The 71,510-nt window shown below is 41.6% G+C and overlaps 2 protein-coding genes across 4 annotated transcripts; both read left to right on the top strand.

Moving 5' to 3' along the window:
* Positions 1-8,309: 8,309 nt before the first annotated feature.
* Positions 8,310-34,368, top strand: LOC131591894 (nucleosome assembly protein 1-like 1). Of its 3 annotated transcripts, none has more exons than XM_058863003.1 (15): positions 8,311-8,536; positions 22,644-22,678; positions 23,336-23,424; positions 24,515-24,617; positions 25,637-25,778; positions 26,231-26,311; positions 26,554-26,679; positions 27,179-27,250; positions 27,876-28,015; positions 28,944-29,089; positions 29,175-29,194; positions 30,102-30,224; positions 31,440-31,472; positions 31,888-31,938; positions 33,645-34,368. In XM_058863003.1, the coding sequence occupies exons 2-15, from the start codon at positions 22,662-22,664 to the stop codon at positions 33,678-33,680; spliced, it is 1,179 nt and encodes a 392-aa protein (XP_058718986.1). In that variant the 5' UTR covers positions 8,311-8,536; positions 22,644-22,661; the 3' UTR covers positions 33,681-34,368. The 3 variants fall into 3 exon arrangements, with proteins under 3 accessions (XP_058718987.1, XP_058718986.1, XP_058718985.1); XM_058863002.1 differs by having other exon boundaries at positions 8,312-8,536; positions 26,551-26,679; XM_058863004.1 differs by lacking the exon at positions 31,888-31,938 and having other exon boundaries at positions 8,310-8,536; positions 26,551-26,679.
* A 6,963-nt stretch (positions 34,369-41,331) lies between these two features.
* Positions 41,332-43,687, top strand: LOC131592427 (pleckstrin homology-like domain family A member 1). The gene is made up of 2 exons (XM_058863926.1): positions 41,332-41,940; positions 42,054-43,687. Exon 1 carries the CDS (start codon positions 41,480-41,482, stop codon positions 41,933-41,935), a length of 456 nt encoding a protein of 151 aa, XP_058719909.1. The 5' UTR covers positions 41,332-41,479; the 3' UTR covers positions 41,936-41,940; positions 42,054-43,687.
* Positions 43,688-71,510: the final 27,823 nt, after the last annotated feature.

A 71,510-nucleotide genomic window follows, 5' to 3' on the forward strand; every position in this document is an offset into this window, starting at 1 on the left:
AGAGCCCAGGGCAGGACTCAGCACTACAGGTACATCTCACCAGGGCAGACCAGAGGGGAAGGAACACCCTCCTAGACCTGATGAAACCCAGGAGGATGTTGGGTCCAAACTTTCACCCTGTCTTCAGAGACCTGGAAGATCTGAAGGCAAATCTTGTCTGTGCAAATTGAGGCAAAGGTGGCATTTGCATCTTGGCCATTTTTGTGACATTTGCTTGTCCTGTTCATCACAGGGTCCTTCCTGCTGAGACACTTGTAGAAGCCCTTCTGGTGGCCTTTCACGTCTCTTAATTGATTCAAGTCCTGGTAGGCATTTCTAATGCTAGTCTTGCATGTTCAGACAGCATCTCTATATTCCTCACAGGTAACCTATCCCTGCTCCCACCTCTTGTGATGCTTCCTTTCTATGACAGTGTTTTTTCAGGAGCTCATTGTCCATGAAGACTTCCTGCCACTTTTTTTTGTCTTTCTGCAAATCAGGGTGGACTGTTCTTAACCTTTGAGAAGGGGATCCTTGAAAAATTAGTAACCTCACCTGGAAATCTCTTCTCTGCAGACCTATGTCCTATGGGATTCATCTAAGTAGGTCACTGAGCAGGCCTTTTGCCACACAAGGTGTGAGAGCTTCCCTCATAATGTTGTTATCTTAGCACTTTCTTATTTGGGTGTATATGCTCGAGGTCCCCTTTGGTCCTGCACTGCTGGTTTCAAGGTCTCTCTTGTTCACCCTACATCTTTTACTTGCCAGCCCAGCCCCTCCCTTCCTCACTTGATTATGGTTGTCCTTTCCCTCTCCCATCTTTCCCATTTTTAAAATGTTTTTACCATGTTGGCCAGCCTGTTGGCAAAAATGGTTTTGGACTGGCTACTATGGGGGGATCCCACCTCTTCCCCAATGATATTTGATCCTCACAGAGGACCCAGACTCATTAAAAAAATCCCTGTCATTGACACAAGCTGCACAACCCCTTGTTGATCCAAAGGATTCATCCACTCCATGTCAAGCCTTTCCCCCTCACCAGCAGGATCAAGAACAAACCCATTTGGCCTCTGTGCTCTTACCCACAGTCATGCAGACATGCTCCATACTCTTCATGCCTTCCCTGGTAGCAGCTTTGGTGTCCACCTGGAAGTGCTGCTGGGGTCAATATTCTGAGGACAAGGGAAGGCACATTAGTGTCTGTACACCATCCCAGATTAAGCCCCTAGCTGGCAGCAAACCTCCCTACAAACCAGTTCAGGTGGGTAAATGGGGGCCTTGAGCAATATCAATATTCAGCACTATCTTCCAATCAACAGTGTGCTTTGGCTATTACAGTAAAGAGGATTTAAGCATCTGAGAACCCAATTGGTACAAACTCTTCCAGACACCCTCTGGGACAGAACTGCTGTCAACCCCCGAAAGACTGTCTTGAGAATCTGTATGCCAGATACTGCAGCCATTGACCCAAAGATCTTGGCTGGAATATCCTTACCTTTCCTTTTGACTCGTCTCAGCCCTAGCCCCATGTCAAAGCTACAGAGGATGCAGTGCAGGAGCAAAGAGAGAAAACGAGCCTTACACAGAAGTTTTAAACATGAACCATTTCTTACAAATTTACTTAATAAATCTTGTTCATATCCCTACGTTGACATGCTTCAGGCAGCTTTGTCATGCAGCTGATCAGTCTTTGAATCTGCTGTGTTCTGAACTGAAATTTTGAGGCATCCCTTATTTTTTTTTGTTGACTGGAGTAGGTACAGTTCTTTCCACTTGTATTCTGTACTGCTAGGGGTGCTAAGGCACCTGCCTGCAGAAAAAAACCAAAAAATAAATAAAGGTTTGTTCATGTTGCTGAAGAAAACAACGATTTAGAAAAATGCACTGAGAAAAGCAAGCAGTGTCTGTCTGTATGCATTGAAGGTTCATCATTTTCTGAGAAATCAGCTACAAGAGGGGAAGGAAGTAACTTTTCTGTGCCAGGTCATACTCTGACTAGAGCTGCTGAGAATTTTTATTTTAAAGGTCAAGGTCATAGATTAAATTTGTAAGTGTCAATTAATTGAAAATAATTTGCTTATCCAAAAAAATATTTCAACTTGAGGTGTGAATGGAACAAAAATTCTAAAATTGTCAAAGTTTTATTTTTCTATTTTTAAATTATAAAGTGTAAGATTTGGTTTTAATATTATTTTAATTGCAAGCGTTGGACTTAAGGGTAATAAAGAGATAGTGAAATAATAATAATAAAACTAACCAATTGAAGCTGATCTGAATGGAATGTTACTAATTGCTCCATCTGTGAATTTTTTAGAGGGAAAAAAGCAGGGAGAGAATTCTGCCCACAAGAACGTGTTACTGTTTTTTCCCCTTCATTTGAGATACTGTATTTTTTTTTCATATGGCTCCAAACCATGTCCTGCCTCACTGTGGGGCTGAGTACATATTCAGGGGTGCTACTGTGGGCACTTTAACAACAACAGAGAGTTCTGGCATGGCTAGTATACTCTCTTGACATAAAAAAACCAAACCAAATCAAACCCATCTTCAAACTGTTAAACCTGGGAAGGTCAAAGAACCAGAGCAGTTTAAGAGAGTGAGCTTCCTCCTTTTATATGTGAGGTATTGGACACCCTTTAAGCAATATATTACTTCCATCCTTATGAGACCAAAGCAAATGCCTTGAGTATAACTATCCATTTTCATGGCATTTATTTTATCAGGTGAAATGACCAATAATACTAGAAACAAGAACCCCTCCAGACATAGTTTTACTGTTAGTGTTAGATACATTAGTATTAGATACTGCCTTAGTGTCAGATACACTAGCACTACAAGAGATGCAGCTTCTTTCCCTTTCATTGCTTAACTAATTTACATACATTATAGAGTTTTTTCTAATGTAATGATTTAATAATTCATCAGTTTACACATACAGCTTCTTTAAAAAGTCTATTCCACACTGATGTTTCAGTTAGGACTGTTGATTTTTTGCCAATAAAATTATTTCACAGTAAGTACAGTATTTAAAAATAAATAAACCTGCAGTGAGTGCTAGCCCCTAGCAATGACCCTAAAAACGCCAAGTGTGCCATAAATGAGATTTTAACTTCTGTACTACCTCTGAAGTAATGGTACATAGATTTTTTCATTGTTTTCAATACACCTGATTAATTTACTTTTTTTGCTCCAGCTCATCACTACACACCATATCTCTGTTTTCTCTATCTCTCCTCTAGGTCTTGGCTTTTTATGGTTTTTTCTTTCTGTTAGTTTTCATTTATACCTTCTGTATCTATGAGCAATCCCTCTCATGTAAGGAAGAGTCATGATTTAGTCCCTGGACAATAAAATACATTGAAAAATTAAAGATATTTAAAGTTTATTGCATCAAATGCAATGAGTATGAGTATATATCAAAAAGTATATGGTCTTATTTCAGCATTTCACTTTTTTCAAACCATGAATTTTTCTTTGTCTTTTATTACAGTATGTCAAAGGTTACACACACTGTATTTTTTAAATTTGCTGCTACCCCTGTGTTCCCCTGAGGGAAAATTTGCACTCATTTCACAAGAGCAGAAGTGCAAACCAGAAACCTATGAGAGCTGTTCGCTCAGCTCTGCAGGGGGATTTGCATGATTTGCCATGTGTTAGTTCAGCAGAACTTTCTATGCTGCCTGTGGCATTTTTTCTAAACTATGACTTGCTTTCTGGGATGATGTGTTTTCCTTTCTAAAACAAGTAGCTCCTCAAAAAGTAAATAATACATGGAAAACTAACCTGTGCTGTGTCATTCATTGTCTAGCCATGTAATTTGGAATAATCGTCCAGTATGAGTTGAAAGAATTGCTTTTAGCCACAAGAAAGCAATCTAGTCTTTTTAAAGGAATACTCAGTATTCTCTGTTTTCACTGTGTACTGATAAACCTCGTAGTTCTGCACAAAGTTTCAATGTTGTTTGAAATTGTAGCAAGGAAAAGGCATCGCTTTGTGACACTTGCAGTTTTTGCTCCCTAAATAGTTCAGTGAGTGTTCTCATTTCTAGTGACTGGTGATAACTTCCGTGGTGATTGTAGCTCAGCCAGCTACCAGAGACACAAGTAGACAAGGAGTGCTCATATCACCCATTGCTGTAACTCAGTGTTCACATCTGCCAACAGATTTCAGGAGAGGGCAACCTTGGGCAGCTGGTCCTTTGGAAAACAATCAGGGCAAGCTGTTCTGAAATCAGCCATGATCAGAAGAGAATGTGTAATCAGAGCTGTTCATACATTGCAGGTTTGCAGTGCTAAGCAAGACACAAGTCCTGTGAAACTGAGCCTTTGTTAGATACCAAACCTGTGCCTAGTAGTCTGAAGGGGTGTCTAGGTGTTCACGTAATCACATCCAGGTTCATACTAAGGACCTTCTGCATTCCTCTAGTAGTACAAAAGAGAATTAAAGCAGCTTTAATGTTCAATGAATCACCTGCCACAGTGGAGTTCCTGATCCAAAGTAAGAATACTAAGCTTCATGACCAACACATTTTTCTTAGCTAAGGCACTGCTGCTTTAGCTTGACTGTAGCCCGAATGCAGCACAAGCGCGCTGGATGCTGTGCGTAGCAAGACTGAGCCTGGATCTCAGTGCCAAACTCATCTGTTGCAACAGGTTGTTACAGAAATACTGGTTTAGCCTCCTGCAACAGCATCCATGCTTGACCTTCTTCAGGGTCCTCCACATACAAACCCAGAGCTGTGCTCCAACCCGGAGTGCCCTCCAGGCTTCTGGAGACAGCCTCTGTTTGAGCCCCCCTCCACAGGCAACAAGTGAGTCAGTGATGCAAGCTCTGGGGGACAGGATGCAAAAGGGAGCATTCCTGATAAATGCTAGGCACTGAGGGAGAGCTCAAATTCCCTGGTATTATATAGCTCCATGTGTAAGACACTCAACTAGCATGTGAGGGACCTGATTCAAACTGTTCTGCTGATTTGGAGCAGCAATTCAACCTCAAGTCACTGTCCCCAGAAGACATATCCCAGCTTCTATGCCATAGGGAAGGTCTCCTAGTGTTTCTTATCAAGGTTCTTTGTGCCAGGTGGGAGAAATGGCTTTGTCTCTGTGCACTCAGTGACCACATGCCAACATGTGTTTCTTACACGTTCTGAGTCTTTTAAAAAAGCTTCAATATATAATATTAAAAAAAAATAAATAAAATTAACGTGTTTACAAGGAAAATATATCTATGTCAATATCTAAGGTATTCTCAGGTGATTTCATTCCCATTATTCAAAAAATGGTGTTAGTTTGACATTCTGTGCAATTCCAAGGCAGTGCTTCAACTATCCAGACAGACTGAAACTACAAGTTACAGACCATGCTCATGGGAAACACACAAAAAGCAAGGAAAAATATATCAGCCATTAAAACTCAGGTTTAACTAAAGTTTCTCTATATAATTTTCATGACTGTTCAAATGTCAGGATAAGCTGAACCAATTGACAGCAAAACAACTCAAACTATAAAGTTTGCATGTGTATACAATTCAGGTAAGAACTTTGTCTTTTCCTCTTTCCACACATCCATGATGGCAGGTGCCATGTGGAAGGAGGGAGTTGTGTCTTTATATCCTGTCACTTGTCCCTTTCTAGCTGTTCACAGAAACTGCTTCTTATTGAAAAATATTTCCATAACTGTTCTTCAAAAACTGCTAAAAAGCAGTTGGTTAAGGATTTTGGTTTTATTCTGTTTTATGAGAAGGGGCCGACTCATTTGACTAATTCAAGCCCCCAAAAGACATTTCTGAATTCTGGTTGAAGAGGCATTTCCCTCCAACCCAGAGGTTCGATTCCAGCTTACACATGCTTAGACATGCTTAGACCTGTGCCCAGTCTCTAACTGTGGCTGTTGACTACCTTATGCTCTCTACTCTGCACTGCTGGCTTCTGCACGTCTCCTTTCTTCTCTACCCCTTCGAAGGGGTCACTGGGTGTCACCTCAGGGTGAGGTGGCATGTCACAAGGTGGTAGATGTCAGAAAGACAAGCAAGGCGAGCCACTTGTGAATCACTTGTTTACAGTCGATTGCCACTTTAGCTGATTGAATAAAGGGAACGCCTGCAATGGCATGTAATTGTTGTTGCAATAATAGCAATCGACTGCTCATTTTTACCAAATGCCTTCTGTACCTCTCTGCCCTGATCATATTCCCAAAGCACCAGACACCTCAGATAAATAAGACATTAGTACCCAGTACAATTTTAAAAGGGTTGCAAGTAGGGGTACAGGCATTTGAATTTTAGAATCATGTGGCATGCATCTCCATCTCTGTTTCTCCCTAATTCCTATCACTTGGACCATGCTGAGCAACCCTTGTCCTGGATCCTTCTTTTTTCTCCTTACAGCTTTGTAGTTTAAAACTATTTAAAATGGCATGATATAAAGAAGCCCGCTTTCAAAAATTCAGTGTGCTGGGGAATAGGAGGGCATCCTTAAGTTCTCTCCATAAACTTCTCTCTTGCAGATGGGGTTTATTTGCCACAAAGACATTGCTTTTGGGGGCCGAGGTTTTACTGCCAAACATTGTGTCTTAGGTTGCAATGCAAGATGTAAAAACACGTATTCTATTACCATCTGTTAAAACCAGCTGTGGCAGTGTTCTTTATCTCTTCCACAACCCATCGTCCCTCCACGAGGATCTCTTCTGTTCATGGGCCATTGAGTCTCACAGCATGACTGATAAAATTACATCATCCCACTGGGAGAGGTTCCACCCTGGGGAGGAGCCAAGCATTCCTACCTGGATAGAATCTGAGACTTGGAACACCGCAGCTAGCCTTGTTCCACTGGATTCCCAGAGGAAAACCAGACCATTCTACATCACTACTGGACCTTCAGAGGAAAACTACACCCTTCTACAGGATTACTGTTTCAAGAGAACCATGTCTGTCACTCCAGGAGGGCTTCAGCCACCATTTAATCAGAATGCTACCAACACCCTGACCAGCAGGGTGTCAGGTTGTATTCTGACTCTGTCAGTGGTTTTTGTACTACTGCACTTTATTTTAATTTTCTTATTAAGTTGTAGGGTTTTATTTATACATACTAGTAAAGAACTGTTATTCCTACTCCCATATCTTTGCCTGAGAGCCCTTTAATTTCAAAATTATAATAATTTGGAGGGAGGGGGTTTACATTTTTCATTTCAAGGGAGGCTCCTGTCTTCCTTAGCAAACACTTGTCCTTTCAAATCAAGACACGCTGGAACAAAGCTGGTGTGGCACCATACAGAATAGAATCCTTTATAGTTTCCTTGTTCTTAATATAGAATGTGTTGCAGATACTTGGCAGATCCACCGTGTTTTCTTCTTCTTTTGCTTTCTGTTGTCATTTCCATTATTTAAATAGATACATTTAGGCTGCAGATTGCTTAGACAAGTAGATGGAAGAATTTGGTAAATTCCAAAGAATACCCATTAAGTATTTGGCAATACATCCTGAGCAAACAGCTCTTGTGCCATCACACCATGCGTCTGACCATCCCACCTAATTATATTTGGGATCATTAGCTCATTCCAGCCAAGGGGAGCTAGAAGTCTCGAAGACATTTAAATTTCCTTAAGTTTAGTGTAGATCACAGGTGTCTTCTCCAAGTGTGCTCCATGCTATTGCTCAAGACCATGAGCATGGGAGAGAAACCCTAGAAAGAAATCCGTTTTAGGAACGACTTTGTTTGAAGCTTAAAGTCAGGCATGACAGGCATTTGCAGGAAACCAAGTCTCTGGCAGGCAAATACGACAAGCCAAAATAGGAGGGTTGAAGCTGTTGCTGCCTCTGGCTGTTCACCCCAGCCAAAGCAGAAATTGTCGAAACTCCGATGAACCACCACGATGTTCAGCTTCGTCTTTCAAGGTAAGCTAGTACTGACTGTGGTTTTGTGGTACCTGTGGCCCGTGTGAATAGAGTTTACCTGCCCGAGTAACTTCTGTTTACGCTCAGGTGCCTTCAGAAACCCCCGAGTTCGGGCTTGAGGCAGCACCGAAGCAGTCGGGGTAGCATCACACCGGGGCTGGCGGCCGGGTCCGCCCTCGCGCCCTCCTGCCGGGGCAGCGCCCGGCGGCTTGGGGCTGAGGGGGCGAGGGGTACGCTCCCCTGGGCGCGCGGGCGGGCGGTACGGGAGCGGGCAGGCGTCCCGAGGGGGTGACAAGGGCTCGCGTCCCGGGGGGGTGACACGGGCTCGAGTCCCGGGGCGGTGACACGGGCTCGAGTCCCGGGGCGGTGACACGGGCTCGCGTCCGGGGGTGGAATCGGGGGTGGCACCGGGGGCGGCCCCGCGCGCGCCGCCGCTCGGGCCCAACCGCCCTCGGCCAACGGCCGGCGCGCGCTCCCGGGGCGGGCGGGCGGCGCGAGGGCGCGCGCACGCGTTGCCAAGAGACGCGGGCGGCGGGGGAGGGGGGTTACGTGGTGACGTTAATTCTATATGAGCGCGAGCGGCGGGAGCGCGGGTCCTTTCACCGCCGGCCGCGCGGCGCCTCCGCCTCGCTGCTCCTGAGTCACCGCCGCCCGCGGGCCGCGCAGGTACTGCCGGAGCGCGGCCGCCGCCGCCGCCGCCCCGGGCCGGGGGTGTGGGGGGCACGGGGGGCGGGCGGGGGGCGCCGGGCCCCCGCTCCTTCGCGGGGAGGCCGTGGATGCCGGCCCGGCCTAGCGGGGCCCCGCGGCTGGCGGGACGCGGGGGGCCGGCGGTGCTCGTGCCACACCGAGTACCCCCACCCCCGCGCGGCCCGTGGGGCGGCGGCGCCGCTGCTCGCCCCCGGGCCCGCAGCGGGCAGCGCTGCTCGCCGCCTCCCGAGCGTCCCTCCGCCGCGCCCCGCGGAGCGCCCGGGCCGCGCTAGGCCGGGGCCCGTGGCGTGGCCGGCGCTGGGGGGAGGCGGGTGGGCCCCGCAACACGTGGGCGCCCGAGCGGGGCCGCGCCCGGCGCGGCCGGGGAGCGGGAGGGTGGCGGGGCCGGAAAGCGGCGCGGGGAGGAGCGGGTGAGTGTCCGGCCGGGCGCGGGGAGGGCGCGGGAGGGGCTCGGAGCCGGTCCGGTGCGGGGGCCCGCGCGGTGTGTGCACACATGGGGAGCGGCGGATGGCAGCGCGCCGTGGCCTTGTGCCGCCTCCCGCGCCTTCTTCCCGCTCCCGTGCGGAGCCGCGGCGCGGGTGTGTTGTGCTGTGCTGCTGGCAGGGGGACCCAGAGATTCGGGCAGGAGACGGGCAGCTCCCGCGCCCTGCCTTAGGGTAAAGTGGTGTCCGGGGGTTCAACATGTCGCTTCTCCGGGTGCCTCTTAGCTGGTATCACCCAAATTAGTGGCCCCAAGGAAGACTGAGAAACTACCTGGAAGATTTTGTAACTACAAGTGGAAGTACTACCTTGTGTTCAGCGTTTATCTAGATCTATATTACGTGTAAAGCATACTCTGTTCCGTATTGAATGTTTAGGGGTCTTATACTGCCAATACTTATGAGGCTTTCAATATTGAATAAAAAACCTACCTCATTTGCTTGCAGAAAAAAAACACAAACCTTTTTTCAAGCAACTGGTGTAGTAATGCTACAGCAGCACCTTCCACAGTTTATCTCCAAGCTCGGTGCAGTTAGGTATATGTTTGATGCTCTGTTAAGATACACTTAACATTTCATGTTGTAACTCATTTGTGGAGGGTAAGAGAAGTGGGCACGGTGTCTGCAAGATATGACAAATACTCTTCTGTGCTCAGCCCCTCTTGGGATTTTAACATCTGCTGGTAGATGCTACATTAATCAGGCAGGAGATAGTGCCTGATAATTTTAATTACAGTCATAACATGAAACTTGAGAGAATACTTAAGGCCTAAGGCTGTGAACTGCTGAAGGTGGTTTTTGACGAAAACGTTAGTAGCTTTTTAGCAACCTTCCTGCTGTGCCCATTTTAAAATGGTACTCTTTAAAGAATGAGAGAGGCACTGTACTTTGAAGCAGGCTGAGAGGTTTCCAGAAATTATATTAATCTCTAGTGGGACGATAGCATTTAAAATATACATACATGTAAATTTAAGTGACTTGCATGCTTCTGTATCAGACAAAAGTTGAGGCCTCTCAGGCTTTGGGTACCTGACACACTGATTAAGTGCTTAGAACAGACCACTGACACCTGAGCTTGTGTGTGTGTGTCCCACTTAGTCCTGTGAGAGTGATACATATTAGCAGTCTTACTGCCCTCCACTTTTTCTGTGCTTTGTGACAAATCTTGGATATAATGAACTCTTGGTTTCTGAGGACAGAGTATTGTAAAATGTTGGTCCTGTGCACAGATGGTAGATTGGTGTTTTTCAAACTCCTGGTCTTTCTCTGACTTTGACAAGACTAGGAGGTGAGTGTTGGAAGCATGCAGAAGTACCGTGCTGCATCTGTGCTGCCAGCCTGGTGTTGCAAGAAGCGCCGAAAGTGCCAGATCTGCTGCAGCGCTGTCTGTTTACATATACACAGTAATGCTCCCACCATCATTGTGCATCATCTAGCCCCTGCCTTGCTCAGAAACCAGTCCTGGAAGCAGGTGGGGGACTTGTTATGGTGACATGCTTACTGAACACTCTGGAAAGGGGTGTTGTGGTTTTTTTCTTAGCTTTGAGCATGTGTGCACAAGCGAAACTGAAACCAAGGCGCTGTGGGTATGGTGTTACGAACCTTTGTTAACAGAGTTTTCACAACCCTGAGTGAGACCTGGATCTTCCAGGCTGAGGCCATGACCTCTAATACAGAACTCTACATCTATGTGGAAACTTTGGCTTACTCTCTACATTTGATAAAAACCTGTTTATTCACTAGACTTCTAAAAGTTAAAGCTCTTGTAACACAAAGAGCTTGACTCATCATGGCAGAAATTGTATTTCTTCAGGGAGTAAAATAGCTTGAAGATATTAATTTCAATAGTGAAAAAATCTTAGGGGGGAATAAGTCAAGAATATTCTGTTTTGAATTTTGGTTCAATCCTTTGGTGAAAGCCAGTTTATTCCAGTAGAACAACAGGTATAATGAACATGTCTCTGGTATCTTCACCTTTTTGCTAATGTAGTTGTAATGCAGTTCATCTTCAGGTTGTTGTGCAACACCTGCAAACATGGCATATCTCTAACTAAGGGTCTGACTCTAAAGGAAACTGTAGGAATTGGATAGGTTACAGAGGATGGAGATGCAGGTGTTCTTTCAATGCCTGTTTATTTTTCTGCATCTGTATATACATTCAGTGGAACTTCAGCTCTGTGATTTTCCATGTGCTGGAGTGCTTTGGTATTTGTGGGGTACTAATAGCCATTTACACAGAAGACAGAACTTTGCAGACAGAAACAAGACTTTTAATGCTGGTTTTATTTTAGTACAGCTGAAGGGTCTTCTCCACTGGTCTGGGAAACTGCATTCCATTGAGCTTCTCCTTAGAGAAGTGGGTACTAAATGATGGAGTGGAACTTCATAGTATGTGTTTAATCCAAGGAAGGGTTGTGATGATGGGTTTAATGCTTATAGGTCAGCTTTCATTTGTAAATAACATAGTGTTCAAAAGTGATTATAATTAAAGCTAATTCAATCTATCTGTTTCTCACTCAGCTCAGAGGTTAGTGCATTTTCTCATCACCCAATGTTGTTAATCTGGAGAGCAGGTCTGGTGTCATAATGTATTTGTCTAGAAAACCAGACATGCCCGGAAGGCATCACAGAAGTTGCTTGGGGATTCATTTGATGACCTTCTGAAAAATTAAGCTATTCAGAAGCAACGTGTGAGGGCTTTGAGGGCTTCCTACACTAAATGATTCTGTTATTTTCTGAATCAGCAAAGTAAATGCAGAAGGAAAAATCCTAATTAGTGATGTGGGCTTGTGTATTTAGTCATAACTTTTGACCTTAAGTTTACCAGGACCATATATTGCAGATTAAAACTAAAGTTGCATTACAAAGAAAAAAAAAATTTGCTAATTTACCTTTGATACTCTAGAATTGCTTAAAGATATAAATAATGTAAGATATGAAGGAACTTGTATTTTCCCAAAAGATTAATCTTTTAAATGAACTACTTGTCAAAGGTTAAGCTGCACATCTTTCCTAGATGGAAAGCTGTTTAGATTTTAGTACAGGAATATAGAGATGCATTTGAGGGCTGTGTGCTTAAATGTACATCTGCACAGATGTGATTTGCAATGGTGATATCTCAGTTTAAATCTTAGCTTGCTATAATGTATAGACAGTTTCCTCATCAACTGTTTCACCTGGTCTTTGAGGACTACAGAACAAAGTACTACCAGTTTCTTGGTAGGTTTTTGTGTTCAAAAGGTGAAAGCAAATTTTAGATACAAAAATTGTGTGGTTTGGATATACCTGTAGCTTTGAATGTAATGACAATTGTACATTTATTCTTTAAAAAACTATCACTACCACCACCCAAATATCAAACAATGAAGAAACCTTCACCCAAAACACGAGAGATACTAGAATGAGCCAAGTATTGGAGATTCTTTTTAAGATACTTAACTAAGAAGGTGCCTGAAATCTGGAATGAACAAACCCCTAGACTTCTAAGACCCAGGTTTGAAACATAAGTGCTTGTTATCTTTTCTGACCATCTGCACTGTGGCTGATTCAATCCACTACTTTATTTAGGTATTGTTTATTATGCAGTGTTTCAAAGTAAGCAGAAGCAGTTCTTTCAGATTTCTTGTGGGATGACTTACCCATGAGGGAAAGTTTTGGTTTAGTTCAGGCCCTAGTTAAAAACCTGACATTTTGAAAAGTCGAGTTGAGGAACACAGGGAGGGTACATGAAAAAAAAATAGCTCCTATTGAAACCAAGTTTCAATCAGTTCTTTTAATGTATGTAATTTTTTGTCATTTCTTGTTGCTCTCCTCTCAAATATTATTAATATAAAATGTGAACTGCTTCTGTTCAGGTATTCATGTTGCTGAGTCCTTAGCTGAGCTAGTTCCTCTCTTCAGTGTTGAGCAGTGAATATAGTATTTTCATTAAGGATACATTGCTGAAGTGCACATGATCATATTTTGTATTGTGTGTTTTAGTCACCATTCATTTCAGATCTTGCCACTTCTGCATGTTGAGTAGAAGTCTTCAGTGGGCTGCATGCCATTATATATGTCTTTACATAGCAGGTTTTTGACCTTTTGAATTCTAAAGTAGTTGGAATTGCATCTTTTTATTTGTTACTTTAGAATTCAATACTATTTATTTTTCCTCACTTGGGTCAGCCTTTTATGCAGTTGTTAATTCGTGATACTGCCGTTTTGGAAATTACTCATCTTTGAATGTTTAGGTGTAAGCTGGTATGGTGCTTTGTGCTGTTTATTGTGTGTGCAAGGTGGCTTTTTCGAAACATGCTTGCTATGTTGTAACTGGTGAGATCTTCATGACACAGCCTCTTAATTCTTTTACCACCATCTTCAGTGTTTTGGAGGTATCACTACTGGTGCCAAAGGCAAGACTGAGTGAAATTTACACGAGACTATTTCTGAAGACAACTTTGTAAACAGTGCTCAAGTTCGATGGTTCAAGTTTTCTATAGCCCTACTACATGTCTGCAATTGCTTTTTAAACAGCACCTGTGTTCATTTGAAGGTGACTGGCTGAAACCATAACCATGGCATTTTTCTGTTGGGTCTTTAGTGGCAGTTGTAACATCTCATCTCAACAGCCTCCAAAATGTGTTAAAGTTGTGGTTGTATTCTGTTTTTGTAGTGCACACTAACTTTTTAGTTGAAAACTGGGTGTTTTAAAGTTGGTAGTTTAGTAGTGGCCTGGTTTCCATGGAAAAAATACTGATCAGAAGCTAACAAAGAAGTTGCTAAATACATTTTAGGAATTTCAGTAGCTTCTTGGTTAGTAAATGAATTTAAAATTGCATTCCAGATGTTCTACCAAAAAGTGCACTTCTGAAACCTGTACATATTTTTCAGTGTTTTTTAACTTTCTTTTCACGTAAGGATGCTTAGAAGTTTTTGAAGTCAAATTGGATAAAAACTTGAATGCTTCAGCCTGTGAGGTTTTGCAGATAGCAACATAATTGCCAATACGGTTGTGTTTGATTGTGGTGATCTTGGCAGCCAATTAATGCTCTTTCCCATTGTTTGATGTTGTGGCATTCACAAGTTGTTTTTTAGTTTTTTTTAAGCTGTTATGAGTGTACCCTGCTACCTGAAGAACTTTGTTAAAACACAATTATTTTTTTATTACTTTGCCACTTTTTAACAAACTCAGTACTTGTACTGACATGAACTGTATTGAGAAAGACTGTCTTGGGAAATTTCAAAAATTTCTTTATACATAAAGACTTTGATTTCAACCCTCTAGGATGGCTGCTGTTCTTCCCATTATCCATGATGGAAAGTAAAAGCATAAAAACCTATACTGATTAGCTTGTTTAAAAAACAAAACAAAACAAAAAAAACCCTTGTTAATTTTTTCCAGGCTTGGATTTAAACTTGTTACTTTTCTAATAATGAAAGATTGTTCTATGTAGAAATTGTTAAGTTTTCTGATACAGAATCTTGGCATTCAGAACAAAGGCAACATTGCGTGCTAATTACTCTATTTTTAGAACATGATCACGGAGCTCAGGTCAGTAGCATAGACAAGCATGCAGATATAATTTTGTCGTGATTTTAATTTGTGATTTTGTAGTTGATCTCCTTGGTATGGAGGCTCTTTTCTGCTGAAAGAGTAAACAGAGACTATACAAAATGGAGTAAAAATACTACGAAGAGAAGAGTTCAATATTTGTTGATTGAATACTCATTTCCTGATTGAAAAATCAGTTCAGGGGAAAGCTTAGAATGGGTTTCCACATGAACGAAAACAAATACTGCAGTTACTAATAGCTGAGTAATAATATTACTTATATATATTATCTCTCTGATTTGTTTTGCAGAATTAGACTTTTCCCCATCAACTGGCATTCTCATACAAGTGTAGAACACTTTTAGGTTGAAATGTGGAAAATGTGTTTTCATGCTGTAACATGTATACTTGTATTGTTCAGAGGTCTGCAAGCACTCATGAAATAGTTGCATTGGCAAATGGCTGAAGTTGATGCTTTTACCTCAGGAGTTATTAGGGAGTGCAAAAAATACCACTTGAAGGGGAGAGAGCAGTTTCAATTGTATTGTGTTACTTGGTGTTCAGCATTATCATGTTTTAGTGTTCTTTTGTTCTCTACAGCCAGATTCTGTATTCTGCTGTATTACTGTAAGCAAGATGTAGCAGTACAGTTTCACAGTAACTTCAAACTTGCTTTACCCTTTTCCTGAGTTGTTCTGAAAGGTACTAGCCTGTGACAGGCTGTCTCTTGACCCTGCTGTTACTATTGTAACTGAAGATTTTACACTGTACAAAGAAATGCTTTGAACATTTTTTAACTTTGCTGTCATTTAGACGTTGATGAAACGAAGGCGGTATGGGGTTATGCATAGCTAAGGAAGAACTACAATAAACTTTTCCAGCAGGGTTTACTTTTTCTGATTTGAAGATCACTCAGAAGAGAAACTGGGTGTCCCCTTTATGAAAGGAATGTATCTCACGTGGTGATATGACTGCTTCCCATCTTGGATATATAAGCTCATGTATGTAGCTAGAAGTTCTGAGTGTGTTTCGTGGAACACTGCTTTTTGTCTGAATTTCTTGTCCTTTTCTGCTTTGTCAGTTCACCTTACTTCAGCTTCTGCTAAGGATTCCCATATATTGCCATGCCAGTTAGCATTTCTGCTGTTAACTGTGCATGTCTTTTCCCATGGTGGATGAGTTTGTGCTAGCAAAGTAAGTTGTGTCAAAATGAAGGGATTTGAGTTACTGCAAGGGTCCAGTGTCACTTTTCTGTTACTGTATTGAGACACCCGGATTCCTTGCTTCCACTGACCACTAGCTCCTTAATCCCTTTATGCAGAACTTAATAGCTTTTATATTAGTATTGTGTTCTTTATTATATCATACTCCTGTTTTCTGTGCTTGTATTTGGGCAGACAGTTTTAATTATCGATTATAGATTTGAAAATTTAAATAAATGTTGTCAATTTTTGTTCCTACTTTAACAGTTAGAAATATTTTGTTAACAGAATTGCTTTGAGGCACTAATAAAGGAATTTTCTCTAGAGAGTTCAGTGGTGATAATGTCTTTCATCACATAGATGTGGTATCTTGATGTTCTAGCACTGCACTACTCTGCTCATTTGATTGAGATTGAGGTTTTGTTTTTTGGACCTTCAGCTTTGCTAAGAAGGCATTTTTTTTTTCCCTAAGATGAATGATATAATCTGTTTAACATGTTTATCTGTTGTGTTAATCATGGAAACATAGAATTGTTTAGGTTGAAAAGGCCTCCTCTAAGATTGGGTCCAGCTGTTAATTCAGCACTGCTGTGTTCACTGCTGTGTTCTCTGCTTAACCGGGTCCCCAAGTGCCACATCAACACATCTTTTGAGTTCTTCCAGGGGTGATGATTGCAACACTTCCCTAGGCTACTTGTTTCAATGCTTGGCAACATTTTCAATGAAGAAAGTTTTCCTAATACCCAATCTGAACATGCCCTGGCGTAACTTGAGGCCGATTCTTCTCATCCTGTCCCTGTCGCTTGTTAACCTGGGAGAAGAGACCACTCCCCACCCAGCTAAAGTCTCCTTTTGGGTTGTAGTAGGGAATGATGAGGGCTCCCCTCAGGATGAAAACAGATACAATATCCCCTTGTTTGATGCTAGTGGTAATAGATGCATGAATTTGGTCTCACAAGTAAAAAGGAAACACTCTGTCTTCTGCTTTTTTCCCCCCTTTAAAATGGTATTTTAACCAATACGTTATTCAATTGCTTCTTTTTGAAGAAGAGCTAAATGTTCTCCTAATTCCTACAGAACTGTATGATCTTTTCTCTCATAACAATTTTCCTACCCAGCGATTGCTACCATAGCTTCTGCTAACACATTTGGAATGAGTGATGCGTTTTTTGGGTTGTAGTACCAAGACATTTGAAGTGTGAAACTATATACCATGTACCATGCACTTTTTAAGCAGTTCACTCAGTTCTCACAGAATTGTTTAGGTTGGAAAAGACCTTTAAGATCACTATGCAGAGCATCTGAGCTCTTTAAAGTTACCAACTTCTGTTAGAGGTTTTGAGCAAACTACCTCAGACAATTACTTGGAACGTCTGCAGTCAGAGTGTTTTCTAATGGATCTCTACACTATTTTAATTTTTGTTTTCTGTATTTAATGATGAATATGTAAAGAGAAATCTTACAAGTTGTTCTAGGCAAGAACATTGCACTGAATGTATCGCTCTTGAGTTTCCCAGTCTTTGGTGGGAGTTGAACTTGTGTGATGTCATTTGTCTGACACCTTTGGTTTCTGCACACATTGCAAATAGTTTACCAGACTTAATCCTGATGATTTTTTAAATACAACTAGCTGTCTGCCAGGCAGACCTCTCTTTCCTTCACTGACATCTGACTTAGTCCACCACTTAGTTTGTTACCTTATGTTGTAGCTTCTGAGTCCCACATAGGGCTCATTTTTTGGAAGTATTTTCTGTTAAAGTATTGCTTTCAGTTGCTCAAGGCTTGTCAGGGATAGGAAGAGGATGATATGCTATTCTGTGGACAAGCTGACTTGTATTTGTAGTGCTCTCACTGACTTCTGAGGAAATCAGTTTGGACAAAAGAATAGTTTCTTTTAAAAATGTGACATAATAAGGCTTGGCTGTAGTTTGGGTCTGATAGACTTAAATAAACCATTTGTGACTCCTAAACAACTTGAAAAATTTCTTTTAATTTGTAAAGGTAATTGTGTGAGCAATTTGTCTAGAGAAGGAGAAGAGGTGTTTCCTGAGGGGGAGGGTATGGGTACTCTTTGTGGCATGGTGTGCTCAGAGATGCTGAACATCTGAGATGTACTGTCAGCTTGCCAGCCTTGAGGCTTGTGCAAAAATGCAGTTGTTTTGCTGGAGGAACTGTGTCTCAGGAATGTTTCGCTGCCTCAGCTGTCTTGTAGTTCACCTCGCTGGGACCCATCTTCCTGAGGGTGAGCGGATGTCCGGGTAATCTAATAGCGGTGTGCTTACTTGGGACGTAAAGCTGATCTGAAAAAGAAAAGGCTTCTCAACAAAGCCTGCATCCTAGCTGTAACATGGCTGGTGCCTCTGTGCAAATTCAGATTAGTTTCTGGGTGGATAAAGGAAAGATCAGGAAGTGCTGAACATTTAAGAGTGTATTTCTATCTTCACTTATGCAAAATCACTTAGTGAGGAAATGATAACCCTTGAAAACTGAAAGCTCACTAATGACTAACTTGAGGATGAACACATGAATGTTCTGCATGTATCAAACTCCATTTCTTGGGAAACATGACAGTTTAACAAGACCAAGTGTCCTTTAAGCCTAATTAAAATAGCAAAATGTCACAGCTTTGATAAGTTTCAAATTTTAGTTGATTTTTGCTAATTTTTAGTAATTCTGTAGGATTCAAAACTGAGGGTAAGCTGGTGCTGGATTAAGTCTTCTAACATTTCCATTTTGATAGAGAACATGTTTTCTTGTGATGGCAGGCAGGCTTAAGGTACCTGTATGAAAGAGGTTTTAAATTTGAACCTTTAGGAAACTTGCAGTATAGCTTGCTTTTCTGTATTTTTCCTTTTTTTTTTTTTTTTGTAGCACAAACTTCCTACACATTCTCTTTCAAGCCTTGAAAAGATAACTGTTGCTTTTCTTCTGCATATTTTTACAATGAGCAGCAAAACATTTTAAGTGAAGCCTGTGGGCAGCTACAGCTATAGTCACCTGTATTTGACCATAATGCAGTCTGTTGCATTCAAACCGTCAGTGGCTGTAGCAGTTCAAGTAATAGGGAAATAAAATATTTTACTAGTAAGGTTTTCTGCATGCTGGCTTTATACAGGGATGTCGACTACCCTTTATTTGTGCTCATAAGTGTCTTCATGCAGTCAGGAGGCCCAGATTCCAAGCAGTATGTTAGTCCAAAACAATCACCTAGACAGTGAGGCCTGAAGTAATACACCAGATGTATCCATGTTTGTTATAATCCTGCATTGATAACTGGTGAACTGGTATCTCCCTGGCATTACTTCAGGGAGTGACACTAGTGATTTTGTTGCTCACATGCCAAGATGCAGCTGCTGTTGATGAACCTAAATGCACCTATGAGTGAGAACTGGGAAGAACAGCTGTGTCTTATGGAAGGCGGAGTGATATGAGTTCTATATTTGAATATTTAGTGTTGGGGAGATACTGCAGTGATGTATTCTAATGGTATTTGTTGATTGTAGTATACAGTGTATTTGAAACTCTGAAGACTAGACCAGGACCTTGAGCTGGGTATTGAGCAGAGATAGTGGAGGTTGTTTGCCCTTAAGGAATGCATTTTCTCAGTGCTTTTCTGCAGTGTTTTTGTTTCTGTTTGGGTTGGTTTTTTTGGTTTGGTTTTTTTTTTCACCAGTAGAGCTGTGTTTGCAGAGAAGCTTATGGTTATTTAAGTAAATGACAGTAAACAAAATGTGATGCAACTACATCTTTTTCATGCTAGTGGGTTGCACAGATTAGCTTAAATGTCTGCCAGCATAGTTTTCTTGGCAGTGCCTTTGTAGTCTCCTTACTCAAGAACAGTTGTCTAGAGCTGGCAGATAATTGTCATGACAGACACTAGTATCTTCTCAGTTTGCAGAAGAACTCTTCCAACTGTGTATATTCTGATACTGAGCTGTGTAAAAAGGTGGAGGGAAGATTAAAGGATGGGACATGAAAAAGGCTGCGGCAAGGAGAACAGGAAAAATTGGATGAGGGAGAGAAATACACTAGAGGGATGCTCTGAACTTGACAGCTGCTTTATACAGTCTATTTTAATTAAAAAAAAAAAATCTTTGAAGAATGTTATTCAAAGTCATTGAGTAAACTGGGCCATAATTTGAAAACATACAGTGCTTGCATGGATTGTTTAAGAGCCAAAAAACAGAGGGAGATAACTGCCCGTTGCAGTAAGGAGAGAGAGGCAGACCCTGGAGTCCCACGGGGTGGTGCAGTGAGATGAATGCCTTTAGCATGGTCAGAAGTGATCTCGGAAAGAGGATGAACAGTGAAAGAATGGATGAAAGTTCGAGATGACAAGTAGGTGAAAACAAGGAAATTCAGAGGTGAAAACAAGGGCCCAGTGAGGAATTCAGTAATGCAAGACTGCTGGTGAAACTTCTGCTACACAGTTGCATTGTATAGAAAAATCTTAGATCTGATCTCTGAGCTGAATATTGCAACTCAGAAGCTTGAGTGATATCGTCAGCTTGCCTGCATGGTTTTGAGGAAAATGAGGACTAGCTTCTGAAATAAAAAAACTGTTATGACATTGTCAAATACCTGCACTTCTGAGCCAGTGTTTTTTTCTGAATGTAATAGAAAGCCAGAATTGTTTCTGGGGGAATTCTTACTGTATCATTGCTTTTTTTCCAAGGCATTGGAAATGTTGGAGATGGGCTGGATGCTTCTTAAAAGTTTTTAGGCATAGTTTGTTTATAGCCAATCTTATCTTCATTTAGGAAAAAAGTGTTTAAATGAGCTGTGGAGGTTGGTCTCTTTCAGAAAACCTCTAAGGTGTTTCAGCTGCTGTTTCATCTAGCCCACTGACTTGGAGAGACCACAGGGTTTGTGCTGTCACACAGTGTGGTCACACTGTTGAAAGAACTACCTTTTATTTAATGGAAATTGAAGCTTTTTTTGATAGGGAGAACAGAGAAAGGAAATGCTGGTCTCTACAAGAAGCATCACTGTGTTGCATATGCAGAAAAATTATGAAAAGCGGGTGAGCTGTGCATCTTGTGTTCTTTTGCACAGCAATGCTGTCAGTCTCCTTGAAATGGTCCTGCATTAAAAAAAAAAGTTAAGAGGAAGTGTGTGAGGAAAAAGTTACCTATTTTTCATGGATACAGTGTTGTGTACATCAAAAATAATGCTGTTACATTGCTCAAGTAAAACAGGGACCTCTGAGAGTTGTAATTGTAGCATGCTTTCAGTTTCTGTAGGTCTTCAGTCCATGCTATCTTTGAGAATGGTATTCAAAGGAGAGTCTTTGGAATTGTTATAGGGAATTGTTACACTTGTAAAACTGAAATGACGAGACAAGCAAATACAATCTGAATGAGTTAAGGATATTGCTGCAATTCTTCTTACTGAATTGTTAGATGTTCTTTGGTTTATAGCACTGCTGTCTTCTATTTATTAGCAAATACTGTATAATTTTTCTGAAATAGATGGACAAGTACTTGGTTCTCAGGTGTTTCTACATATTAGGGAATTGAATCTTTTTGATTATGTTCTAGATCTTTATTTAGCACCATAAAATTGTGGTCCTAAGTGAGGACATCAGATACTTCCTTTCCATGTAATTGTTGGGAAGTAGTTATGGTACCAGAAAAAATATATTTAGATTATATTAACATAAAATGTCGGTGTTTAGTTTTGAAGTTTAGATTCTAACATGTTTCTTCATATTGACTGTTAATATCCTGATCTTACTGGGATTGTGTTTTTGTGCTACACTTTGGACAGATCAAATGCAGTTTTCACTTTTTCTGGAAAACATTCATCCAACAATTTGCTAAAATTACTATTGAAGGCATTGTAAGGAGTTGAAATTCCTGAAGGAAACTTGAATTTGTTTAGCTTACAGGACAGCAGGTAAAATGGAGACTCTAAAGCATTGGTTTCCTTGCTTTCTTGGCCAACAGATTATTCCTGGTAGTTGGAGCTTGCTGAATTACTGGCAGATGGTAGTAACGGGACAGTGTTTTCTTGTGCATGGTATTGTCTTAGACTCCAAGTTATCTAAAACATCTTTTTTGAGACTAGACTCCCAAGTACTGTTTTGCTGGTAGAAAATGTAACTCATTTTATAATACGTTTGAGAACATAGGTTCTCCATGGTATGCAAGATTTGCATAGTCCCAATATTAAATGTTCCTAGTTACTGTATATGGAATATGTTTATTATTTTACTGAGAGATTTAAGAAATTTATGACCATTCAGAACATGAGAATTATTCATGTTGAATGGCCTGGAACCAATGATTTTGTGAAATGTTGTAATATTGTGGATATTCTGAGGAACTACTTGGATTGGTTTTGCAAAGTTGGGACTGAAAGTAAAGCCACAAAAAGGCCTCTTCATTCTTAAACTGATTTAGTTGTAAGTATGCTCTGTCTTCAATCATATGCTGGAAATGAGTAAGCAGTTACCAGCACCCTTTTTGCTTCAGTTTTTCTCAGGTTATATTCCAATTTTATATTTAGGACTAATTTTCAGTCAGTGATATTGGTACAGTCCTAAGATCCAAAACTCAACATGGCATTTTGCTGGTACTTGGTACTTTTAATTTACGTGAGTAGATCTAGAGGTTCTCAACAAGAACAAAGTTTTTCAGTATTTCTGTATGTTTTAGACTGAGAGCTCAAAATGTTCAAGGGAGATGTGCCACTCTTCAGACTGTAATATGTATTTATCATGTTTCATAAAGTTGACATGGTTTGTGTTTCTTTTAGTATTATGGCATGTGACCACAGAGTTTGTAACTGAAGTCTAGTACTGCATTTCTTATGTGTTGTTTGTTTTTTTTTTTTTTCTTTCCCTCTAGTGTTTGAAATCTAGCAGAATGGCAGACATAGACAAGTAAGTAACATTTGTACCTTAATGAGGCTCTTAAGTGTGTCCTGTGCTGTACTTGATGTGGCTGGGCTCTTCAGTTACTGGATAGGCAAGGTCTAGATACTGACCTTGAGCACTGTGGCAAGGCCTGAGGTTTATAGCATGTGGAAGAAAAACTTATGTTGCTAATGATAAATGGGTTTGTGATCTTAATTATAAGTAAATATAAAAGTGGAAGAAGGCACAAGTCAACTTCCTATGTTAGTTGGAATTCTGGAGGGGAAAAACAGGGTTTTTCCTGTAGGGTTTTTTCTATACTTTTAGTGCTCTTATTTTGTGGTGTTTGAAGTATAGTTTAGGTGATCCTTCCCACAGTTCTCAAGGCCTGCACATCTTAAGAAAGATATGTGGAGCAGAAGGAGGTTTTGACTGGTTGATAAGAACAGGAAATGAAGGAATTATTTTTACAAAAGGAAACTTTGTAATTCTGTGAGTTTGCTAATTCTTTAAACTGTTCTGGGATTGTCAAAAGTGAAACTTCTGTGAAGACAAATTTGGCTTTGTTTGGCTTTTAAGACTTGTTTGTCATAGATCAAAAGATGCAACATAATCTCTAGCTTGAGCTAAGCTCGTATTTTATAAAATTAACTTCTTGATGCTGTTATTGAATATTTCTAATAGCAAAGAACAGTCTGAACTTGATCAGCAGGATATGGAAGATGTTGAAGAAGTAGAAGAGGAAGAAACTGGTGAAGATGCCAACAGCAAAGGTAATGTTGAAACCAAGAATTTCTAAACCTCTAAGCATATGTACTTTCTAGTTAGTGTGTTAAAAATATTTAATGCAAAAAATAATAGGAAATGATAAAACAATTTAAGATGTACAATTGTATTTAAGTTCTGAAGCAAGGACTTTTTTTCAAATTGTGTGATTTTTATTAGTTGTCTGTAGTTACTCATTTTAGGCATGGTTAATGCAAGGTTCAGGCAGTGCTGACCACATGTATAATTGGAAAAGACGGATATGTGACTGGACTATTTCAAAACTGGAAACAGTTAAAAACTCCACAAATGTAAAGCTTTGGGTATAAAAATTATTGTGCATATACATGTCATGTGTATCTCTTACTTCTTAATTAGTTGTTCAGTAATTTGCTGATCAATTGACACAACAAATCCTGCTTAGTCTTGCCACTGTTGAAGTTACTAAATCCTTTTTTATTCCCCCCTCCACAAAAAACACAAGCACATACCAAAATACTTGTTTTGTCAGTGCTGAACGGTCTTACTCATGCTTTTTATTTCAAGTGTGGGGCACAGATGGAATCCAAAGAGCAATTAGCAAAAAGAGAAATAACTAATAATCTCTGCAATAAAATTACTTGGACTGTTGATAGTGCCACATTACATGTTTTCTTGAACAGAAGAATTACAGTAAAATAGAACATTTTGCTCAAGATGTTATGCTTTGCTAATCTGTTGGAAGAAGTATTTTCAAAACTGGATTGCAGAGTTTTGGGGAGCACATTCATTAGCTGAAGTAATTAAATGGCATACAGTAACTAAATGGTATGTATTTAAGTGTCCCACAGGAATGTAGAGATGAATAATTTGTATTTTCAGTCATTTTCCAGCTAATATAGGTGAGAATGAGAGGGGAATACTGTAGGAATCCTGGAGGGAAATTGGATTTTATAAATCGGAAACAAATTTTGGTAGTAGGGAAACTTGACACAGTTTTAAACAGTTCTTCTGCATCTGTCATTCTTGCTTATCTAATTTTTTAATGCACAATTCTTTCTTACAAGATTGGTCCAAAAGATGCACTTTGTGCTTACATAACTTTCTTTATTAATTTAGCTCGGCAGTTGACTGTGCAGATGATGCAGAATCCTCAGATCCTTGCAGCCCTTCAGGAAAGACTTGATGGTCTGGTAGGAACATCTGCAGGATATATAGAAAGGTACAGCATTTGTTTAGCTTTAGCAGTGTTAAAATGGTTCTTTTGCTTTCTGAATGGTGTTGTCTATGGTATTAGTAGTCATAAACCACTGTGCTGCTCAGATAGCAGAAAAATTAATATAGTCTGTCTGTAGTGCATCTCAGAATGGAAGAGATGTTATTTAGGTTTCATGAAGAAAAGAATGCTGATATTTACAGTGGTTGATGTTTTCCTCTGCAGTTACAGTATGGCACACTTTGTAGGATACTTTTCTGCTCCTTGGAATCTCTTTTGTAGCTTTGCCTTGTCATGAAACATCAGTTATTTAAACTATAGCCAGTTACTTGAAGGCCTGATGCCTCTAATACAGTCTCTTTATTCTGTTTGTAGCAATACTTCATGTGGTTTTTTCATGTATCAAAACTTGCTATAGATTCTTGCCAAAATTTTCCTTCGTTGATCTTCATTTATGAGGCATGTGGTAATTGCTTTCCTTTTACACATTTGTAGTACAGTGGCTCATTTAGCAAACCAGTTCTGGCTCACTTGGGTCAGACAGTGTGTTTGAAAGCGCTACCAGCTGCTGCGCTCAGTGAAACAAAGCAGCAAATTTTGAAGATTAAATTTCTTAACAAAGAATAACTCAATTTTCTTGAACTTCTTCATAAAACCAAGCAAACTAATGGTGAGATCGCTCTTAATTGTATTCAGTACTATGATTTTACTTTGTTACTTATTGATAATGTAGAACTTGTTTTTAGGATGAAGATTTATTGCACATGTTTCTTTCATGATTTACCCAGGTGTTTGGAATACTCTAGTTCTAACTGTGGTTGAGCCTCAGTTTAAGAGATTGTGCTAAGGATTTCAATCTTGTTGGTGAAGTTGGTTGCAGCTTTTATTTAAACTTTCTGAAGCTTAAAATAGTGTAAAATGTGTTGCAGTACAAGTTGGTTAACTTGCAAAGGGTCTGTTTAAGGAGAGATCAATATGTGTTTAAAATGCAGTGTTAGTAACAGTTCTGTCACTGAATTTTTCAGCTTGCCTAAAGTTGTTAAAAGACGTGTGAATGCTCTCAAGAACCTTCAAGTTCAGTGTGCACAGATAGAAGCAAAGTTCTATGAGGAAGTGCATGAGCTGGAAAGAAAGTATGCTGCTCTCTATCAGCCCTTATTTGACAAGGTAATGCTACTTTGATTTGTACCTTAAAGCTTCATCTAAAATACAAGGGAATATAAAAACCAGAAAACTTACTCATGCTCTGAATTTCTTTGGTCTCAAATGTGCCCCTTCAAATCGATTGATACAATTTTGCCATCCCAAGTGAATGTCAACTAAGATTGAGAGCGAAAAGTTGAGTCTGTTCTGTAGTTACCAAAATGCCTTCAGTATATCAGACCTCATTTTAATTGATGTCAGGTGATACTGTAACTTTTTTGGGACTTTGGCGTTTATTTTAGTGTGTTGAAAACCTCCTAACTGCTGAATCTATGCGCTAGAGCCAGAAGAAAAGGTTTTGATAAGTAGTTAATGTATTACTAGTTGTGTAATTTAGGGTTAGGAATTTATTGTTTAGGGCGTTGCTGATTGCAATGACTAGGAAATTTGAAAATATTTTTGGTTTAATCTTCCAGCGAAGTGAAATCATCAATGCCATTTATGAACCCACAGAGGAAGAATGTGAATGGAAAGCAGATGCTGATGAAGAAATTTCAGTGAGTATCTTAATTGGTTCTCTTCAGTATCACAAGCTTTAGCATGAAACAAGATTCAATAAGCTGAAGTTTAAAAAAAAAAAAGGTTTGTAATAATTACTGTTAATAATGGTGCTAATTATTAAAGATTGCTTAAAGCATCCACATGACACTTAATCATACTGGTATCAGCAAAGAATTGATGAACCTTATGGGCACTCTTAAAATTAAGGAACCCAAATATTTTTATTTTTCTCAAGGAGGAGATGAAAGAGAAAGCTAAGCTCGAGGAAGAAAAAAAAGATGAAGAAAAAGAAGACCCTAAAGGAATCCCTGAGTTTTGGCTGACAGTATTCAAGAATGTGGACTTACTCAGTGATATGGTTCAGGTAGGTGGTGGTCTAGCCTTGTTTAAAGTTGCATTGATAATTAATCCAAGTGTCTTTGAGAAAGCAGTGGAAACACTGAAATGCTTGATATGTCTGTTGGGGAGCAATAATGGAACTGTTACTTGGATGTCGTTTGGTAACTTCTCAAGTGAGAGTAGAGAGCACTGAAATACCTCCCGGCTGTTGTATTTTCTGAACCTATTCTACAATATTAGTAAATTTGACACACTTAATAGAAGTGTGTGTGAAAAGTGTATTAGACATTGCTAAGAACTGAATGTGGTGTTCGTGTGGGTTTTGGTTGTGTACTGTATTGGGGGCTCTGTACACAGCCATTGTTGCCATCTGCTGGTCATGTTCATGGAAATATTTCAGTGTTGTAACAAGGCTTTTTTCTACAGAAAACTTGTTCTAAACATGACTTTTTATCTCTGCGAGGCCTTAAATCTGTTTATAATTGAATGTTATGAAAATTAAATACATTGTGTTTTCTCTACAGGAACATGATGAACCTATCCTGAAATACTTAAAAGATATAAAAGTGACATTTTCAGAAGTTGGACAGCCTATGGTTAGTTTGACTTATTAATAAATAAGATTACTGTTGTGTTATCTTAAGAATTATTTGAGTTTTAGCAACGTGGTTTGTGATAGCCAGTTTTCTTGTGGAAATCATGAGAAAATACACAGCTGCTGCTTCTGAAAAAGCAGTACAAGGCCTAGTGCTAGTCTTGCATCGCCCTGTGAATGAATGTTTACTAAATTTAACCTTCAGTTTCTGATGAGATTTGCCTTAATATCTGATCAGTTAAGTCTCACCATTGCATTTTGATACCTTTGGGTACCCTTTGTGTAACTGCTGTAATTTCAGACATTTCCCTGGCAGAAATCAGACAGTTTTCTAAGTTCTCATATTTTTAAATTTAGAAATTCTCCCTATACATTAGTACCCGGAAAGCTGTGTGCTGGGAGATATGTCATTGTTGCAAGCAGTATAATAACTAGAAAGTGCAAGATCAGGTAAATGAAAAGATTTGAAGATTTATTGTACAACTTGGGTAGCAAATTCTAGAGTAAGTTATGGATGTATTGGAGAAAGATGTATTCTGTTGCATGTGTATTGTTGGGATTTAGGTGTTAATAAGTGAAAGGTGTTTGTGAATAACTAAAATTACTGTTCTGCAATTCTTTTTAAGAGTTTCACATTAGAATTTCATTTCGAACCAAATGACTACTTCACAAATGAAGTGTTGACAAAGACGTATAGAATGAGGTCAGAGCCAGATGATTCTGATCCCTTTTCCTTTGATGGACCAGAAATCATGGGTTGTACAGGGTAAGTGATAATAGATAGCTTTAAGGGGATATAACAGTTTTTTCCTTATTGTCCAGTCACTTAACATATTTTGCAAAGTCCTGGAACATTTAGTTTTAAGTGCTTGGGTACCTTTGATTAAACTGTTTTGTCTTCCCCAGTTTGGACTGATTTGAAAATCATGAATCTTGGCAAAGTTTGGTGTGAGATGCCACTGCCTCTGTAAAAATTATTTAACTCCTAATCCTTATTTTCTCTTTTAGCTAAGACAGCCCCCTCTTGTCCCAAAGCAACTCATTCCATTTCTTTGAGTCTGTAATAGAATCTAATCAGTAACTTCTGCAAATGCAGTTAGTTTTGCTGATGGGACTTGTTCATTTATGTGTCACTAGAATGATTTGACTGTTAGAGAAGCTGTAGGCATGATCCTGCTCTGTAAGCAGGATAGAGTTAAAAAAAAACCAAAAAACAAATGTAACACAAGAAGACAAAACCCTCCAAACTCAAAATCAGCCAAAAACGATATCCTTGCTTGATGCATTGTTTTAAGGACTTACTGGTTATGATAGATGTGGTGAACTTTGGCATATTATTAATATGCCCAAATACGACATTACTTTATAGTGGATGGGTGGCTCAAAAAATGGTGCAATACTAGTTGTTGATAGAAAACTAGGCAGTACTTGGTAGCTAATGAAAATTAGCATTTTAGAGATTGAGTTGAGAAGGAAAAACTTCTGGATGGAAATAACCTGAAAATGAACCTGTTATTCTTGTTCTCAACCTATAAACTAATGAAAAGATAGCACTGAATAAATACTGTCTTTCTTCCCTGTGTCTCTCGCAGTTGTGATAGTCTCAGTAGATACTTGCAAACAGGGGGAATGGTTTTAAGCTGCAGGTGGTTGTAGTTTTTTTTAGTGTTATTTGTTTATTGTTGACTCTTTAGTTGCCAAATAGACTGGAAAAAAGGAAAGAATGTTACTTTGAAAACCATTAAGAAGAAACAAAAACATAAGGGCCGTGGAACAGTCAGGACTGTGACGAAAACTGTTTCAAATGACTCATTCTTCAACTTCTTTAGTCCTCCTGAAGGTAAGCTGAGCACTAGTTTAATTGTATTAAGTTTTAATGCAAAATATATCTCACTCACTTGTTTCTTCTGTTCTTTTTTCTACAGTTCCTGAAAGTGGAGACCTGGTAAGTTGGCTTATTTTAAAAATTAGGTGTTTATGAAATTTTAGAGTTTTTTAAATAGCCTCAGCTTTGACTGCTCCTGTCATTAACTGAGAATACTTATGAAGACTAGTGTGTATTAGTTTTCTTTTTCAGGAGTGTTTGAGTTGGATGGTAGCATTTAGTATAGTCAGTTTTAACAGTTTATGCTTCCTGAAAGCTACCTTGTGAATTCTTAACAGTTGTAGAAATGTAGTGATCTACATTATTAGTCTACGTCCCTCCCTTCAGGAGAATCTTTCTTGAAATTATTTTATCTACTGGCTGAATATATCCAGTTTGTGGTTTATTCTCTTAAAAATTTCTCAAGCTAACTCTCAGAGAAAGTAATGAAACAAGAATAGAAAACTGCAAGAGCCTGCTTTTCTTTGTGGTCACTATGATAATAAGCCATGTTTTTCTAAGGAGAAAAACTACCAAAAATACTTTACAGTAGGGAATATATTATGCAGTTTGAGTGAGAAATATGAAATTAAAGCTTCCAGAAGCATGCTGTAATCAGAAATAGGTTGTAAAATCTTTCATGTGATAGGCTTACCTGGCTATTGTTCAGTTCTTTAAGAGTATTGTGCATATGAACTGAAAGTCTATGGGAGATATTAAATAATCTTTATACTTGGAACAGAAGAAATTCCAGAATTGTATATAATTAGGTTTACTGAAGCAGCAGCTCCTCACTGTATAATGTAGGTGGGCTGTTGAAATTGTCAAACTTGGCCCCTCAGTTTCAGTTCTGTAAAGCAGCTCCTGGAATAAAGAAAATCAATGATGGGATTCGTGTAAATCTGGCTACATCAAAATCCATGTAGCTTGTGTGTATATGCCAAAAGTAGTCACCTTACAGTTTAGGAAATAATATTGTTTTATGCAGGATGATGATTCCGAGGCAATCCTTGCTGCAGACTTTGAAATAGGTCATTTCTTGCGTGAACGTATAGTCCCCCGGTCAGTATTGTACTTCACTGGAGAAGCTATTGAAGATGATGATGATGACGTAAGTATGTTTTTTCAGAGTACTAAAAGCCTTGAAATAATGCTGTTTAAAGACCTTAGGTAATTTCTTAAATTGTTATCTTTAGAATGGGGTGTACCAGCATTAGTTGCAACAGAGCTTTCTAGATTGTTCAGGAAAGAGCAACATAAAAATCATATTTGAAGTGGTGACTTCAGAGTTTAGTGGCAAAAGCAGTGGTAGAAGCTGATCATCTAGAGAATATTATAGTAGCATTTTGTGTATAAGGCATTCCTAGAGAAGTGTACTCAATACTTTGTGGAACTGTAATGAGCTGCCAGAGAACAAATAAGACTGTTTATCTAGCTGCTCAGCCTGTTCTTTGTGCTTAGAGTGATATTAGGCTGTGAAGTTTCAGGCGATTCAAGCTGCATGCTTTCAAAAGTAGTCTCTTACTAAAAAAGCTAGATAAGCACATTCAAAGCATGCCAAAATAATCAAAGGAAGTCCTGCAGGAGCTTACGTGTTTTAAAACAGCTAAGCTTGAAATTGACAAACCATGAAGCCTCAGAACTTTATACAAGTGTAAAAAATTTTTCTTTCGCTGCCTCCACTCAAACAAGGACTGTTTGACTGTTAAGATGGCTTAGATACATCCTGTCTTAAAAAGAATTTTTAGAGTATAAACTGTTGGCTCTTGTTGCAAAGGCTTGGCCGGGCCTGTGGAGAAGGGAGGTACTGACAGGACGGGTTGCCTTGGGCTCCACTGTCCCCTGCCGTGCCCAAGTGGTACCGCAGTGTAATCAGCTTGTCCCGCAGGGGCTGTGTAGAACAGGCACCGTCTGCTCTGCCAGAGCTCACCAGGGGGAGTTGAACATTTTGCTGATGCAAAAACTGTTTTTAAATCTGACAGACACAGGAGCTTCTGGGTTCAAATTGAACGAGAGTAGGTTAATATTAGGTATTAGGAAGAATTTCCTAATAATTACCTAATGTGAGGGTTGTTAGACACTGGAACAGGTTGTGGATGTCCCATCCCTGAAGATACTCAAGGTCAGGTTGAAGAGTCTGAGCAACCTGGTCTAGTGGAAGGTTTCCCTGCCCATGGCAGAGTGGTTGGAGCTAGATGATCCTCAAGGGCCATTCCAGCCCAAACCATACTATGATTCTCTTAAGATGGCAATATGGTGTAGTCTCTGATATCTATTTGAGCTATAAATGGCTACATTTATTTATTTATTTATTTTCCTCTTCTAGTATGATGAGGAAGGTGAAGAGGCAGATGATGAGGTAAGATGACAGATGCCCTTGATTCAAATAGTTTCCCTGTTGTAGTTTATCTGGAATAAGAGTTCTTTCAGTTTTTGAGTGCTCTGGACACTAAGTTTAAGAATTACTGCAGAAATAAGATAGAATATTGTTTTGTGGATCTCAGGTGAATAATAAACAAAACAACAAAACAAACAACCAGCAAGACAGCAACAACAAAAAACCCAAACCAAGCTAAGACAACCCTTAAGGTATCTTAAAAATTAAGCTGCCATTGATGTCAAAAGATATGCTTTATGGAGGATAAACTTATTACGATATGTATAACATAAGGTGGTAATGTATTTCTGAGTACAATTTAATCTTAATTTTCCTGAAGATGGCTCAGGAAGCTGAATGTGGATAAGCTAGAGAAATATTAAGTGTTTTCTTTCAGGAGGGAGAAGAAGAAGCAGATGAAGAAAATGATCCTGATTATGACCCAAAAGTAAGGAATTAAAATAAATGTTTAAAGTTTGTGTATGTGTACAGACATTTAAAGTTTTATGTATGTTGAATCTTGATTTTAGTTGAAATATTAAGCCAATAGTTCCTATGGGTGAGCATGTTTTGTTTTGAGGCTGTTTCAGGCCTTATTCTGACAGACTAGAATTGGTAGAGAAACTTTAACAAAATTCTTTCTCCAGGAGTCATTTTGTAAAAGTAACTTTTGGCTTTGAGCACTGAGGTTAGTCAGGCTTGGTTTTCTATAAACTTGTCTTGCACCAAATTGCTGCCTAATGATGAAAATTGCAGAATGGTTGTAAGGACATGGAGAGAACTGTGTCATTCAGCTTCAGTTTTTGGGAACTTGCTACAAGCTGGCTCTGGCACAGCAGAACACAAAACAGGTTCTTTCATGCTAGGTAAATGGCAAGTCTTTCATTGTTTGAGGTAGCAGAAGTCAAGGTTCAGGAATGCATCTACAGCCAAGTCCTAAAATATGAACAGCCAGGAGCAACTGGGAGCTTTCTTATTCCGTGGGAAGTGAAAATCACTAATCAGGCTGGAAAAACAGTTGTGAGCCACTCAATTAATAGTTTTTTAATAGCTGAGGGAAAGGTACATCTGGCCACCTGAAAGCATTTGATGTGGTAGGTGAAAGTTGCAGTCATGAAGTCTGTGAAGTGCTTCAAAATGCCTGCTGTTAAAAGGGCTTGTAATTTCAAATGAGTGTTTTTTAGTACGAATGGTTTGAGCTACTATCAAAATAACTGTTAAGAAAATTACATAATCTTAGCATAGTACATAGGCTGGGTACACTCTTGTAGTCAAAATGTACAGTCTTGGTGATGTTTGATCTGCTATATTTTATTCAAATTGCTTCCTAGCCAAGAAAGTTTTGGAATCCAGATGAAACAGCTGCAACCTGGACTTACTTCCACCATTTCAGATAGCTTTTCTCAGTGAAACAGAACTGCGAAAGGGGCAAGACTGCTCAGTTTCAGAGAGCTGCTCAAAAGCTAGTGATAATAGTGGTGCTATAGTGTTGCAAGCTGATCTCAGGCTGTAAGTCAGCTGAGTGTATTAAAGCACCGTGGTCCTAGAATAGCTGTCCAGACCAAGGAAGGTAGTGGAGTAAAACCTGCAACTGAACTCTGCCCCCTCAATAACTTCCTTGAATTCCCATATTACTGTGACATATTACTGGCTGGCTGTTTCAAGAACAGAAGAAAATTCCCATGTTAAAATGTTTTAACAACTGGAATTTATTACAAAATATGCTTCCAGAGCATTAGGAACTGTGATTTGGCATTTCATTGCTTTGCTCTGCAGTCTCTTCTGGCCTAAGGCCATGCTCTTGTAACTGTTCGTAGCAAGTTTCTTTTGTCTCAAACTGTGAAGGTCTGCATGCTTCTTCTGAGCTGTTTGTTACTGCACATCACTATTCTCCTTTCTCCAGTTACAGTGTCTTTTAGAGTGCTTCACCACATATAGTTCTGAACAGGTTTTTGTTTTGGATTGTATCCTGATGTGCTCACAAAGCCAAAGTAAACGTAGTGTGGATATTACGTCCATTGTTACTAATGCTAGACAATTATTGCAAGGGAGAAGAACTTTGATATTGCAGCTTGAGAAAGCATGCTTAGCAATATTGATAGTTCTTCTAAAATACTGATTTCTGTAAACCGGTATTTCCTTTTTTCTCAACAGAAGGATCAAAACCCAGCAGAATGCAAGCAGCAGTGAAGCAGTGTGTCTGTGGCCTTGAGGATTACCTGCACTGTAATAGCCTAAAGACAACTATTAGTTACTTACAGCCTTATGTTTTGTATCTTGGTAGAATTAAGTAACCAATTTGTTAAAAAAAGAAATCAAACACTTAAGAACCAGTTTAAAATGTAGGTTCAATCTACCTAGCATTTTAACAGTATAATTTTCTGCCAATATGTAGAATGCAGTAAATGCCCTAAAGCATGAATGTTAATTCATTGCTACATAGTTTGGTTCTTGTGAAGTCTTTGTCATGTAGCTATTAGACTGCAGCTGTGAAGATGATCAGAACTGTTAACTGAGACCAATATTTGTTTAGAGAAAACTCTCTCCTGAAGAACCAACCAAAGTATTTTTTCAGCCCAGTAGTCTGAACGGGTTTAAGTCTGCTTGCACTAGCTGTGCCTTCATTACTTTGTTATAGAAATGGCAGTGACTTGTACTAACTAGGAGATGATGCATTTTGAATTTGACTACTTGAGAAGACTAGTATAACTTGTTTAATTTCCCAACAAGACCACATTAAACATTCATAACTGTCAGCTTGTTTATGCTATGGGTTTTGTATTTTATGTGACATAGTGATCTACAAAAGAAACCTAGTCATCATATTAAGGTTATTGTTTACCACAAGGGTTGTGAATAAAACCTAGTATTTTCAGAAGCTAGTCTTGTTTTATTACTTGTGTATCTGCATGTGTAAACTGGTAATGCATATCTTACATGCTGCAGTTCATGTTTTACTAGAAACAAAAACTGATAATTACTGAAAAGTAAATTATATAGGATTTGAAAAACACAAACACAATAGTTTGGAAAGTTTGATCCATACTTTGCACTTGCAGTGTGATACTTGTGAATCTGAGCTCAATGTTTCAGTGATTGGTCCACACTGCCATTTTAGAGAAGACAGGTTCTTAGAAGTGGGGCTAGATCTGATAAAGGACTTCGGTGTTGCTGTGCCTGACTCTAAGGCATTGCCTATTAGTATGAAATCTGGAGCAAAGTGCCTTGGATTTTCAGTCTGTGTAGATGGAGCTAGGTGGTCCTGAACAAAACATGCCCTGCAGCTGAAGGGAGTGCTGGAAACACATGGCTCTATTCTAGCTTGTCCTCATTGTATCAAGCATCTAAGAGGAAACAAACCCAAAGAAATTCTGCTTTCTTCACCTAATGTTCTGTTCACTGTGCTTGTGTTTGCACATTCTGATTCATACTTTGTCCATATTGGATATTTTTGTCAGTTGAAAAACTAGTCATGGGCTAGAAGATCTTTCTCGTCTTGTTCTGACCTTGCTTCTAGCCTAGCAGTGGAGGTGCTTGATGAGATGTGGATTTATACATACTGAGCTGAAAAGAGGCTGTGAACTGATGTTTTCTGAGTTTTTCCAGTCAGTAGCATGCTACTTTACTTTGTGCTGTCTTGTCCTTCACATAACTATATATATATATTCTGATCTTCTAAGCAAGTAGATAGCTTTTTTCAGGGGTGGAAGGGTCCTTGTAGTGTTGGAAAGAAATGTCCAGCTAGCCATGGATCTATTTCTGCAGTAGCTACTTTTTTTCTGTGCCACTTACACACTTAGCCATAAAGGTTTGAAAAGAGCAGGGCAAGCAGAAGGCAATGACCACATGAGGACAGGGCTGTGGAAGAGTTTCTGTAGCATGTTTCTTGCCTGGAGGGTAAGTAATACAGAATGAAGCTTATCCCAAGTGCCCTTTTAAATCCTCAGCCCCCCTCAAAAAGATGTGGGTCTAGTGTCCTGTGACTAACCTGTTTTAGTTTTGTTATTGATTTTTCTTTTCAATTTCTTGAAGAGTTAAAAAATACCACACTGCTTCATTTCAGAATCCATGTAAGGCTTCATCTGTCTCCTCTCCAGGTACCTGTGAATCTGGGAGACGGAGCTGGTTATCTATAGCTGTATATAAAGCAGGACCATTGAAGCTGTGATTGTGTGTGGTTTTTAGGTAACACAGATCATAGCGTAGAAAAAGCAGTTATAAAAGGTTGACAACCACTAGTGTTAACTAGTGTTTAAAGTAGATGTGCGCTATGTGTTAAAGTAGATGTGGTTGTGTTTTTGTGGTATCAAAATATGCTTATCCTTTGAGGCACTGACCCTGCCAGGTGTTACGAGTTTCACATGGTCTCTTCTCTAAACATCTCTCAGGATTAAGTTTAAACTTGAGGACGTACAGAGACCAAACTGTGATGGTATGTTCTGAGCTTGAGAAGTCATTAAGATGGGGCTTTGGGGTTCATACTTCTGGACATGGGAAGTCTCTGAAGTCCTTACTTAGATCTAGCCCATTTTTGCTAACAGCATCTGGTAATGGTGTTTTAAAAAGAAAATGAAACGTTAAAAAGTTTAAGTTTTGAAACTCACTACTTAACAAATTTGGCTTGCTCTTTGATTACTTTCTTGTTTAACACTTTCACAACATAAAATTAGATACAATATTTGAAAAGTGGAGTTGTTAGATGTTAAACACACCTGCAGCCTGCAAGATCCAGGGTCATGAAATACATACTATTGACAGATTTTGGTAAGCTTCTTTCCAGATTGATATGCTAGTTCTAAATCAGCAGTTCTTGTGCTTTCCAGACTGCAGCAAAAAGAAGAATATAAACGAGGTGCCAGTTCTTATGGCATTGGTTAAATTAAAACTGTTCTGGTGCTTACTGTAGTTTTGTTATTAATGACACTCTTGTTTAGCAGTTCTGAAAGGCAGTATGTAGCAGGAACATTAAACTTTCAACATTGATTGGAGTGTTGTGACTCATTCTTTTCACTTTTCATTTATACCAGGTGTAGAGAATCTCATTTAGTATTTGAGGAGGGTAACTTACCTTGCTAGCAGGCTGGGAAAATGTGTCACTGAAACTTGCTGTCTTTGGCAGCAGTTGCAGAAATGCACTATAATTTAACACCTGTGTAAAAGGTGTCTTCTGTCCAGTTTTGTTTGCCGTATTGAAGGGAGAATTATTTTGGGGGGAAAAGTGGGAGGTTGGTGAGGAAAGAGAAGCATTAAACGAGACTTTGGATGACAGGGAAGGGTGTTCAGGGCTTATGCTTGATTGAGAGGGAGGCTTCTTTGCAATTCTTTCATAATTGCTTTTAGCAATCTAGATTATTTTAGCACTGAAGGGTTTGCCTGTTTGATATAACTTTGTTCATGTTAAATATATATATATATATATATATATATATATAAATTACAGCATCCTGGAACAAAGGAGCCCACATTTTAGCTTAGCATTCTAAAGTTTTACTTTTTGGAGAAGAGTGATGTCAGGGGCAGTTAGAAGTATTACCTCGGATTATTTAAACACTAAACACAGCAACACTGCTTACCAGCGTCTCTTAGCTTCATAAGCTTAGATTCTGTTCTGGGTTCTTGAAATTGATGTTTCTGAAACTAATAGCAGATACAATAATTCTGACATGTTTTGCCAGCAGAATATAGAAAGATGCAGAAAATTGTGTTCATCTTTGTGTTCAAGCTGGTACTCAAAACTTTCCCTGTGTTTCAGCGCCTATTTTTGTCAGTCTGATTTGGAAATTGATAGGAAACTTAACATGCAGATGAATGATTAAACTTTCTGCTAAAGGTTTCCTATTTCCAAAGGTGTTTATGCAGCAGTTTATCAAATGCCTTCTGTTGGGCAGAGAGGATTTTGCTGTGACATTCTCAGCAGCTTAAGGAAGCAAAATGCTACACCACTGTACAAAAGGGACAGCCTGATAATGAGAACATGAACAGCCTTGATGGTCTGCTAGGTTGGGTCTAGAGCCACATGGTTGTTGGAGTAGGTAGACTCACCTCTACAGTGCTTCTTTTTTCCTGTACAGATGTGGTCTTCTCTAATCCAAGACTTGTACAGGTCAGAGAAGTTGTTGCAACCACATCTCCACATTTAATTTCTCAACAGCTACTCAGTAACCTGTTTGAAGTTCCCCACAAAATTTCAAGAGGATGTTGAAATAATTGATGTTTAATTGTTAATGCTTGCCTAAATTGAGCATAAATTATCTACTGAAGATAATAAAGTCTTCTATACACTAGCAAGAGGAGGTAGAAATTTGTCCACATGGCATTTGTCTCATTGCTCTTAAAATCCTCTTGTCAGACCTTTGCTCAGGCCTGGTAGTCTTCCACGTGTGGCCTGTGTCTCAGCTTTTGTAGGAAAATCAGTGAGTGAAGCAGACATGACAGGGTGCACCAAGCACTGGTAAGCTATGCCATGTTTGTCTGTGCCTGGTGTATACCAGGGATGGGCACACAAGGCTAGAGGGGCTCTTGTGTTCACAGGTGTCTGACTAAAGGCGGAATTGAATCGACAGCACAAGTGGCTCTGCAGCTGCAGGAGGGACTTGAGCCTTGAACTTGCTGTTATGAGCTTTGCTTCTGTGTGCTCAAGTGTTGGCAAGTAATTGCTCAGATTCACATTTTCCCTCTAGTGGAGAAACTGTTCTGAACTCATAGCATGTTTTACTGCAGTGTCAACTCTGAGAAGCTTAAAAGCTCTTTTACAGCCTAGTTTTTCTCTACACGTGTGCTTCAGTTGGAATACTTTTGGAAAACTACTGCCTTGGAAGTGCAAACTACCTTTTGGAAAAAGCCAGGCTGGGGAAGCTGCTGTAACAATAGCTGGTGAATTGCCCACAGTTTCTTTGTTTGGTACTGCCACGGGTTTTAGGGAGTGCTGAGGCCTGGGGCAGTGTGGTTGTTAGTTACGGTAAATGTTTCATTTATGCTTCATTCACTGAGGGATATATACATGTATCTGTGAGATGGAGCTCCTGAAAAGTCCATGTGACCCGAGGTCACATTTTCAGACTGTAGTATTTCAGGTTTGACAGTAGGAGGCATCTTCACATCAGCTATTTCTGGAGGAAAGGCTGCAGAACCTGCCTAAGTATTTCCTGAAACTTCAATAACGGTAGCAGATGTGAAGGATTTAATATAAATGGTTTAAATATATATTTCAAGAAAAGTAAAGTAAAATCTCAGTGGGATATTGTAGGATGCCTAACTGTTGAATGTGGTTTTTCAAAATAGTAATGTAAGCAACATTTACAGAAGTTCAGTTTTGACTTGCATCTGGGAAAACAAAGTTTGTTATCCTTTACTGGCAAATTCTGCAAAATATTTTGTTTTTCTATCATGAAACTGTCAGTATTTCATCTTGCACTAGACTTATAGCTTTTGACTGATCTGTTCTTTGGTCAAACAGTGTTTTAAAATGGCTGTTAATATTTGTTGGCTTATAGAGTACAATTTAAGTGGATGGTTTTGCATGTTTGCTTCTGACCACATGCTTAGGTGAATTTCACCAGGAATAAAGAGTGCTGTGAGTCTGTATATTAGCAGAGTATGTCCATCAGTGTTTGGAGTGGGGTTAAAAATCTGATGTTCAATGCTTTGTCATGGAAGGGTGAAGTAGAATAAATTTAGTCTCTCTCCTGTATGTTTCATGAGAATATTTGGCCTTCCACACTAGTCTCCATTTTTTCATTTGATTAATTGCAGTTTACTGTCAGTACTGAGAACAAGAGAAGAAGTTCTCATTAAATTATATAGATACAAGTTGTATGTTAATGTCCTTAAGTGTTACAGTGCTGTGTTGTGGGGTGGGGTGAGAGTTTTTTGAATGCTGTTAAGTGTAACATGACACACTCAAACCTAATGTGAGTTTCCACACTACTGATGAGTGCATTTACCTGGAATCAGATGGCTGTTTGCTTACAGCCATGGAGCAGCAACCAAAACTGAACAGGTGAATTGCTAGAAATTGGTCTTCTGTAGGTTCAGTCTAGTGTCCTATGCCCTACATAAACTCAGTATTTTATTAAGCTGCTATGTATAGATGAATGTGTTTTAACCAGTTTGCTTTAGTAGGAAAGAATTGTGTCACATGAGTAGAGACCTTATCAGGAGCAAAGAAATAAGTGCAAAACACAGGTGAAAAGGATGGAATTCTCTTATATTGCTCAAGCTGTTTTTGAGACACCTTGTATTTGCACAATCAGCTGGAGATGCAGATAATTCTGTGAGGAAATTTAGGTTCAAGTGGCAGTGAACTGCTGGTGGAGGCAATTGGTGAATGGTGTTCAGATCTTTTGAAAATCAGTGTGTGCCTCTGTTAAAACAGGCATAAAATGGTTGTGAGAATGACCTGTATCTTACAGCATATCTATTCAGCTCTAAGGAGAGGGATTATTCTTTATAGAAATGGATGTTTTAAGATATTGATATTTTCTTTTTCATCTAATTTATAGCTAGTCAAGTTGCCTTTGTTTACTGGGTGTTTTCCAATTACCTCAGGAAGGGTAAACCAGCTAAATTTTAATTGCTTTTATTGCCTTAAATAGTTTATCCCTCAACAATTTATCAAAATTACCTTTGAACCTCAAAAGGAAAATATTACAAAAGGAAATCCTTTTTAAAATGTTGTCAGAGATAAACTGCATTGAAGCTATCATTACTGTTGATTTTATTCCTCTAATCTGTTACAACACAGCACATGCTGCAGCATGATCTGCGTCCTGGCTGTCAAGATTGATGTGAGGAGGCCATGATAAATGTATGTTTAAAACAGTGCTCTCAGACATAGTATGAAACTTCTAGCATTCAGTTTACATTGGCTTTGTCGGCTAAATTCAGCTGTGTGGGATTTTGATTTACATGTAATACACCAGGGGATTAAGAATTAAATAGTTTCATATTAGCTTAGGTCACTTTACCTCTCTACTCAAATGTATTCAAAAGCTAACCTCGGGGGAGAATACAAACAATAAGCAAATGTGTGGCAGCAAAGCAGAATGATAAAAACGCTCCTAGCTGCTTGCCAGTTTGGTTTTGTTCGGTTTTTTTCTGTTTTTTTTCTTTTCCCTAATCTGCTTTTGCAATTTCCATGTACTAAGGTTCTACTATTTCCTTAGGGGCGTGGTACGGATGTCTTTCTTTAGACATTACTCAAACTGCTGCAGAAAGTAAAGGTTTATTTTATATATACAGTCGAAGTTGCTTCTCCCCAGGCCAGCGTAGGGATCAAGCTCTTGTAACAGGTTTTTTCAAGCTTTCTTCTGTTTAATGGAGGGATGATCGCTTAAATACCAGGTTTCCTTTGAAAACCGACACTGGGCATGAATCAAAAACACGCAGAAGACAGCCCCTTACCGCTCTTGCCCAAGGAGGCAGGCTGAGGAAATACATTTCGACTAAATAGTGCGGGAACACCCCGAGGAAGGCAAAGGAGCGCTGTCGGGCATTTGCCGTGTCCTGGTACTATCTCCGTTAACAGCCTAGCGCCGGATTACTCCGTTGGGGAGCCCTTCCCTCCGCAGCCCTGGGCGAGGGGCGGGGAGCCGGGCCGGTCCCGCCGCCGCCGGGGAGCGCAGCCCCCGCCCCGCCCGGCTGCCGGCCCCGCCGCGCCTCCCGGCTCCGCTCCTCTCGGCGCTGGGCTTCCCCGCGGCCCGCGGGCGGGAGGAGCCGCTGTTTCCGCTGGGTGTCACTCTGGGCTGGGAGAGGCGCGTTCAAAAGCGGAGGGGAGGGAAAAGCCCGCCGACAACCCGGGCCGCCCGCACCGGCAGCGCCCGCCGCTCGCCACGCCGCGGTACGGGCGGCAGCCGCTCCGCTTCCTGCGGGCCGGGGCGCTCCCGGCCCTCCGCCTCGGAGCCGGAGCCCGGCGGAGAGTGCTCGGCTGGTGCCGCCTGCGCCCCGAGCCCAGTCCCTGCGGGCGGAGGCCGTCTAACCCTGCCAGAAGGATGCTGGAGAGCGGCTGCAAGGCGGTGAAGGAGGGCATGCTGGAGAAGAGGAGCGACGGGCTGCTGCAGCTCTGGAAGAAGAAGCGCTGTATCCTCACCGAGGAGGGGCTACTCCTCATCCCCCCCAAGCACCCCCCGCAGCCGCAGCAGCAGCAATCGGCTCCGCCGGCCGAGCCGACGGCCAAGATCAAGGAGCTTCACTTCTCCAACATGAAGACGGTGGACTGCGTGGAGCGGAAGGGCAAGTACGTGTACTTCACGGTGGTGATGGCCGAGGGGAAGGAGATCGACTTTCGGTGCGCCCAGGAGCAGGGCTGGAACGCGGCGATCACGCTGCAGATGGTGCAGTACAAGAACCGCCAGGCCATCCTGGCCGTGCGCTCCACCCGGCAGAAGCAGCAGCACCTGGCGGCTCCCCACGGGCCGCGCCTCCGCGGCGCCTCCAACTCCGCCTAGCGCAGGTACGGAGCCGGCACCGCGCCCGCCGCACCGCCGCCCGCGGGGCTGCCGGCACCGGCCGCCGCCGCTGCGCCTGACGGGCTGCCTGCCCTCTGTGCTCTCTGTCTCACTGCAGGTTACCTTCACGGAGCGCTTCGGAGAAGAGGACAGAGCGCGTTCGTGTCGGACCTGCTCCTGGGGCTCAGAAACTGGGCAAACGCCGGAGGTGCAGGTAGAGCGGAGAGAAGCGGCTCAATAGCCTGAACCTCAGCCAGCTGCTGCTGCTGCTTTGCCGCCCTCGGTGCCGAGAAGCATTTCAAATCCATTATTTATGAACCTTGGAAAGGATCCTTTGGTGCGATGGGACTTCTAGGAGACATGATGTACTGTAACTTTATTTTAATGTATTTTATTTTATTTATTAGGGTTGTTTTCTTTTGGTTTTGTTTTCCTCTTTATTTTTTTTTAAGGCTTATTTGCAAGACATTTCTGAATGTAGGCCATATCAAAAAAGTAAAGGTAAAAACAATATGCATGTTAGCTCCCTAAAAATACGGAAAAGTTCTGGGTATTTTGACTGTGTGCAATTTGACAAAAGAGTTTTTTTATTTTTACCCAAAATACACTGTATTCCACCAGAATGGAAAATGTGATGTGTGTTTCAAAATTTGGCTGAAACTCATACTGCATATGAAACCTATTTTCTCTAATGAGAACAACAATTAGAGTCTGGGGCTTAAATTATTTTTTTTATTAAATATTAAACGTGGTGGAAGATGATAAGAAGTGATTCATGCTTGGCTATTCAAAAAAGCAATGCCGCTTGTCATTCTGAGATTAAAACCAATCTGTTTAGTGTATGAGCGGAAGGAATCTGACCAACTTCTTTTGTGATACAGGAATCTGAGTTGGATTCCAGCTGTCTTTGTGGTGTGCTTGCTTCTAGGCTGGTGGGCCAGAGCTGGGAAGTGTTCATGAATGTTTCTTAGCGATCAGGGCTCCCTCTGCACGTTCAGTTTTTAAGTGATCTGAAGTCTCAACTTGTGTTGCATTTTCATGGCATTTTTTAATGTCTTGCATTAAAGTAGTTCGTAGTTTAAAAATCCATTTTATGTATGTCTTAGTGTGCAAATGGATTATTTTGGTCACAGTTTTCATAAGCTGAAAGTTGCTCTCTAGCTGAGATGAACTCGATTAATTTTGGTGTTTAGCACTGTCAGATGTTGAGAGAGGCGTGCCATCTTGCCTCTAAAAACGTTGATGATGCCATGAAGTTGGAAAACAAAGGGCTAATTGCACAGCTGGTGTGTGTTTCTCTGCCTCTTAAAAGTCGGTGGGAGTTTGGCTGCCGATGCTGGCGGGAGCGGGTCGGAGCTCCTCGCCCAGCGCAGAGGACAGAGTCGGGCATGGGCGGTGAGCTTTCTAGGACAGGGCCTTTCTGATGATGGGTGCTGCTACCGCCCAGGTTCTCTGGTTTAAATGAAATGGGGAGGCTGCAAGTGGGATAGAGCAATGTGGCCCATGATCTCTGGTCCAAGTTAAAAATGTCAAAGCCATGGAGATATTTATTTTAGCTAGTGTGGTGAGGAAAATGGCTTTTGGTCCCTTTGCAATTTACATTAATATAGACAAAGTCTTTTAAAGCTACACATTCAAGGCTTTTCTTTCTGTGTAAATGAGGTAACGTGGCATCAAGAGCCTTACATTCTCGGTGCAAGCTTATTTCTGTAAGTGTTTAAAGCAAAAAGCTGGTGTGTTACTCAATGGAAGATTTTAGAATTCACTACTGTGAATGGTGTTGGTCTCTGCATTCCAAGATTAAGGTTAGTCCTGTAAGGAGTAATCTGAGGTGTGTGTTAGCCCTTGGCTTTTGTTCCTTCCCCCAGGTGTCAGGGTCGCATACCTAGATGAGCAAAACATGTCATGGTGCAGAATCAAAGCCCTGACAATCCAGTGTAGTTATTCCTGAGCGCTGCTTCTCGACCTGGCCCTTGACAAGGCTGTGTGATGAACTTGGGGTGGTAGATTACAGCTGTCCTAACAAAGTCATTATTTTGTGATTAATTGAAATCCAAGGTGCCCCGCATCTTCTAGGATTAGGTTCGCTGGCTTGGCAATCGTAATACTCAGTTTCCATGTCTCTGTACATCTGCCATTATCATTCTGCTAACGCTTGGATGTTAGAGCTGTAAGGGGATTCTCTAATGAGCTAGTCAAAGACTCACAAAATAGACTGTAATTTGTAATTTGTCTCCTCTATTTGGAGTAATTAATTACAGTTTATTGAGAAACTAATCCACCTTTTCAGGTATACAGATGTATTGCTGATCTCACCCACTAAAACACATTTTAGCCTAGTCAAGGATAAATGTAACTGATGAGAATTAATTCCTATTTGATCAGAGACACATTTCCCTGAAAGAGGCAGTTATTCTTGACCTCAGTGGATGCAAGCCTCTGAAAGCTACAAGTCTATGGTGTAGTCTACAGCTGAAATTTTACTGTTCTTCTGTAAGTACTTTTACATTGAAAGCTAAAGATGATAATTTTAGTGAGAAAATTGACTTGAAGGTATGAAGAAATTACTTTCTTTTTGAATTTGCTCGCTCTTTTCACCAATTCAAGGTCAATACCCCACTTTCATGTTTCTTGCTTTAAGTTGGTCTGAAGGATGATCTGGAAATCTTTTGGACTGATGTAGTTCAACAAATTTTTGTTGCTTGTCATTGCCTGCTGTGTTACCTGTTTAAAAATTTTGGTGTCAGCCATCCTCCTAGTGTGGGAGGTGGTCACATCACAAAATCTACCTTGATACCTCCAGCCTGAGTGAGTGGGATGAGTGTAAGGATCAAACTTTTTCCTTGTGTCCCTGAACTGTCTCCTGGAAACTAAATGGGAACAAATTGGCTGGGGTCCCCTGGGGACAGTCAGACTGTGTTGCTCATGCCCTGTCAGTATAAATAAAGCTAAATTGTCTGATGGGAACAGTCTGACAGCTTTCTCACGCTCTGAATTCCACAGCGTGTGGTGTTTTTCAAGTTTTGGGTTTGTTTGGGTTTTTGTTGTTGTTTTTTTTTTCCTTGACTGATAGTAATTTTGGACCAAGAAATCATTTGATGTTATAAAAGGTACTTCTGGGTTTTTTTTCATCTTGCCCTTCTATTACTGCATAGTCTTCGTTTGAATGTCTGGATTTAATACTGTCTGTTACTGCCTTGTAAGCAATGGCTATAAAAATAGGTTCAGCACATCGTACTCCATCTGATTGGAGCTTTGCAAGTAAACAAATGAAGTTGTCCTTCTTCTTCCTAAAAAAAGAAAAAGAAAAGAAATCTTACAGCACATGGCTGAAGTAAGCTCATTAAACAAAAAACACACACGGCAAATGCTTGGTATAGATAAAGTGGGGACAGTCTGTCCATAAACAGGTCAAAATTACTTGTTTTAATTAAAAAAAAAAAAAAGTAATCAAGGGGCAGATTCAGCAAGAAAATCCAAGCTGTGGTGACCAAGACAATTTAAGAACTGGGGGAAAAAGGAAGATCAAGTGGATGTTGTTTCTGTGACATCCTGAAGTAATTCCTCTTTTTTAAGGTTCATGATATTCAAATGCCAGCTTCTGAATTATAGCTGCAGCGATGTACGAAATGTTTTCTAGCATACCCTCTTGTGAGCAGAAATACCAGTGTTGTCAAAAAAAATTTGTGTGTAAATATGACTCATAAATGATTTCTGAGAGATGTGATTTATTTTTCATATTTTTCAAGATACATTCCATTTCAAATAAAGAGGTATCTATTGAAAGAGCTCGCAATATGTTGGAAGAATGGTTGTTTGGTGAGCTATTTGTGATGATTAAAGCCTGGTCTAAGCTTTTCCAATGTCTTAAGCTCAGTCTAAGTGCCTAAGAGAAACACTTTGAACCTGGCTACGTACTCTCTGAAGACCCACTCAGATGCTCCAATTAATCTTTAAATATGTAGAACTATTATGAGGCTCATTAGACATTAGGAATCTAAACTGAAGCATTTCATGTGCCTTGTTTCTCTTTTTCATGTATCTTGAACACTGATTGAATTTCAAGTAACCTGAAATTAATCCAGGAAAAACCACTTCCATAACACTGGCATTAACTCAGACCTGTTCTTTTCTAGCTTCATGGGAAAAGAAATGAGGTATGACAAGAAAAATGTGCTGCTTTGGGCTCTCTGTAAAGCTGCATCTGCTCAGATGTCTTGAACTCCCCTGATATGTATTTGTATTACAGCAGGTCCTCATTTTCAAGCATCTCCTGAGGGTGTATTACTTTCAGTGACATGGTGTGCATTGACCTAGACATGTTGGTGCTGTTTGCCTTCACTGGGGACGTGTCAGTAATCTCTTCCAGAAGAAGGCTTTTGCTATAACAAATACAAGTTCTCTTTTCAATAGTAAACACGCAAAATACAGGCATTTGAACTTAATATTGATATACAAATTATTGCTTAAAGATCTTATCTCTCAGCAGCCTTGAAAAGTCAGTTATGCATCTCTAAATTTATTGTCTATTCAAGGACCCACTGTTGCTTACAGCTGTTAGAGGTACCCCTTATAAGCTTTTAATAACAGTCATATTTATGTCTCTGTAAGGACATAAATATAGTAGAACAGGAGTTTTATAATTTGTGGTTGTTTCTGCTCCAGCATCAATGGTGATATCTTTACAAAAGTGCATCAGTACATGCTTCTGTGCTTTAACTTTTGAGTAAGAGGATGTGAAATAAGACTGCTTACGTATTTATGGTACATATGAAACGGTTCTAGAAATAGGACCAATATTTTCCTATTTTCCTAATGGGAAATGTTTTCCTAATGGGGAATATTGTCTTACTAGTGTTTTCTCTTAAGTTTTCTCTCATCTGAAGTACAATGTGGGGTACAGAGAGAAAATCAAAGTTCATTGAAATCAACCAGAATTTTTCCAGACTGGGACAGATATTGACCTTTTTCACAAAAGGTGGCTGCTTCTCTTTTGATTTAGAAAACCCGGGAATGAAACCCCAGAAGCAAGACCTTTTGCCTATGATCTGTGTCAGTATTGATGGTGTGTGATTAGGGTAACACTGACATTCTGGCCTTTCATATTTCCCAATTAAATGACAGGGAAAGGAAGATGAAATAATTCCTATGCTTTTTGAGCAAAACGAAAGAAGACCAGTCTAAATGTGTGTGTGTCCCCCTTCCCACAAATGAAACTAGACCAGAATGAAATTTCACTGAATTCACAACACAGCTGAAACTGAACTGTCTTCTTTGTGGTTGAACCCAAACCAGAATTTAATTGAAGTCTTTACTCCTCTGACTGTTTGTTTCTAGCAGAAACATCTCAGTCCTTTTTAGGAAGTGCCAAATTACTTTCCACACCTATCCATATTTTTTTTTTAATAAAATCAACCATTGTAAAGACTTTCAACTTAAGTATTTTATAAATTTAAAATAAGCTTTAAAGAAAAAAAAAACGTTATAAACAGTATCATGGGTGTTTATGTTTTTTTCTGTCTTTTCAGTGTGGGGCTTTTGATGTGTAAGGTAAGGACCCTGGCACACACTTTCACACAGTGTTGCTCTGTGCCTTCTGTGCTGAAGATGAGCAGAGCTTTGGGCCTGCTAAGTGCTGAACATCCTCAAGGTGTCCTGGTACCCAAAGGACCTGGGAGCTGTTTGGGACCTCAGCATGGGGCTCAATTACTTGTGGAGTCTTGGTCTAATGGTACACACTGAATTTATGAGGAAAGGGACACATCAGCTCCTGCATGAAGCACTGGGAAGAGAGGCTGTACTGCCAACTGGCATCTGCATGAAGCTTCTGCTCTGCCTCAACAGCCCGGTTGGGTTGCAGCACCTACAAGTTTTCCTTAGGAGACTTGTAGAAAAAGGCAGAGGTGAGGTTTCTGTGTGTTTGGGGTTTTTTGGTTTTGTTTGGGCTTTTAGAAAAACATCAAGGCAGAGAGATGTATCCCAGTACAGACTCATTTGAGAACTTTAAATTAGCAACTTTTCAAGTCTTTCCTTGTCTTCTCCTAGATGTCCCTGGCTATGCCAACCACCAGTGCAGGGGAAATGATTGTTCAAATGGGGTTTTGATTTACCTTTTGTGTTGTACTGTGCTATGACCACAGTGGATTTCACATAAACAAAATTTCTAATGCCCTTGCTTCCTAGTCTTTGCCCTGCAATAGTTGTGAACAGCCGTAGTAGATTAAGTGAACCAGTAAATATGTATAGAATGACTAACCATTACAATGAAGCATACAGCCCTCTGTGGTCAGCAGAATATTTCAATTTTCCCCATGTTTTGTAAGGCTTCCAGTGAGATGAAGAAATCACTGCTTTTGTTTTTAAGATCTTGTCTGTGTTTTGTAAATATTTCTGATATTTATGACTGTACATATGGCTTTGATTGTAACTCGCAGGAGGCTCAAGCGCTGGGTCATATTCCATCTAGGAGGAGATTATTTCATCAGCCTTTAGGATCTTTTGCACCTACTGCCATCTACAAAGGTAAAAACATAGCAGTGAACCTGCAGCTCAGAGAACACATACAGCCTGTTCTTGGATTGGATGCCAGAGCCAAGGTCCTTTGAGGGAAATGCTCTCCATGTTGCTGTGTGCTTTGGACCTGGGCCTGGGATGATAATTCCCTGTACCAGCGATAGCACCTCTCTGCAAGGCTCTCAGCCCACTTGGATATCATATCTCTGTTTTGGAGGAGAGGAAACTCGGGACCGGAGAGCCTGTGCTGCCCAAGGTCATGCCTTGGGAGCCAGAGAGCAGCGTTCCATCCATAGCCAGGGTCCCTGGCCCTGTTGGAGAAGTGCTGCCTCTCACAGCAGAGCCTGATTAATTTTCTGTGCCTGTGGAGACCTTCCTTACACCTGCACATGCAGTGTCCAATCCCCCTGCCAGTGCAATGGCTCCTTGGATGGAGACCTAAATGAGTTACTGCCTTGCCATTTAGGTTCCAGCCTTAAAGATTCGTCATGTTGCAGTTACTTGCTTCTGGGAGATAAGAGCAAGGCAGAAACACTTAGGCTTCACTTGGGATTTAGCAGTGTCTTGGATGACTTCAGATTATTAAATCAGCTTCTGGCTATTCCCAGCACTAGGCATTGTGCAAACAGCATACTAGGAACGAAGGGATCTGTGAATTGTTCCCTATTTCCTGAGTGATTAAGTTCCTCTATTTACTGTGGATTACAAGGACAAAGAGAGGCTATCAGCCCCATAATAACTTGAAAGGACTCTGTAGATATGAATCCAGTGTTAACGAAGCTTTTCCAGCCTGATACCTGCTTTGGCTAAAACACACAAAGGAAAATAAAGGTGGGGGGCGGGGAGGATAAATTTCTGCTCTCTACTATTCTGCTGTCATTTAACCATTTCACTCTGAAACAAGGAGCTTTCAGAGAAGTCCTTTTAGTCAGAGACACTTATCCCAATTTTGTTTTTCTAGCAGAAAAAACCAAAACTGGCTGGTGGACAAAGCTGTAGTAGCCAACCCACTTACCCAAACTTGCTGCTGGAACATGATGGGGCTGTGTGAGTCTGTCTTTGTGGGCTTTCACAACAGCTCCTTCAACCGTCTGTGGATCTGAAAACTCCATGTCCTTTCCTGTGCCAGCACCTACTGCAATATACAGATGATTTTGCTTAGGGGCTTTTCTTGTACACAGATGAATACACGAAATATTACTGTTCTTTTAAAAGTCAGCTTTGAACTGGAGAATTTTCTTTACTGTTTTTTTCAGAGGCTGCTGCTACTCGCATATGCCAGTCATAGAGCTGTGCCTCCAGCTGAGTTAAATGTGTACTGGCTGCTTTTTTCATTTTTATCACAGATTGTTAATATTTCCTGTTCCACTAAGCCACGTTTCCCTGGTACTCTTTCCTAGTGCTTGGCTCCTAAACAAAGTCACAGCTCTTGTCACAAGGCAGCGGGCTGCATACTTATCCTTTATGTGAGTGATGACTGAGGGCTCAGCAGTAGGGAAGTAACGCTGACAGCTCTGGTCCAGGACAGCAGATTGTCAACATTCCTCACCAGGGCACCCAGCTGGCCTGGGAAAAGGCTGCGGTTTTGGGGGTGGGGGTTGGGCCTCTAAAATAAACTGACTGTCCTTCCAGAACTGAGGAAGATGGAGAGGGATGGTTGGATGACCTCTTTCTGCTCAGAGGGAGAGTCAGACCTATGCAGAACCCAAAGCAAACACTGCGATTCTGCAGGTACAAGCTGAGTTGTTGGGCGCAAAGAGAGCAAGAGCTATCTGATGGCTGAGATGGCACTAAGACATCATAACACAGTGATAATTATGAACAATTTGCCATTTCCCCCTTCCATCTCCCCTCCTCATTAAGAGAAAAGCATAGCTTGCGTAAGTCGAGAGGATGACAGGTGGGCCCGCTCTTGTGCTGAAGATTTAGCCTGGAAAGTTGAGAGCAGCAGCTGCAAAGGAGCACTTAGCTTCTGCTGCCGCGGGGAAGCTGCTACACTCACTCCCAAGCAATTTGGAAAGTGTTCCTATGTGTTTTCCTGAGGGCTTAAGAAGCTTGCAGTCCTGGCCCACAGATGGCTGCAGTTGTGAAATTGCAGCCATGGGGCAATCAGCTGCCCGCCACCCTCACCGTCACCCTTAGTCATCGGGGAGGGGCTCCCCAGACAGGAGCTGCCTCCCGGGGTGACTCGGGGCAGCCAGGTGCCTGGGCCCTGGGCTCACCTCTGTCCTTCTGCCAGCTACATCTGGACAGAGAAGTCAACCTGGGCCACACTCACTCCAAAGGCTTCTGCCCCACGCTGGAGAAACAAGCTTTGTCATAAATGACATTGAAGGCACTCGCTAGCCCCCCTGGGCTATGTCATGCCACTGCCTTGCTGGCAGCTCCGCCAGTGCTGCCATTCCTCACCAGGGTTCTGTGAGCTCTAACGCTGCAATGAGCAGCTGAGAGAGGTCTGAAAGCTTCACAGAACACCTTTAACCCTGCAGTTCTGCTGATAATAAGCTCAGAAACAGCTCCAGTGGTGTGTCTTGAGTTGGGCTGGGGGAAATTGGTACTCTGAGCTGAAGGTGTGAGGTGAACATACCTTGAAGACATACCTCTCCGAGCCCACTGTGCTGGGGCTATTCATCCCAGGGGTGAGACTGTGGCATCCATGCTTGGTGGCACCTCCACTTGCAGGGCTGAGGTCTTCCTATTTTTTCCATAATTCTGCTGGTCTCAGCCATAGAGCCATCTGCCAAAGGTATTTTCTTCTCGTAGGTAATTCTAAATAACTTGGTCAATTTTCCTGATGGTAGAAAATCCTCAGCAATCTCTTTTGCTGGTGAAACACGGTGCAGAAGGGTGAATGCTCATGCAGGAAACCTTAATGTAATATTTCATTTTTGTTCTGGGTAGTGGCAGAGATCTAACACAATGCAAAGCTTGCATAAAAATAAATATTATATATATTTGCAAATCTGTCATAGCTACAAAGAACATTTTGCTGCCTTTGATTTCTTAATATTTTAATGTAACTGAATCTAAGCGGATTTAATGGTTAATTTTCAGAATATTCACTTAAAGATTTTTTTCACTCAAAGTTGAAACCTTAAATCAAGCTGAATTTGGGAGAAGTAATTTGCTTTTGCTGAGCTCTGGCTCTGCTTTGTCTTTCTTCTGCCCCCTTTTTCCTTTTCCTCATCTCTGAGTTGAACGCACAGCATTTAGTGGGACCTGCGATGACAGCAGCTGTTCCCCCACCCACTCTTTGTGTCTCCTAAAGGTAGGGTAGCCCTGGAGCAGCCACAGCTACGTCCTCTGCTCAGTCTGTATGCAGCCATAATCTATTAGATTTGCCCTTGTAAAATTAAATTCCAGCCTAGCTGGAGCTTGCTCTTAATTCAGCTGTCACAGTCTGCACTGAACTGGCCCAGGGGTACTTGGTAGGCAAATCCCTACAATAGCACTGCTGCGCAGTGTCCTTCAGGAAGGTCTTTTTTATTACCACACCTTTGATGCAGTCACTGAAAGGCATTCACAGACATTAAGGAGATGGGATGTTGCTCCCCCTCTCTCAGCTGCTAACATTGCTTTCCACATGTGATTGATTAAGGTGAAAGCTGGTTTGCCTTTGCCACCATTACTGCTTCCCTTCTGCTGCAGCCAAGAGTTAAGATGCATTGAAAGGCAGGAATGGTCTAAAAGCACAGGATATTTGTGTGATACTCTTAACAGGTCTCCCAATACTTTGTGTGTGGCCTTTCTTTAGCCTAGACCTCGCAGAACTGCTGTAAAATCTGGTATCTCCCTGACCTGTAGCCTGGGAGAGGTCAGGGTGGCAAGGTTTGTATGTACCGCTTGGAAAATAAAAATGCTTTTATAACATAGAATTCCCTGTTTTTGATGCAGTGCGAGCCAGGTCTTGTTCAGTATGATTCTTATGCAGGTGTCGAATTCCTAATAGCACAGCATTCTCTGGAGCTGGCAGGATTAGCCCAGATTTAGGGCTACTCATGAGGGCCACCCGTATTCCTGTGCACAAAGGCATACCAGGATACAGCTGTTTCCAGCTCCCAGATGTTGACTACATGACACTGGAAAGCTGTATCTGAAATTTACTATTGCTGGTCTATTTAGCAGCGTTGATATAGATGTTACAATGTCAGCCAGCTAAATAGCTCAGAATTGCAGTGAGCTATATTAATTGCTGCCCACTTTCAACCCCTCAAATCCTCAGCTTTTATAAATTCTGTGTCTTTTTCTCCAGCCCTTTACATCCGTTACCAGCTTTTTGAAGAGGAAAGCTCAGTTTTGTATAATTCGCCTCCCTTCTCCAAGAAACCTTAAGTTTGTACACTTCACCTCCCCTCTCCAAGAAACCTTGCTCTTAAGTTTGTCAGCAGCTTCAAAGAGATCTTCAGCCCCCAGGTTTGCACACAGCCTACTCAGGGTGTTCAGTTCCTTCATGTTCACAGAACACGTGCAAGTGCAGTGCTGGGCATGAGGAAGAATTAATCTATTCAGCAGCCAGGGATGTTCAGTAACTGGTGACACTTGACAAGCTGTCATATTTCTACATCTTGCAGCTCAGGACATAGGATGTGTTTGAATTTCTTATATTGGATGATTTCAAAGCTCTTGGGTTTAGTCTGCTGGAGAAATTAGCGCCTGTACTTCAGTGTGCATGGAGGCGTACACAGGAGTGGAAATGTGCGCACCCCTGGGTCCCTCATGGGTGAGATGGGACACAGGGGGCTCCATGGCAGGTGCCAGAGCCCAGCTGCCACAAAGGAGGTGAGTCCCTGATAGACACATCGAGATTTCTCCTCTCTGGTCCCCTGTAGCCCTGGAGGGCCGTTCTACAGAGGATGGATTTGTTGCTGGCATGTTGATGGAAAGTGGATGGTGGGGAGAGCTGCATAACTCACCCCCCTTCCTCTGACTTACAGCTTGGCCTCCGTGGCAATGTGATCTCAGGCTGGCCCAGAGGGAAGGACACGCCATACTTTAACATTTGCCCTTCAGCCTAAGCACTACCCAGGGGAGCAGGGAGAGCCTCCGTCCTCTGGTGGGAGCGACACATTTGTGAAATGGCTTAAGAAACAGTGACCTCAAACACAGCAGCTCCATGAAAGGTCTTGAGGATATGGGACACCAAGGCCTCTCCCTGCCCCTCCCTGGCCTTGTAATCAGATAGTGCCCATTTCTGAGGGGGTCTTTCTAAGAGACTTCAAAACATGCTGGTGGAAACTTTAGTGAAGACCAGACCTGCCTTTCCTCAAATAGGCACCAAGATCCCTTCAACCCCAGGTGAACATGTTTCCAGTGCAGCCACCTTTGTCGTGCTAACAGCAGTGATTAAACCTTTCCAAAAATTTAGAACAGCTAAAGTGGGCATTCAGGAAAATAAAGAATAAAGCTCTAGAGGTGTAATTATGGCACTGCTGAAATCTGTGACAGAATTTCACTGACTTCACTGAAGGACTTGCCCCTTTAGGAAATCTATGATCAAAATGGGAAACTTGGGATCCTATTCAATTTATATTTGATATGAAAAAGACTTTAAAAAAAAACCAACCAGTTGCATTTGTCATAGCTTGCTTTAGGAGCTCAGTTGCTGGGTGGAGATGTAGGCGCCAAAATGAAAAAGGTAAAAGTATCAGGTATTTGGCTCTTCACCCTCTGATAGGATGACTTCTGAGAAATGAGTCCTGTTGGTCCCAGAAGAAGCTCCAGTGCTTGTTTGGATAATGGAGAAAGAGCTTCATTAGCACAGGGTACCCAGTTGTGCATCCTTGAAAAGACAGCTGGCCTGGGTCCAAGTCTTTAGCAGCCATTTCAACACAGTTCCACTTTCTCAGTTGTCTCTGAGAATTCAAAATTTATGAGTGGAAACAAAAGAGGTATTGTTCAGTAATGATGAAAGTTTGCTATCTTTACTTAAATTTCTCTGCAGGATGCTGCAGTTGAGAATGTGCTTTGAAGACATCAGAGAGGAAGGTAAACTGTGCCATACTGGCAGAGATGGGTCTATATGGCACCAAGTGGCTGAAATGCTGCTCTGGATCACTGGTTCTCCAGAACTCTTAAACCATGAAGCCTGGCTTATCTCAGTACTTCTGCCTGCTTGCTAACAGCTGCCTAATAATTCTTTTCTCTGTGCAGCATAAATAATTACTGAGCTGTCTTCTCCTCTGTTGCTCACCCTGCTTCTGAGCCAGCCCTTGCAACCAAAGTTGTATTTATGCTATCTCTGAGTGTGCCTGCAAGCCCTGACACGCTGTCCCACGCAGCCTGTGAGGAGAGCTGTGCTTGCCACGGAGGAGGTGGCACCATCCCACCTGCATGGCTGCCTGAGGGTGCTCTGCCAGGCAGCTGTCTGCTCCTGGGCAGCCAGCACCTTGTGCACCCCACACTTGGGCTGGATTCACAGCTGCTTCCTTTGCAAAAACATTGTCACTGCGGGGGGGAAAAATGTGGAAGTCCAAATTCATCACAGGCTGCTGGGGGCAGGAGCAGGTCCTTAATCTGCCTTTACACGGTCCTACAGGCCCTACCCTGGCTGCAAATCCATGCCCTCATGCTGTCACCTGTAGGACTGGCTGCTCAGGGAGCTGGCTGCCCTAGAGCAAGCCAGGGCTATGCTGGGGCTGCCACCCCAAACTCTGGCACAGCAGTGCCCATGGCAGCCTGCCACACCAGGGACTGGCTGCCAACCCCACTGCAGGCTGGCCACAGCTGTGTGCTGCAGCTGGGGCCACCCTAATGCTTCAACTTGAAGAAAAGTCCTACCTCTAAAGACTGCAGCTTTTCCTGAGTACACACTGGCTGTTATACCCTCTGTCCACACTCGCTGTGTCCAAAGGTGGAGGTGCTGTTATAGCTGGTACATGAAAAGCAGCTTGTACCTACATGCCACATCATTAGGGGCAGCCCTCACTGAAGGAGAGTGAAGTTTGCTATTCCTGTCTTCCTCTCTGGCAACTCCTCACACAAGTATGGACATAAAACTAAGGAGCAAGTCTCTTTTGCCAGGTCCTGGTGACATTCTGCTAGTTTAATTAGGCATTTCTGGTGATAGCTGTATGAGAGGCATGCTGCAAGACCTGGGAATACTGCTCTGCTGAACAGAGTAGAAGCCCAAAATGATGTGATAAAGAAATGAAAATTCTTGGTCCTTTTGGCTGTCCTTGTATTTGGGCTGAAATAAATTCTGGGATGCTTAAACTGGGAAGTTTCAATGAGAGGTCTGCCTAGAAGTGGGGAGGACCTCCTAGGTCATGAGGATTGTTCACAAAGGAGACAAGGAGGTATCTATCCTTCCCTCTTGCATTTGCTTCCCATCTGCTGTACCCACTCCTGAGACAGGAGCTTGAGCTTGGAGTACTTTGGGTCCCAACCCCTCATCACCTCATGATTGTGCAGCATGTAGATGACAAGCTGCAAACACACAGCTGGGCATCCTGTGTCCTGAGGAAGTCGCAAATAATAACAAAGTAATATTATTCTTTAATGACTGCTGACCTGACACTGAATCCTGTAAACTGTGTGTGGTATGGAGGATATTAGTTTTATTAACTTCAAGTATGTCTATTTTTTCTATGAGACATGGACTGCACATATCTGCAAGGAGGAGACCAAGGGATTTCATCCACCTCTGACCCTTCCTTTTGAACCTCCCCTATTCTGAGTCACCTTCTCCTTGCCTAATTTGTCTGTTTTGCCCCAGTTATGTTCTCCTATGAGTGTGCCTGGCTCACAGCAAACATCTCCACCATTAGCCCAGGCAAGGAAGTGGTTGCGTGATGTTGCCGCCAGTGGATGGTTTATCTAGTCGTAATTCCCATGGCTCCAGCTCTGTGAGTGCTTATACACAGACCTCATTTTGCAGGGGTGGCAAGGGGAAAGGTCAGTGTTTATGAATCATTTCCTCCTGGCTGTGGCAATGAGGTTGGTTTGCGGAGTGAGTCATGGAAGAGCAGCTTGGAGAGGCAAGGATCTTGGAGCAAAAGACCTTCAGATCCTTAATGGCCCTTGAACATTGCAGCCAAGTTACCATCATCATTTCACACCCCCAGTCACTAATATCTTTAGTTACCTAAAACTGTAGGCTATGTCGGCATCATCTACCATGTCTGTGAGAAATCTTGCTTCTTCCAGAAGTACTGCAAGGACTCAAATATGTGACTGCCCGATGGCTAATCAATTATTACATAGCAAAAAGACAGAGCGAAGCCTATCATGCATTCCTCTGTTATAGACTTATGTTTGAAATTCCTGTTTGTTATGGAGAGAGAGAGGTTTCCCAAAGGGAAGTGACCTGATAAAAAAGAGTAGTTGAGGCTGGATTGATTACCCCTTGGAATGAAGTTTCCATGTTAGTGCAGAAGTGATTCTGCTGCAGGGTTTTGTCTTTGTATTAACATTGAGAAGCCAGTGTAGTACTGCTGTGTTATGAGCTGCAAAAATTTGGAACAAGCCCATCCCCACAACGCAGAGCATAAAAACTAAATGACTGAGATGCTGAGAAAAGTTGTACGTGATCCACCTCAACACTTTTGAAACAGCATCAGCAAATTACAACCCAAAGGATGCATCCTCTCACTCAAGAGATCCAGTTTTAGTGCAGACTTCCAGGGAAAACATTTAGTTCCCTGTATTAAAATGTTTTCCAGAAGAGCTGCCCAGCTGCAAACTCTAAAATGTTCAGAACTTCCTCCAGAGTAGAGCTATTTATTTTTGCTGCCCTGTTTCCCCCATGCTCTCTATTGCTGCCATTTAGGACTATTAGGAGCTGCAGTGGTGAGTCAGGCTCCTTGTTCCCTGGATCCTTTAGAGGTTTCCAGTATGCCCTTTTGTCTTGGCACATACGGGGCTGGCAGTGCCAGAACAGGTGGAGAGAGAAGAGCTGAATTTTCTCCAGTGTTCGTCAAGGTCCAGACACATTCGGTGGAACAGAGCCTGGCCAGTCCTAGAACTGTCCCTGCTGCAGATGCCTGGTCCCTCTTGGCTGTCAAACATCTGAGAGGGAAGCATGTCCATCCCATCTCCACCCTGGTGGGAGTGTTCCTGCAGAAGCTGGAGTCAGTATCTCCCAGCTGGTCCAGAGGGCAGAGGTTTGAGAGGCTAAGAGTAGAAGGGGAGCATGTCAGCTGGTGGTGGTTCCTGGATGAGCCACTTCCAAATAATATTCCCAGCTGTTTCCCTGACAGGGCATCCTTCTGCACATCATCCTGGAGCCACACGGGACTTCCTGCTCTGCCTTTCGCACTGCCACCATACGGCCGTGGCCCTACAGCGATAACTATTAGCTGAAGATGGAAAATCCAATGAAAATGGAGATGAGCTACAAGGGGATAACACATAGTGTGCTCCCTGTCCAAAGGCAGAAAAGGCAGGCCAGGGAGGGCTTGGTCTGAGGTGTGGAAGGGCTGGGAGGCTCAGACCTCCTGCCAAGCTGCTTCCAAGCATGGTGTTTGCTGCATTGAGCGTAACGAAAACCTCTGGCTGCTTTTGCACTGCATAGGAATACATTCCTTGCAGGAATAACTTATGTTTGGCAAAGGGCTTCTGCTTACAGTGACCTTGAGGGCTCTCAGGCAGGGGGAGGACTCTGGCAGCTGAGGGTCTGCACTGCTGCTGGTGGGATGCCACAGGCTGAACCTGTTTGGGCATCCCACCTGCCTTGTCAGCTGGTGATGCTGGAGTCTGCCAGGAAACAGTTGTGCTTGTGCATTACGGCCTTCCCACTGCAGCAGGGCTTGGCTGGGCATCTTCTGCAGCACATCCCTGTGCAGGGACAGTGCCCACCGACCCAGCATGGCCACAGGGGGAGCGTGGCAGTCTCTAGTCTGGGCCAGGCGATGGGCTGTTAGCACTGCAACCCTGCCTGTGGCAGCCTCCAGAGAGTCTGACCACGCAGTGGGAAAGGAGGCTGTATTTAAGAACAGAAAGCACAGAATGAAGTACCCATCTCTGGCCTCCTGCAAGTGATGCCACTGTGGCTCGAGTAGCTGAGCTGGTCTTGCTGCCACCATGCTGGTTGTGACTGACACTGGAAGCATGAAGTCTCAGCATTTCACACGTCTGAACATAAAGTTTGTCTTAACAATGCAATGTGCAGCGTGGAATGCTTTTGGTGCTGATGGCTACACCGTGATTAGCAAAGAAGCACGGTAATTGTCCATTGTCAATCCCAAATTGCAACTGTAATTGTCACATATGCAAGCAGGTATTGTTCATCCTCAGGGATTCAGGGCACTCTGGAACAGTATTAACAAATATAATCCCTCCATTCAGTTTAGGACTTGAAATCTTTCTCATGTATCTTCAGTACTCTCAGAACAGCTAGCTAATTCACAGGAAAAGCCTGAATGTGAAACACATGTTTCAGCACAGTTTTAAATCCTCACAGTCAACATTTGGCTGGCTCTTTTTATTTCCCTCAGGAGCTTATTGATACTGTTGTTCAGGTACACAGTAACCCTTGAAGGTTTTTGCTTCCTTTGTGCCTACTGAAAGGCAGCAGGTTTGTCTTACTGACTGATCAGCTGTAATAGAGGAAGTGATATGAGATAATTTTGAAGTTGCACAGTATTTTTCCAGGTTGGACTGTGCTCAGTGTCTTGGCACTACAGTCTTCTATCGGGTATCCACAAGACAGTAACATGAAGTGCCTGGACTCCTTCCTCCATTTTTGCCCTAGTCACAGCTTTGGCACATTTTTCTTTACATACCTTGAATCCTCTGATCTATACAAAATATTCAAGACTTTGTACTTCAGATATGTTACTAGCATTGAGGAACGTGAGGAAACACGTGTATGGTCAGCATTGTCTTATCTATTCTATATCATCACTGTTTGGATCAGCCACGTGTGTAAGCCAATGATAGAGGTTTTTTTCACCTTTCTTTTTTTTTCTTATCTTCTTTCTTTGCTTGAAGTTTCTCATTATAAACCTATTTAGAGAAGGCAGGGTGAAATGCTCCACCTGTCTTTAAGGCTACAGAGCTCTCAGGTGTGTGGTCTTACTCCTGAGAGTGAATTAAGGCCATTCAATCACTTGGAACTGGCCTTGGAGTGAGGCAGGAGATGGGTAGAGGTGCCCAGACTGAAAGTCCTCTTTGCAAAGGGTTTTGAGCTATCAAATCTGTCTTTCTTTTAGGTGTGAAGACCAGGATTCCACTCCCAGGTCTCAAGTGCCATTTTCTGTACTGTGTATTTCCCCTGTGAAATTTTCTTGCTGTCCCCACTTTCTGCCTCCCAATGCATTGTCAGAAGAAAGCACGCAGATAAGTGCTCAAGCATTTCCTGAGCTCGTAACTCTGTCTCCTGAGGGACACTGAATCTGATCCATTCCAAAGCTTCAGTACCAGGTGTCATTCTGTCTCTTATATACACACTGAATGAAATGCTGAATGCTTCTTTACAGCACTGAATAAAACAATTAAAGTTCCTCTCTCTCTGCAACCGCCTGGCAGCAGGGGCATTTTTTATATAATATTTTGTATCGCAAGTCTAAATATAATGACATTCTACATTATATATACATATATTGTACACACACAGCGTATTTTTTAAAACTATTAGTAACTGTTTTCAGCTTTTTGGGGATGTGAGGAGCTTCTATCAGCCACAAGGATTGTTTGACTCAAGCAATCATTTTAAATTCTGTGGGCAACTGAAGGATCTGAAAGATGGGACTACAAGAAAAAGAAAAAGCCAGTAGACTTGAAAGTTTCTTCTCAGGGTTCTACATATCATGGACTGGAAAAATATTATGGGACTGAAAGTTCAAGAGGTTGAAATGCATTGGTCTGTGGCCTTGTTTCTGTTGTTTGGTAAGTGTCCCCAGACTATTCAATCAAGTGGCACTGGGGCAACTGATGCATATATTTAAAAGAAGATTATTCCCAGTTATCCGCCTGCTACTAAACCTTTTCCCATGGTTGTCAATCCTTTACTTATATTCTACCTACCTATTTTCACCCACCTACTTATATAGAAGCTGTTTAGTTTTCCTGTGAGACAAAATAGAAAAACTCAGCTCTTAAGTTGTAGTTGTGCCAAGTCTTATTTCCAGCCAACAAATCTTTTCTTCTTCTATTTTGATTTATTTTTTTATCCCAGCCAAGTATATTGTTTCATTGCATGAAGAAAATGTTATCACAGTGGGTTAGTAGAACACCTGTTGCATAAAGCTTGGTGATTTTTAGAATGTGAAGTCCTGCTGGCAGAGACAGCTGTGTCTCACATTAAACACAGAGTATAAGGTATCCAACGAGGAAGGAGAGAAAAAAAAAGGCTTAGGGTAAGAAAACAGTACATCAGTGGCCAGAATCTGTTGTCAAGATTTATAAGCTAAATGAGTTACATTTGAAGGGGATATTAAAAGAAAATCATTCTATTCCTAGAAGACAAAATGTGTTTTCTCAGAGGGATTCCCAGAGGACTTTTCATTTCTGACAGCAGACAGAGCAGACAGCTGGTCCACATAAAAATGTACGTGGTAATTAACCTATCCCTTGCATCACACCCAGAAAATATTTAACAAGCAGAGACATTGCTGAGGAATATTGGCAAAATTTGAGGGACTTCCTTGCACAGTGCCAGATTCTTCTAACTTGCTGTTCAAGGTCTGAAGTCTTGTTGGTTCAGCAGCAAGTCCCTGAAACAAGGAAGGAATGCAAGGACTGTTGTCTTCATCAGCAGAACTTTGCAAATCTTGGGGTATGTTTCTTTTCCATGCAGTTCAGTCTCCTCCTCCTCTTCTCCAGCACAAATTCCACTGCCTGGTGACAGGAGTAGGGCCACCAAGTCATGTGGCTGCTAGCCCTCCAGACAGCCCCGTTCTGGGTGAGTTATTCCCCTCCAGGAGGGTGCCCAACCCCTGGCTGTGGTGGCTTGGGGATGCCAGCATTGGCAGAAGGGAGATGTAAAGGCTCTGTCCACCCACATTTTGGTTCATACCTTGCAAGGCCATGGGGCTGCCCCTCACCTGGGCTCTGGGCTGGAGATAAGGACAAGATTCCCTAGCCCTGACAAGGAGTTGGTATTTTCAGCACTGTTCACAGCAGTATGGTGTGAACCCCATGGGGCACCTAAAACTGAGGAACCAAATTTAAGTTGAAAGAGTTAACTCAGCCCAAGGAGCTGCTGTCAGAAACAAACACATTGTAGTAAAAAACAGCTCTCAGAGGCGGCAGTGGAAATTTTGTCTACGCACAAGGGGGAATTAGGTCTTCAGGGAACAGCCTTAGAAGCAAATTAGAATAACACTGTAGGAAGGATGATGGTATGAGAGAGGTCAATTTTTGCAACCAGATCAGAGTGGACCTTTTCCTTCAGTGTTTTATTAGTTGTCCTATTACTTAGATCACGTCAAGTTTACTCAAGCATAGTTGTATAGTGTTCTCCAAAAGCTTATCCCAAATATTTTAATTCACTTATTTCTCTCATCCGCTTCCCTTTCCTCTTCCACTTCACTATTACAGATGTCAGATCAACAAATAAAGTATGTGGGCAGAACAATGAAACTATTCTCTTGTAAAAAAAGAAGAGATTATTTCATTCTCCTGCTATTAACTTTAAAAGAAAAGGCCTTTTGTACCTTTTATTCAAGCGTGTGCAATGATACGATTGTGTACCTCATCCCCTTAACTTCAGAGGAAATGATTCATGAAGAACAGTATATGGTTGTAAAGGCTGTGGGTATACCCTGAAATTCCTCTTACCTAGTAACTGTTTTCAAGTAAGAAATAATAATAATGTGACACAAGTAACCTGGACTGAGCTTCTTCCATCCCCCTCCACCCTACTCCAAAATCCTGACTGGACTGTGAAAGGGTTTGAGCGGTTCTCCATCTATTTAGATACATTATCTGATTTTTCTTACTTTCCGCATTATTTTTTTATTGCAAGGATAGGGAAATGGGAGAAGAAAAGGCTAGGATTGAGTGAGAAAAAATTGGTTTTTCTTAAAAAAATATGTTGATATCTTTTCCTGATGTGTATTATTTATCCAGAGAGATTTTGATGTAAGCTATTAATTTTTTTGTGCCAAAAAATTTGCTATTGCTACTGTAAACTTTGACAATAAGAACATGTAAACATGAATCATGTCTTTCTAATCAGAAGATGCCATGATTTTTCTCATATCTTGAATTATTTTCTTTCCACTCACGGCACGGAATGTGGGCTGCTACAAGTATTTTGGCATCACTCTGTCTTCCATGAAGACACATTTCATCTGAGGCCAGCTGGGTTTGGTGCCAGACCTTTCAGGCGGTTTATCAGTGTGAGGATGACAAAATCCTGCTGAATATGGCTTCCACCCTTCCAGCTGTGCTCCCCTTCTCCACAGGCCTCTGCTCTGTGACTTCTCTGTGCAGCAACTCACACTCTGTGCTTGGCCATCCTGGCAATGTGGAAGATGTGTCTCCAGAGGAAGAGGGGTTTATATTAGAGCAAGAAAGCCCTCCAGGGTTCTGTGCTGGTGCCAGCAATAGCAGTGCTGTGGGGATGCAGCCCTCTGGAGGGGGACACGGCTCTGCTGGCTGGCATTTGGGCCCTGCGTGGCTCCTGGGCATGAATCACACGGCGCCTCGATAAGGACGGACATTACTCATCAGAATACCATGGACCCCGTGCGGCAAAAGTGTCACGGTCTATTTTGAAAATGTTATCTCATGCTCGTTTCCTCATACATCGGGCTTTAGTCTCAACAATGGTCCACTAAAATAGGATGTTGTTTGTTTCCAGGGAAGATCTGCTGCTGCTTGCTGTTTTTCAACGGGGTTTTATTTGTGCACGACCACCCGTAAAAGGGATTGAATTTAATGCAGGGATTCGGCAGGGATTGAATGAAGCCGATAGGTAGTCTGCCTCTGAATGCAGAGCTGCTCACCTAAGTCCAGTGGCATGAACTTAGCCTGTCCTGCCAACACACCTGGGTGCTTTCTCCTGCACCCAGCTTTCACTGGGGGTTACCATTTCTGCCCAGGTTTTGTTTAGAGGATGGTCTAATTCACCAAAGTTAGTTTCTTCTCTTATTTCAGATTTTGATGCCAATCAGGTCATGACCATTATTCATATTATCTCAGTGCTGGGGTTTTAATTAAATACTGGCCTCTATGATTGATCATAGTTTTTCAAATAATCTCAGGAATTAAGGGGAAGGAATGAAATCAGCTTTATTAGAAACCAGATTTTGACATACTTCTGGTGAAAAATAAAGAAGCCTTTGAATAGTCCTTTTTCTTTCCTTTAATTTGTTTCTGTGGATTATCTTCCAGGGCAAGACTTTGTGCAGCATAATCTGGACCTTTATGATTTAATATCTCCTGCTGACAAGGGACCTTTGCTGCTCAAATCCTCCAAGTATTTTGAATATTTCATAGCTTGTCTCAGTTCTGATATCTCCATCTTCCCTTAAAATGTGACTAGAATTTGGCTGCTAGATCACAAAGTTAGATCTATCATCTTTTAAGCTTTTCCTGAGTTCTTGAAGAGGTAACTGATTGTGTGTCACATCTTCCAGAGTAAACCACTTTTCTGACAACCATTTTACGCCAAAATTTAAGAATATAAATATAAAACTACATTGCAGGCCAATGACCAGTTAGTGTTTAGCTTAGAGTCATTATCACATTTTAATTTATTCTGGCCTTTTTGCGCTCAGGAAAACACTGCCCACTAAAATACTGCACAGTTTTCATTGTGTTGAGTGAGTCTCATGTAAAAATGAATCTGGCATGCTTGAGAATACTCTCCTGTCCTGTGTACCCTACACGTCTTTGTGGTGACACCGAGTGACAAAACCTTTCCTGAAAGGCTGCAGCATCCATCTCCAGGATGGCACAGGAGAGGGACAAGTGCCTGAGAGCAGACTGGCAGCCAAGAGGGGAAAGCGGAGGCACATCTGAGTGGGCTGGTGGGACATGGACAAGACAAACAGGAGATACCCAGAAGGAAGAACATGAATGTAAGGAGCTAGAACTGAAGACAAAGAGAGCTTAGACACCTGCATACAAACACAGGCATATAGAAGCGCCTACTAATACTTAATATTCTCTCCTGGGAGTTTTACCCATGGTTTATCTCACACCTTATGAAGAAGGATTTCCTCAGCTTTTCAAATTTGATTTCTTTGAGAATAATAGACAATTCTGAAGCCTTGAAATAAAATGCATTGCCATAAAAGAAAGTTTTGAGCCTAGCTATAGAGGAAATGTATTTCTATATTAACATCTAGAACAGCTGATAAGCTCTAGTTTTTAGAGCTGACCTAAAAAATGATGTATAGATAATTGAAGGAAAGTGCTGATTCAGCCCTTGCAAGCAGAGAGTTTGCAAGAGGAACTCTTACCTGTGCTCTGGACTGCTCTGTGTCCAGAGGTGTCTGTCCCACCTGCTGCCTATACATAAATTCCTCCTTCCTTCCTTCCTTCTAGGAAGAGGACAAAGCCAAGGGAGAACCTTGGCTAAGGGTCGGGGAGGTGGTGGTGGTGGTGTTTCTCTTTATCTGTGGAAATAGTACAAATTGAGGTAAAAATATAATCCTTTAAATCAAAGGTATTTATCTTTATGCTTCAGATTTCATTTTCAGTCTTTTCTTTGAATTTACTTCCCTATTAACTTCCATGGCATGGTAGAGGTGGGAGGAAGCTATCTATCTAAAGAGTAGAAGGAAGTGTTTTTTCACCCATATTTATCAAAAATAAAATTTAATAAAATTTAATTAAATAAATTTGATAAAATAAATAAAATAAATAAAATAAATAAAATAAATAAAATAAATAAAATGAATAAAATAAAATTTGCTGGTTTAAATTCTCTTCACCTTACACAAGGCCATTTTAAGCATATTCTTTTGAGGTTCAAAATAGGTATATGAAGGAAACTTTTTGGGTTTGTTTCTTTATTTTTTTTATTTTTTTTTTCCCACCTGAAGAGAATTCATCTTTTTTAGTGTTCCTTGCCATCTTTTCATCCCTGTTTTCTCAGATACACCCTGCGTCTTTTCCTCTCCTGCTCTGGTTTCACATTCGTGCCCATAGCAGAAGCACTCAGCAGGCTACAGAACATTCAGAATACGTGAGCAGACTTGATGCTTTCTTAGCCCAAATTCACCCTTGACTGAATCCCATTAGCTTAATGTGTTGTGCACATTAACTTTTGCTATGCTGTCTTGGGTACTTGACACAGTTCATGACTCCAAATCAGTTTTCTAGAGCTGTAAATATAATTCAGTGTTCCTGATGGTCACTTTCCAGTGACATTTGTATAGATGAACACTACAGTCTGATTTGTATATCTGTTATTGTAAGCATTTAAATTTTCTGACATAGATTTCAGGGCCTGAAAAGCAGATTTACTGGGAATTTAAGACAGCAAGAAAATTTTAGAGTTGGCATATGAAGGAATTAATGTAGTTTATTTTATTTTATAATTGTATGGATTGTTATTTTTCTATATATATTTCTGTGATCATATGCAACACAAAAGCTGTGTATTAATTACATTTGCTGTGATCTCAGCAGCAATCATTTTGATCATCACAGGAAGATGGTATCTAACTGTCAGCTCACAACCTGCTTTTGCCTACAGATAGAAACTGATATTTCAGATTTTTTACCAGTGTAGAAATGAGGTCAGGCTATGTGAATTGATAAACCATGCCATCACTTGGTGTTGGTGATGGGGCAGAGCTAAGGTGCAAAGCAGCAGCTCTCACGTGCCCTCAGGGGGAAGTCCAGCCTTGTTTCTTTGCCCATCTTCCTGGCTGTGGGACTCCTTCCTTGCCCTATCCCACCAGTGACCACTGCCATGCCCGTTCTGTCCAGCCTCTCACTTCTACTGGCCTCCCCTATGACTGCACTTCTCTCCCTTTTCAAAGTGAAGTAATATTTTCCAAATTTTAATCTGTCACCATTGCTAGAGATACATTTACCAAGCAGGTCTTTAATCAAGGGTGAGAAGGCACAGTAAGATGCAGTGGATAAAAGCAGGAGGAGACCCCTTCAGAGCAGAAATATGGCACATCTGTAACTTTTACATCCCAGGGAGGAGAGAGGTTTGGGAGAGCAGCTGAGGTGCTGCAGATTGCTGTGCCTGTGGGTCCCCACTGGTGGCCCTGAGGGACACTGCATGGCCAGGGATGCTCAGGTCAGCAGGGAGCACAGGAGCTCCCTCTCTCCTGCCACCTTCATGTTGTCACTGGATGTATTGCTGGTCGTCTCCCAGGCTGGCCCATGAGCTCCCCATGTAAAGCTAAAGTGTGCTCACTGCCCTGTGCTGAGGAGCAGAAGTGAATTGCTGAGCACTGCCCTGATTCTGCAGGAGGAACAGGCAGGATCTCACAGATTTTGGCACTTTCCTTGGTGGAGGCAATAGAGCCTGCAGTGGAATGCTCATGTTCCAAAAAACAGCACTCTTGTGCTGTGTGCCAGGGGGCTCAGGACTTCAGCTCCATCCAGGGAAGTAATCCAGAAAGATCAGAAGAGATTGCAGCCTCTATCATATATTCCTGGCAATTAAAAAAGAAGTTCCTAATTCAGGGACATGGTACTATTATTATTATTATTCATCTCATCTCCAAAGTAATTTTAATGTGGAAATATTGGAGTTGAATCCTTTCTCTTTGCTGCTAGATAAGCAAAGAAGAGGAAGCACATACAGGTTGCACAAGCAGTTTGTGCAGCAGTCAGATACCCCTGTACAGGAACGCTGTATTGCTCTCTCTCTCTCACACACACACACATTCACTGACAGAGTCATTCCTAACAGATTACAGAATGTGTTTCTGTGTCAGCTCTTGTATTTTTAGCATTTATGTTTGTGATACCGATTTTCTATCCAAATGTGCAGAGGAGATGTTATAAAAGCAGCAGCCTTTTGGGAACGCAGAAGTATTTCCCTGTCTTTCTTCTCATAGAATACCCTGTTTTCAAAATAATAACAAACAGATATTTCTTACCTCTCAGACCTATTGTTTGGGTTTTACTGAAAATAGGTAACTTGCAGGGAAAGCACTATATGCTCCTCCAGACTGCAATTATTTCTTTATAATTAAAAAAATTAACTCCCTTGCTGTTTCTCTTCTTCAGGATAATTATTTAATGTAAATGAGCTGTTCTTGCACAGACACTGCTGCTCTTTCTTGGGCTTTTCATCTCTGCCAGGGCTGATTAAAAGCCCTTCTATGACTGAGAGCTCAGCTCATGTTTGGGAATAAAACTGAAATCTAATGTTGCAATTGCAGCAGCATAAATGGCTTCTTTGTGCTCCTCCTCACATGTCTGAATGCTGAAACCTGGCTGCCCTGGAGGCTCACCCCCTCGTGGGTCAGGAGGCCAGGATGTGCCCCTCTCCTGTGGCAGAGCCGCTGTTGGGCACTAGCCCTACCCCACAGCACCGAGAGGGAAACGTGCTCCAGCCTGGAGCATCTGCCTGGGCCCACCAGCATGTCTCTTATCTGGTTTTCCCACTTGAACAAGAGGCTGGGGGAGCTGTTACCTGCCTAAATGTAAAATCTGTTTTATATGTTTTCCTTGTCTTGATAGCAGATTAGCGTTACAAGGCAAACTGCAGAGCTTCCCTCAGGCTACACTCCGTAGGCAGTTTCCGGTTTAAGGACGTTTTAAACACATAGTCTTTAGCAGTGGTTGCTAAACAGCAGACGACAGTTTCACAAAACCCATCTGTATTCTCTCCCCATGCTCCCTCCTGTGTGTTATCCTCAGTCTCACAGCACCTCAGGGTTGCCTGTCTTGTAGGCAAGGAACTTTCTGATTCCCAGTCTCCTTCCACAGCTCTATGGAGTTTCCTGCAGATTGCAGCAGTATTGCCAGGAGCTTGTGAGAGCTGCTTTCCTTGCCTGCCTCTACCTTCATTTTAAACCTCTCCAGAGAGGACAGTGCCCATGGCAATCAGATCCCCGTGACTGTTGTGAGGAAGAAGTGTAAGCAACAGTTAAGGAAAGAGGATTCTTCTGAATCAAGTTCCCACAGATTTGGAGAATAACCCCTCCAAGCCACTTACTTCAGATGGCTCTCACTAGATAGTTAGGTGTTGAAAGAGTGTATTAACAAAGGGACTTGTCCTGCTCTCATGAGGAATCCTGAGGATTCCAGCTGAAGAGTAGACCTTAATTATATTTACTGAATCATCATAGATTGGTTTGTGTTGTAAGGATTAAAGACCTTAAGGGGTAGGGGCATAGGTAGGGGCACTTCCTACTCGTCCCGTCCAATCTGGCCTTGAACACTTCCAGGGATGGGGCACCCACAACTGCTCTGGGCAACTGTTTCTGGTACCTTACCACCATCACGGTGAAGAATTTTTTCCTAATAGCTAATCTAAACCTGTCCACTTTCAGTTTAAGGCCACCCCTCTTGTCTTTTCTCATTATAGACCCTTGCAAAAATTCCCTCTTCAGCTCTCTTGTAGCCTCCTTCAGGTTCTGGAAGGTGCAAGTAAGATCTCAAAACCTTCTTTTTTTCCAGGCTGAACAGCCCCAACTCTCTCAGCCTGTCCTCGTAAGGGAGGTGCTCCAGCCCTCTGATGAACAAATCAAATCATCAAATTTGATCATTGTGTTGTGAGACCCAGAGCAGCAGGAATGCTGAGGCAGAGAGAGATCAAGGGACTTTGCCCTTGATACAACGGGAGTCAAGCCTGGGGTCATATTTTGGGATGTTTTGCTTAAAGCAGGACTGCAGTGTTCACAGGTGACTTCTCCCATTCACCCTGATGTCCTCAATCATGTACCAGGTCTCCTGTGGACACTGTGAATGGTTGTCTGCAAGCATCAATCTCACGTGGGAAAGCAGCCTGTAAAACAAGAGAGACAAAAGAACAGTATTTCCATTTCTCAATGCTCATATGGTGGCTACTGTTTAGGAACTATTAGGTTTTGCAAGCAACAACAACAAAGAAAAAAAAATATAAGAGCTTTTCCTTTTCTTTCCATGTTCCTTGTCTCAAAACCTTCCCACTAGGAAATGAAGGCATTTTAATTCTCCTGTGCTGGAGGACAGCTTCTAAAGGAGGCTGTAACTGGAGATTTCTTTTGTGAACAAATGGATGCATTTGGGGAACATGAACAGTCCTTATGTCAGGACACTTTTACCACGGAGATGAAATTTCTGACATTATTGAATTTATTATGTGGCATACATGTGTAATTCAGTAAGCATTTGAACAAAAATTAATTGTCCAGGGATCATTCGTAACCCAGTTCATCTTTGTAAGCCTCTCGTGTTTTACGTAGCCTGTACTCAGGATGAACTCTAATTTGAATAAATGAAGGTGAAACTACATTAATTACTTCAAATTGGGCCACAGATATTAAGTAATTAGTTAGTATGATGGTTCAGATTCTAAGGCCTTTAAGGACCATGGAGTATGGAAGGGGCTTTAGTCAAATTTAGCCATGTGTTAAGAACTTGAAGAATAAAGTTCACTCTTCATAATGTTGCTAGGAACATCTTCTCAAATGATTAGGCCATAGGCAGGTAAATGAACAGGAACCATCCCAGTGTCACTGATGGAACATCAGCCGGAAAACGCAATTTTGCAAAACCCTTGCTAAAATGCTAAGTGATCTTAAACGTGCCTAAAATGAAGGTCCTCAGTGGAGTGCCTGCATGGATGTGTGCCAGCAGTGACATGTCCCTGGCAGCTGGACTGGAGCCAGCTCTGACCCTTGGCCTGCCCTGCTATCCCAGTGTGATCCTGCACTGCAGCTGCTGAGCTTTCCTGTGTCCGTGTAACAGCGGCTGGGGAGAAGGGCTGTCTCTTGTTAGGCTGTGATTTTGCTGGAGAGTCTGGCCTGTGCTGACTTTTCTCATGTTCATCCTAGGTATTTCCCCAACTAGGTATTCATTTGAGATCCTGCTTGCTGGTTAGGCTTATGATGTCACCTGGCCAAATGGACATCTTCAAATTATGCAGTATATCTTTCTGGAAAGCTTTTTGTGCCCATTCATATTTGTGATGTTTCTCTTTATCCCTGGCCTTCTCAGCTGTGTTCTACCTCCTCACTGAGCATGTGTGTGACACGCAGTGACTCCTGACTGGCAAGGTGTAGGCTGCATATGCCAACATCAGTGGTGGCATAATTGAGACCTGCTTTTTATAGATATTCTGTAAGCATTTCATACAACATGAATGTCTAGTGAATATCCCTGTCAGAAAACAAATTCACCAAATGTTTGGGGAAGAGAAGACAAAAGGAGACAAAATGGCAAGAATTATTTCAGCTGTTTGCCTGAGTGAAAAATTTTGCATTTTAAAGCATCCTGTGTTTAATTATCTGCCTGGCTTTTGGTGTCTTCTCAGGAGATGACTAGAATTGTACATACACTAGCAGATGGGGATTAACTAATTTTGTACACAGAAGAGAGTGTCACCTTCTTGCAACCCAGGCTGTCATGCTGTGAACAGTCAGGGTCCAATATTTCAAGCTGGTAAACAAGTCAGTATGAACATATGCTATTGAGAGACTTTCCAAAGCACCTTGGTAGGCTCACTGTCTGAATCCTGTTGGATTCAGTAGGACAAAAATCAAATCTTCATAAAAGGGCTTGGGTATCTAGGACTCTGTTAGTAAGGACTGCCTTCTTTATGTTCTATAGACAGTGGTTTTCACTGCACAGAGTCAAGTTATTTTCTAGTTTAGTTTCTGCCTTGCCTCATCACCTTCCCAGACCCATCTGTCCAAAACTCTCGCTTCAGAGGGAGGAATAGGAAGGTGTGTTTTCCCCAGGCTCCCTCTATGAGTATTCTAGATCCAAGGACAAAAGCTAGGGATTACCACATCTTTTGACATTGCTCTCTGAGACAATGGAGTTTTTTTACAGTTTGTTCATACATAAATTTTATTTCCTTAGATATTCCTTTATTAACAGACAAAATATAATGTAGAAACTGTGCTAGGAACCTTGTTGAGAAAGACCTGATTTTATTACTTTATCATCCCCTTTATGTTTCTAACATCCTTTAAATCAACCTGGGTTCAACAAGACTGCTTATTGTGCTCTCTGTGTACAGAGAAAATGAAGATGTGGGCCTCCA

This window comes from Poecile atricapillus, chromosome W, assembly GCF_030490865.1.
Source record: "Poecile atricapillus isolate bPoeAtr1 chromosome W, bPoeAtr1.hap1, whole genome shotgun sequence".
Classification (NCBI taxonomy): Eukaryota; Metazoa; Chordata; class Aves; order Passeriformes; family Paridae; genus Poecile; species Poecile atricapillus.

Coding starts and splice junctions, on each gene's coding strand:
- LOC131591894 (XM_058863002.1), top strand. Junction 23,425..24,514: donor TGAAGATGCCAACAGCAAAG/GTAATGTTGAAA, acceptor TTATTAATTTAG/CTCGGCAGTTGACTGTGCAG. Junction 28,016..28,943: donor GAAATCATGGGTTGTACAGG/GTAAGTGATAAT, acceptor TTGACTCTTTAG/TTGCCAAATAGACTGGAAAA.
- LOC131592427 (XM_058863926.1), top strand. CDS start 41,480: ATGCTGGAGAGCGGCTGCAAGGCGGTGAAGGAGGGCATGCTGGAGAAG.